This window comes from Cyrtonyx montezumae, unplaced genomic scaffold (assembly GCF_038088225.1).
Source record: "Cyrtonyx montezumae isolate F1298 unplaced genomic scaffold, pur_monq_1.0 scaffold_14, whole genome shotgun sequence".
Taxonomy (NCBI): Eukaryota; Metazoa; Chordata; class Aves; order Galliformes; family Odontophoridae; genus Cyrtonyx; species Cyrtonyx montezumae.
Window position 1 is genome coordinate 7,899,142 of NW_027071870.1, and position 72,089 is coordinate 7,971,230.

General features: G+C 38.6%; 2 protein-coding genes across 2 annotated transcripts; one reads left to right on the forward strand and one right to left on the reverse strand.

The window, feature by feature from the left end:
• Positions 1 to 1,303: 1,303 nt before the first annotated feature.
• On the reverse strand, positions 1,304 to 34,270 carry LOC136045392 (uncharacterized). The gene is given in 11 exon segments (XM_065731217.1): positions 1,304 to 1,390; positions 1,392 to 1,424; positions 3,294 to 3,384; positions 7,198 to 7,239; positions 7,241 to 7,341; positions 18,643 to 18,708; positions 22,176 to 22,234; positions 23,369 to 23,507; positions 30,198 to 30,329; positions 33,164 to 33,284; positions 34,179 to 34,270. Coding segments are annotated over 11 exon segments (963 nt in total).
• Positions 34,271 to 44,225: 9,955 nt separating this feature from the next.
• Positions 44,226 to 46,069, forward strand: OTUD1 (OTU deubiquitinase 1). Its single transcript, XM_065731354.1, has one exon. The coding sequence runs from the start codon at positions 44,420 to 44,422 to the stop codon at positions 45,542 to 45,544; it is 1,125 nt and encodes a 374-aa protein (XP_065587426.1). The 5' UTR covers positions 44,226 to 44,419; the 3' UTR covers positions 45,545 to 46,069.
• The last annotated feature ends 26,020 nt before the right edge of the window (positions 46,070 to 72,089 follow it).

Here is a 72,089-nt window from a genome sequence, read left to right on the forward strand (position 1 = left end):
ATTGAAATGGAATCATTTTCATCTCTTTTCTCATGGGAAGAGAGGACTATACAGAATCACACAGAACTGCAGATGTTGGAAGGGATCTCTGGAGATCATCTAGTTCAGCCCCCCTGATAACACAGATTCCCTAGAGTAGGTTGCACAGGAAAGCATCCAGGCAGGTTTTGAATATCTCCAAAGAAGGAGACCCCACAACCTCTGTATACATCAAAGTTTTGCAAGAAAAAGGTATATGGAGAAATGCAATTATGTTCAAGTATATACTAAACAGTTAGAATAAAATACTAAAATCACAGAATAGGTTATGATGCATCAAAGATTTCAAACTCACCACCTTCAAACACTGTCCATTTTTGTTGTGTTTAGAAGCCAACGAAATTAATCTATGTCTTCTTTCTGCCCTCCAGGAGATTGAGATGGGGGCTAGATGAGAAATATTTTCTTGTTGAGTATCATTAGAAGCTATTGGTTTACTGTAACTTGGATCCCCCCCCTAAAATAATCTGATAATCCATCCACTGAGGTTGAGGCATTAGGCTTAAAAGACTAAATGAATCATTACTGTTTGGGCAACTGTGCTATTCAGAACTTCAGAATGCCATTCAGTCCTCACTTAAGTCACTCTGATCTTCCTAATTATTTTAGTGCTAGATGAATATCTATTATAGTGGACATTATGAATATAGTGGATATTATGAATTTGAGGAAAATTTTTTTCTCTGAAAGAGTGGTCAGGCACTGGAATGGCCTGCCCCCAGGGAGGTGGTTGAGGCACCATCCCTAGCGCTGTTCAAGAAGCGTTTAGATGAGGTGCTAAGGGATTTGATTTAGTAGTTCAGTGGGTAGGGATGGTGATAGGAGGATGGTTGGACTAGATGATCTTGTAGGCCCCTTCCAACCTAATGTATCTATGAATCTATGAATCACTGAGACAATGTTACTCTAGTTCATAGTCAGGTAGTTACAGTTGCAGCCACAAACATCTATTCATTATTTTAAGTTACACTAGCTTTAAAACTTTATCTGGTTTTCTTTACATAAATGTTTGTTATTACATGCATATGACAACAAACATTTGGAGGTTGTGAATATGTTAAATATTACAATCATGTGAAATGCAATTAAATATTCATAATTCATGTTGTAAAGTAAAAATATCTTTGTCTCAGCAACAATTCATTGGCTCACATTGGGAAATTCTTCCATTGAAACAATCGTCCACTATGAAAATGATGAATGCTGATTCCTGGGTATGTAGAAGTCTTATGCTTCATGTAATTGCAAAAAATTCTGTCACTATTTACTGCAGAATATAAGTTCTGAAAAAGAAAAATGCTTCCCAAGTTGAAGGTAAATGTAAGCCAGCTTTGAATCTGTCTGTACTTTTTAATATATTTTTTTATACAAACAGGGCAAGCCATCTGTAAATGACAGACCAGATATATATTGAACACAATTTAAGAGAGTGTAGCTTAAGAATATGAGCTGATAAGCAAGAAATCAACATTAATAAAAGATTTTGAAAAGGATGCAACATTTGTTTACTCTTATTGAATATGGAATTGCAGTGCATAATCTTTAATAAATCAGAAAAATATATTTTAACTTGTCTTGTCCTGAATTGTCCATTTTTTTACAAGAAGAGTTGAATGTATTTGCAACTAAAGTCGATATACTAATATCCTATATATCCTGGAATATTGTGTCCAGTTCTGAGCACCCTGGTATACAAAAGGGATCTCCTGGAAAGAGTCCAGCAGAAGGCTACAAAGATGTTTAAGGGTGTGGAGCACCTCTCTTATGAGGGAAGGCTGAGACACCTGGGGCTGTTCAGCCTTGGAAAAAGAAGACTAAGAGAGGTTCTGATCCATATCTATAAACGTGTAAGGTATGCAAGGCAAAGGGATGAGGCCAGACTCTTTACAGAGGTGTGGAGGATAGGACAAGGGGAAATGGCCACAAAGTGAAGCATAGGAAGTTCTGCACAAATGTGTGTGGGAACTTCTTCACAGTGAAGGTGACAGAGCACTGACACAGCTGCACAGAGAGGTGGTGGAGTCTCCTTCACTGGAGACGTTCCAGACCCACCTGGTTGCCTACCTGTGCAACCTGGGCTAGGGAGCTGCTTTGGCAGGGAGTTGGACTCCATGATCTCTAGAGATCCCTTCCAACCCCTACAACTCTGTGATTCTTTGAATATATCAGATATATTTCCTTTATCGGGAAAAAAAATAAGTGGAAAATACTATTTTAATCAAATATTGTGTTTGAACATTCATTATTTTAGGGATAAACTCAAAACATTTTCAGTCTGACATGATTCACTCTACTTCAGTCTGCCTGAAATTCTTACTACACTGTCAGAACTGCATAAAGGGGGCAAAACACATATGACTGTCTGAAAGAAATAAAAGTAGTTCTTCCACATAAAACCAACTGCCATGCAATAAATGAGTTATAAACATCTACACCTTCAATTTCTGTTATGTCAAAATCTTTCTCTTAAATCTCTCCAAGCACAGTGTAGTGTCTCTCTAACTTGTGAGAACACAACCTGAACGCAACACAAACAGAACCATGCTAATCTGTGTCCATTCAAAGACGAATCTACCTAAGTCTTTCAAAAATTTAGAGGATTTACATGAAATCCCAAAGGACTCTGAATTGCTATGGAGGTTACTCCACTGATCAAGGAAATAACAAGTCTGTGCAAGTCCTGTACCTTTACCTAGGGCTTATTATTAAAATTCCCCAGAAAAAAAGACCAGAATGCCTCTCTCAGCATTTGTACACACTTACACAGGAGGAGGATGGATAGCTTTTTATGTGCTGCTCTCCCTTCTGGGTTTAGACATACAGTGTGAGTAGCTCATAGAGCAAGGAGTACACCAAGTCTTACAGTTCCTAATCCTACTTTCTGTCAAGTGGAAGAAGGGGAAGTTTATAAACTTAGCCTGAATTCACAGCCTGAAAAAGGTATCATTACGGTTCATTCATATGCTGTAGGTAGATGTTTCGTTAACCTAGTGACTTATGCTAACAAATGTACAAATTATGTGGTATTCGTACACATATTACATACACAAGATTGTGTTGCATGCAGCTGAGCATATCCAGCCTTGACAATCTGCCTTTGTTGGATTTACCATTTCACAATTTTTGCTATCAGATTTGTTTGACTTTACACTATGGGCTGGCTTCTGTGACTTGTTATATTAGAAAGGTCAGAACGACTTTCAGTAAAAGCACAACAATTAAGAAAACAGTCCTGCTGCTGCATCTCTACTTACTGTTCCACCAGGAGATGTGCATTTAAGAGCTAGTAACTGGTGCTGAAGTGTTTGTCTAAGAAACATCTCATCCTTAACTGCATGCAGACTGAAAAAAAGCTCATATGAAATAATCATACACTATGCTGACAGCCTTAAGAGTAACAACACATAACATTAAAGTTTAAAATTGACAGTTTGAGAAAATTTACTTTTTGTATCTTTTCCAGGCCTCAGGGGAAATAATTATGTGTGCACTATTGATCAGAAAAATCCAAACAAATAACCAGTAAGCATTCAGCAATTCATGGGACACGTGTACATTAAAATGTCATTAATATATTACATTAAGTATATGATATTAAATGCATGAGTAAAGTAACAGCTCCTATGCAGTGGAAAAATCTGCGAGGAATAGAAATGCAACTGGAATTTTAAACACTGTCATTTTTCTGTCTGTAAATTTACTGTATCTTTAACCACTGAGTGCTGATACTTTATCTAATCAATGAAAATTGCTACCCAATTTCTCAAGGTCTGGCTCATGAGGTAATTTGAACAGGTGTATGTTTTTTTCCTCCTTCCATACAAAGAAACATATTACAATACTGAAACTGAACTTTCAGATTGAGGTAAGCAAAGGAAAAAACAAAAGATGAAAATTGTACCAGGTGGTAAGATTTTGGTAAGTAAGGGTACTAGTTTGGATGGTTTGGATTATTTTCCCTGGAATTTGTGACAAAAGTTTGATAACTAGCAGTTAAACAGTCTCTTGTGCCACAAAACAACCATGGAGAGTTGAGGTGCAGTTAAGTAATACTAGAAGACAACATAACATGATATGACTCAAGTCTTTGACATCTATAATGATTTTTAAGTAAAAAAAAATCCTCTGTATAATTAAAAGAAAACATTACAAAAACCATTTTACATTAACCGTCACCTTTCACAGCCGTTATACGAGTGGGCAGAGATTATAAAGTTTGAGTTCTGTGCCCTGTTTGTGTCTGGTTGCAAGACCAGAACTTCACAGATCTTTTAGCTACAAATAGTAAGTAAGGAAAGAAGTCACAGAAAACTTAATTGGATTTAATTTTTATGAAAAACAAAAGAGAACTGATATTAGAAGGAACAATTAGATACATGAAAGCTGCTTTGATAGTAATGCTTCCTGTTTTATTATGTTGGCCACACTGTCAGAGGCAGATGTTGGTGGTATGGCAGTAGGGTTGAACCCTCCTGCCAATATTCTGGTACATTTTGCTGTTGTGTGACAGATGGCAGCAGAAGGGCAGTCTGACTTAATGTCATCTGACATGGGAGTGCATAGGAAGTAAAGGAGTGTAGCTGAATTGTTCCATACAGAAAAAAATGGCACCTACTGACATTCATCAATGTTTGTTGAACATCCCTGGAGACCAAGCAGTGGATGTGAGCATGGTGAGGTGGTGGGTGCTGTGAGTCAACAGTGGAGACAACGACAGTGGGTCCCCTCCACTGGTGCAGCATGGCATGCAGGCTCTTTCTCTTTGCTGGAGGAAATGCATAGCTAATGGTGGTGACTGTGTTGAAAAGGATTGTTCTGTAGGTTTGAATTTGCTCTAACAAATGCTATTATTGTGCTCTTTGCATTGGTTGTTATTTCCCTGGGGGGAAAAAAAAAGAAAGGAGGCATTACTTTTGGAGCAACTACCATTCAGTGCTCTCTAGATATTTTTCAGGCACTTCATCCACCAGGCCACAGTCTTTGATGATATTCCTAAATGCATATAAGTTATTCTGGTCACAAGGAGGCTCTCATATTTTATAGTTAACATTTTAAACTATGAATGTAATAGAATAATAATTTATAGCAATGTACAGCATAACATTCAAGGTAAATATGCTGCCCAGGTAATCATACCGTCACGTAAAAATAAACTGCGCAGTCCATTAACATATTGTCAGGAAGGAAAAAGAAGCCAAAATAATGATTTTCTTTCCTATTTATATCTTATCATTAATTGCCTTTTTATCAAAATTAATCTGTTTCCATGATGCGAGAGTTCTTTGCTGCATATAAAATTAGAAATTAATCTCTTTCTTAAGCAACTAATTTTAATGTTCTCCGTTAAAATAATGCTCCAGTCCCTCTTCATTCAGGTAACACAGTAAATACTCATTAAGATAGAGCTGAGTAGATAATAATAATAGAATTTTATTTTTCTACTGAGACTTGCATGATTACTAAGAATGCTGATAAGGCTGTCATTATGTTATCACTATATCAACAGAATGTATTCTCACAATTTTCAGATGAGAGTATAACTTGAGGCCAATTTCAGTGAATAATGAACTTAACAAGAAGCTCTCCATTGACCTTAGAAGTATTGTATTGAACTGTAGAAGCACAAAGGACAAAGCGTTTGCTGTGCAACAGAGGTACCTTTATTACAGTTCACCGTTTGTAGGACAGGAATTACAGCATTCTCACACCTTTGAGAGGTGTTGTGGAGGTGAAAAATAAAGGCAAATTATAACCATCTGAAGTACAGTATAGTATGCAGTTGGAGGGGAATTTGTTTTCCTAAAATTTATCAGCCTGGTTGGATTTCAAACTCTCTTGACATTCTCAGAAAACAATCTGTCCCTGGAGGTGCTGAAGAACCGTGTGGATGTGGTGCTGAGGGACACAGTTAGTGGGCACGGTGGGCATGGGTTGGGGCTGGACTAGATGATCTTAGGGATCTTTTCCAACCTTAATGATTCTGTGATTCTATGATTCTATTATATGTGGATTTTAGATATTCCTAATCTGTAGTTTTCTTCCTAAAATAATGTTGAGCTATCATGGCCTATGAGAAAGTTTTTTTACATCATGATGCCAAATACATATGCTGCTCGTTCTAAGATGCAGACTGATGTTATGTGGGTGTTTGAAAATTTAAGGTTTCTAGCGACAGCAGCAGAGGACTGTGTAGTGCAGAGTGAGCCAAATCTAATGCTATCTGATCTGCGCTGCCTATAGAGAACACACAAGCTTCACAACAGCTTTAGGGTTTTATCTTGTATAACTGATTGCTTTATTCCAAATGAGAACACGAGTGACATACTTGTACCCATAATTAAAAATTACTTGCTGGTATAAATATAGTCATAACACATCTGGCTACTGCAGTGTTTCTTGCTCTAGAAAAACCATATGGGATTTTCAATTAGCAGAATTTGTATGAAGACCTGCTTTAGACCAAGGAAGCTCCTACCTTTTCCAAAGTTTTCAGTCACAGATGAGAAACAAGGAAACTATGCTGAAGGGATGTGATGGGGAAGCACAATTCTCAACAGCGATCCATAGGATCCTTAGTGTTCATTTGCTAGAAATTCATTACACTTGAGTACTGAAGGAAACTGGTGGATTTCAATAAATCAGCATGTTCCAGACAAAATTTTTCAGAATGCAGAGAAGGAAGAAGAAGAAGGAGAAAACCAGATGAGCACACATTTAAGAGGACTGCAACTGCATGAAAGAAAAAAAAACCCAACAACGGAAGAAAGTCCTGTAATTCTGGGATAGAGAAAGAATGGTTTCAGAAAATGTTAAAGCATGAAAGAGGAGAGATGAAAAAGATCTTTGAGGAAGAGGAGCATTAGGAAGGAAGTCACAGAGAAACAAATCGCACATGCATGCATGCACGCATGCACACAAGTTCTGTCTCTAAAATCGTTTACTATTTACTCAATCATATAAAATTTTGAAGTGTTTATGATCTGCAACAAGCAGATGAACAGTACATTATTCAACTCTAGCTATTATACCCCCAGATGTTAATAACAATGTGACTGAACAGTGTATATAGTAACATAAATTTTAATGAATGTAACTGCAAAGTCTGTAGGCCTTCAGTATTTTAACAATGCAACCAATGTTGTTGCAATACTACCCCTGTTTGATATAATGTGGAATTTATTTTTCCATATTGCATTACTATGCTACACTTTGCCTTTCTTGACCTTTACATTTCTTCAGTTTCCCATTTTCAGCAGTCAGGGTCCTTTAAGCAGATTGCTGCTCAGGTGCTATATTTGTTATCTAAACGTAAGTAAAACATTATTTATTTTCTTAATCAACTTGCAAAAACAAATACAAGTTTTGCTCATACACAGTGGTATTCTTGTGACAAGTTCTCCTATTTCAGGCTATTAAATATTTCCAGTACTCTGTTAATAATCAAAAGATTTTGTTGCCTAAGCCAGCAGTTCAAAGTCGGCTCATTTTTTTCTTTGTTTTTAAGAATGGTGACAGTTAGTCAATGTTTTGGCAATTGTAACAAAAGTAGAACTGTGGGCATTTAAATGCATTTGTCCTAGGTATATGTGCCTGAACCTCATCTTAGTGGGAGATGTCAGTGGGAAAATTACCATTGCCTTAAATGTAGGAGGACTTGAGACTGATCACTGTAAATTCCACAGAGCAAAACCAGAAATATGTGGAAAGTATACACTAAAGGAATTAGAAGAATATTTGATGTTCAGATCTAGACCTGATTTGCACCACTGTGTCTATACTTTGGGCCCAGGAATACTTCCTGATCTTTGGTTCTGTGTGGATGACATGACAAATAGTCTGATTTGTGTCAAGTGTAAGGAAATCCTAAGTGCACAGACTTAGAAGAAAGCTGCAGGCCATTTCCAGTATGGATCACTGGATGGAAGGACATACGCAGGAAACAGTGGAGCATGCAAGGGAGATCTCTTTGCTCTCTCTGCAAGTACTTGAAAGGAGGTCGAAGCAAGGAGGGTGCTGGCCTCTTCTCTTGTATGACATGTAATAGGACACAAAGGAACAGTCTCAAGTTGTAGCAGGGGAGGCTTAGACTGGATATTAGGAAGATTTTTTTTCTAGGAAACAGTGGTCAAACATTGGAATAGACTGCACAGGGAAGTGGTAGAGTACCTATCCCTGGAAGTATTTAATAGACATGTGGGCATGTTAGTAGGGCAAGGGAGTTGGGTGGTCAGATTATGGTTGGACTTGATTATAAGGTTTTTTTCCAACCTGAATGATTTTATGATATCTCTTTCATAAGAAGTTCCCTTTGAAATTATCTTTTTCCTCTCAGGCAGTATTGTTTCAGTTTCACCTTACACTGGCAGATTAGTCATTGTAATTTATTTTTCTTCTACTCACAGTGCTGAAATCTAACTGGCCATGAAATCCTGGTTCAGTTTCCTGTAATACTTCTATCCTTCAGGAAACTGGAGTGCCATTAATTGGGCATGACACGTCAGGAATCTGCAACAAACTAACTCACTTCAAATACACCATTCTCTCTCAGCAAGTTGTCATACATATTACTTTCTCCAGCTGTAAATTATAGCCTACACTGCACAGAGAAAATAATAAATCAAATGAAAAAACCCCACCAAAACCCAAAGATGAGAAGCCTCAGTCTTCTTCTCAGTCATTTCCTGCTTCTTCATACCAAGTACATAGTCCTTGCTCCAAGAGAAACATTTAATCCCTGTTATATTTCCATGGTTCTCCACACAGACACACTGGACACAAATCTGGCGCATGATACCCTTGTCTGTTTGAACAGAAATTTCAAGCTGTCAGTAGTATTTTGTATTAAACCCTCACCCCATCCACAGCAAGTCATTGTTTTGTTTTTTCAGCTGCAGATGCATTCCAGTTTCTCTCAAATACACATGCTGGTAGCTGTGTGGCTAGTTAGAGGTGTAAACATCAGAATTAAAGAATAGATAGTATTGCAGATACATGGCAGTACCACAGCTTTTAAATAAAGAAAAGCCATTTATTTGCAAATAAATTAATTGTAAATATAATTTTTTATTAAAAGACTTAAAAAACAATCACATGACCAAACTCACTTTCCAACACTGATTTGGCAGGGGGTTGGACTCGATGATCTCCTGAGATCCCTTCCAACCCCTATGATTCTGTGATTCTATGATTCTCACAGACTGCTGAGATAGATTTGGGTAGAAAAGGCCACATTTAAAGACTTCCCATGGTTTGAGGATCCCTAGCTCTTGAAATGGTCCCCTGAGTAAGCAGTAGCTGTTCTGAACTCTAGTTCAGGATGACAGTCAAAGAGAAAATGAGAGTTGTACCTGTTCTTCCTTTTAGAGCTTGTGTGAAAATGGTTAAAAAATAGTTAACTTCAATCCCCCATAAGGATTGAAGTTTGTAATGTATCTACTTAAAAATAATAAATAAATAAATAAATAAATAAATAAATGTATCTTCTTAAACCTCTTTCATTATGTGTATCTCTCAAAATGATGCACTTCCTGCCTGAATCGAAGAGCAAATATCTTTGCAAATGTGGAAAGCAATCATAAACTGAATAAAAGATCAACATTTGAAGATAAGTGAAAACCCTGCCCTGTTTTAAGAGTGCCTCCAGATCATAGAAGCATATTCTTGATAAAGAAAAAATCTTAATCAAATTTTAATTGGAAGAAAATTCTTCCTATGTTTCTTTTCCTTCAGTTTTAAAACTTCAGGCAGGAACAATTAAGATTTTATTCAGAATTAAATATGAAATTGATATGAAAGCGTAAATGTTATTTGCCTCTTTCCATCATTTGGAATATTAGTTGATTTTCATTTCTGCTCTTCAAAATTAGGATTGTATTGTTCCATGTATTTATTTTTGTCAGTCACTCAACTTATTGCAGTGATTGACTAAATGCTATACCCTCTTTAAGCTGATTGAAGCTAATGAAACAAATTTCTGCCCCCTATTGATCTATCCAATGAAACACGGCTGAAAGGATGAGAAACTATTGCTTTCTTCCTTTCATTTGATTTAAGTTCCCATGTTAGATTAATGTTGTTCAGATTAGGACACCCCGTCCATAAGCCTCCTGAATAATCTCCACTGTGAACCTGAGCTCTCAACAGCCACCCATGGTACATATGCATGGTCTTTGGACTGCCTCAACACATGACCATCTGTCATCATTGCATGGTGCCTCTCCACAACTGGGTCGGACCCTTGCCTGAGGGCATTAGGTTCCAGACAATGCTGGTTTAGATGAACAGTTTGGTTAACACTACAAGGGCCATCTGTTCTACAGGAAATCCTTTCTCTGTGTCATTAATGAAGTATTTGCAGCACATAACTATATATTTGTACACTTGTGTAAGCTTTTAGGTAATAGGAATTGTGAGGGCATGTTATTTGCAAATGAATAGAAGAGTCTGCAAAAATACCAGATTTTGTTACATATAACATGTTTACCTGTTGCACCTGTCAATAGAGATGAAAACCATCTACATATCTAGCAGTGGAAATAGTTAATTTGCTATGGTTTCAGCGTGGTTATAACACCTCGGAACCTTGGGCAAACTAACCAAACTGAACCTTGACCTAAACCTTGCTAAAATGTCTGTTATCTTCTGAAAAACAAAATACTAATCTTATTGAAGGATTCCAAAATTTAACTTTGGTAGGGAACTACTGCTCTTCTGCAGCATATTAACTTGTTGATTATAAGAATCAGGTTTCAGGGAAGACATTTCATATATTTCTGCCTATAATGAAATATATAATTAATTTCCAGAAAATGAAACATAGCCAGAATCTAATAAGTTTTACATAGTGACTATGCTTTCCATTCTGTTCACATAGACTTGGCTTTCAGACACTGGAATTGTAGCTTTCTGAGTAGGAAGAAAGACAGCTGGGAAAGACCACTTTGCAACTATTATTTTGATAGAATGTCCCCTTCCTCCAAATCTCATTTTCATCTTAAAAGGTGAAAGTTGAAATTCAACACACTCTACTTAGAAAAAAAATATCTATATTACAGGGAGAATATCACCTTGGGCAAGACTGCTAGCTGCCTGAAAGTTTCTGAATGTGATCACTGTGGGCTGAACAGTCATAAATGCTGAAAGCTGGATGAAAATGCAGTGGATTCACTCTCTACTTAATGCAGAAGAGTGTTAGACACACTGACATGACTGGGAATCTTCTATACTGGGGAGCTTTGGATATACTACTTCTTTTGTCATAAGTTCTGAAATCACAACTACATCATAAACTAAAAGAACTCCAGCCTGAAGCACTTGTTTATTGGATGTACTTACAGTCTCCTTAAGCTCAAAAAATTTGGAAAACTTGAATGAATCTCAAAACTATTTGAAATCTGAAACTCAGGTTTTAACCCTAGTAAATCATTTTTTCCCAATAACTATAATGATTACAAGATTTTACAGTAAAAATGAGTGTGCATAAAATAATCAAAATACAGAAAGAGAAAATTTAGTCTGTACTAAATACTGTGAGTTAAGGGACAAATTTAGGGAAGATAGAGAATAAAATGGAACCAAGAAATGGAATGGAAAATAATGAAGCTATGAAACAGATTTCAGGAGAACTACAGCAAGATTTTGACACTCTTTCTGCTCTATTGCTATACCCTTCTCACTATCACATTTCTTAAACATGAATTATTTGTTCTAAATAGAGAAAATAATGGAAAAAAAATTTATATCTGTTTGATAGAAGTAGGTAGAATGATGTACTTTTCCATCTCTAATCTACTGTTTCCCTAATAAGGTTGTATCCATCTCCTCTTTGCTCAACAGCGCATTATGCAGCCATCAGCTAACACAGAAGCAGTATAAACAGATATCCTATTATTTTCAATATCTTCATCTATAACAAAATGGATTTTCTTATGTAAATAAAATCCCTATCTAGATACATAAAAATTTCTAAGGTGAATGCAGGTGTCCCCTTACTCTATCTACAGAACAAAATTGCACAACCAAATCTGCTACAGTACAAACAATGAACAAAATATCAGCTAACACCATATGTGTACATAATAGTAATTGAGTAGTAATTTTACTTTATTGAATGTACTATCACATGCTCCTTCAAACCCACACTCAAAAATATAATAACCCTATACATCAGAAACATCAGTACCATTTAGTGTTTTATTCATTACCAACAGATTGAATCTTGGAAACACTGGAGATCTTGTAGAATTCTCTGTATTTTCCATGAGACATTGTCCTACATTGGCAGTATGTCAGGTTAGGCCTGGACATCCATGCAGTGGCCTTTGTGATGGCCATTGAAGAGTGGTCAGAGCTGGGAATTTATCCATGTATTTAAGAGAATGAAAGGAACAAATGTGGATTCTTTTTTAAGAATTACATTTTAAAAAGCGTGTGAAGGAGAGGAGGAGGGTTCATGTACTCTCTTGCAGGATCAATACAATATTGATCAATGCCAATACAAAGCAGTACAGGTTTAATAGTTTTTCATTCACCAAATCAAAATCCTACTAATCTTGATGGGTTTTTAAGCACAATAGCAATCATGGAGAGTTGTAGGCATGGGAAAGAACAACAGTATGAGTACTCATAAAATCATAATAGAATTACAATTATTATGGATGGAATACTCTTAAGAGAATCAGTTAATAGGAAGTAAAAAAAAAAAAGAACGATTGTGAAATGTCAAATAATAGTCTATGGCCAAGGGTAATAAAAGATAGAACAGGAAAATTAGGTATTAAAGGAATACAGGAAAATGTAAGCAAAGTTTCAACCTCCTCAAAACATTTCTAACATGAGAAAAATGGAGATAGGTGTAAATGTGTAAAGATGAAACTACAATCCAGAGCTCCTTCAGCTCCTCAGTAGTTTCTGATAGAGTTCTAGCAGGAAAATTCACGAACTACTACAAGGAGCAAGAGGAAAAAAGCATTAACAACAAAAATCATACCTAATAAAATACTGAAAAAATCGACTATAATTTTATCAAATTGTTGATAAAACAATTGTGGGATAAGCAATTGTTGATAAAACAATTGCTGTGGGATAAGAGATTAAATCTGAAGAATGATTCATGCATACAAGCTAAGTGTCATTTCTTTATGTAATCTGGAATTTTTTGAGTATGGAAATGTTATAAAGATTACCTAGAGTTCTTTATACCCTCTCCTTTCAACATCACAGCTATGTCAGCCAAGTTTCTGGTGAAGACCTAGTTTTCAACTCCTACATTTTTAGGTTGTATACCTATGCAAGACCAAGGAAAATTCTGTGGTGATAAAGTTCTCACAGTATCTAAGCATCTCTATTTGATTTTGGTCAAAAATCTCCTCCTTCTGGAGTGTTTAGAAAGCTATAAGTCTAACAGATAGATGCCATATTTCTGTGTTTGTGTGTTTGTTTGTTTATTTTAAGGCAACCACATACAGCTTTCAAACATTACACGTATTCCAGCCATCCAAGATGTTCAGTTTATCTCAGCATATGGCTTGTTCTCACCACATGCCATAGATTTCCAAGTGTAACTCTGATTAATAGGATATGTCAAATAACTGTCGAAGGAAATTCAACTTCAAATGTCAGGCTGATTAGAACAATTTAGATATTAACTTCTGAGCCCTGTATATATATATTTTCCAATGTTATTTAAACTTCTAAGGATATGAGGGATATCAGCAGTCCTCAACTGAAATTAATGCGTTATGAAACTTAAATTCAATCTAACCTTAGCGGTAATAAATAAATAATGAAAAAATCCTTTGCTCTTACAACGATTCACTGCATTTATTTTGATATTATGAATATATCTGACAGAAGTTAAAGAACATCCTCAAATATATATGCACTTTTCAGCCCATTATTTTTCTAAAACATTTACAATGTAATTCAAGGCAAAAGAGAAATATGAATGCTTCAACTTTTGGGGAATGACAGGATGTAGCAGTAGGTACAAATGATAAATAACATTCTTATTTGGTTATGATCACACTCATAAAACTCACAGTAGAGCAATAGCTTTAATAGTTCAAATAACTGACTTAGGTTATAGATTCACAGGGGCTAATCACTCTTACAGGCAGGCAAGAGTATATTTTAAGGAAAATATTCAGATGCTATTAAAATGTTTCAGGATTTTTCCTTATTATTCACATGCATTCTTCTATCTAAAGAATTCCAAATTTGGCAAGGAAGGAGCAGGACTTAGAAGGAGATGCTGTCTTTTGGAAGTGAGGACAACTTAACTAAAACAGACCATACTTTCTCTGTAAATCAAATAAGCATTTTTGATCATTAAACATGAAAAGAAGTGAATAATAAATGGAGAATAACTTCTTCAGTATTAACTGGAATACAAAGACGTAATTTTCTTACAAAACCATTTAGGCCTCTGACACAGGTATCTCCTCCCACACACTCAAATTAAACTAGATTCTCATGAAGGAGTGAATGAACTGTGCTGTGGAATTAGTACACTTATCTGATCGTGAGAGTGTTTGGGAGATAGATGACTACAAGCATTTGAAAATTACACTATGTATTAAAACCATTTTTTACCTGTAGTTTTGTAGCCATGAATTCTGTATTTGCAGGCTCTTCTATACCTCAGTGATGTTTCTTGTTTTGTAGTAATCTTTGATTTTCTATTTGCACAGTTTCTTCAGCATTGTATCCTACTGTTAATGAAAAAAAGGAAATATTTTTTTCATGTGGATAAAATTGATTCTCAGCTTAAGATATTCAGAAAGAAAAGATTATTGAATACCTAGACTATCTTTTTAAAAACTTGCAGTGTTGTGCAGCACAGTAAGCTACTGGCCTTCTACAGTACTGAACTTAAGGCTGATTTTGTGCTACTTTTGGTCTTGATATAATATGTAGATATTATGTCAAACAGCACTGTGGTTTTCTGCCTCTGCCTCATAGCATTGTATTTTCAGGTAAAATACTGCTGCCTGTGCACAAAGCTAGGATTAGAGGCCTGGTGCTATAGGTTCAGTATTTTCAGCTGTTTATGAGGTAAAATGGTAATGAATTGATTTCTTCCATAAGATTCTTCTGATTTCAGACAGACCTTGAGCTATGCTTACCAGCTAACCATAGCTGTCAAACATCATGCCCTGTGGTCTGCTATATCTGCTCAATTTAGGTTAAAGAGCAAAGAACAGTGAGGAACACCTAGATTCAAAGGGGTAGAGAGATAAGGGTAAGGTCTAGGACTGATGTTACTTGGCTCCATCTAGAAGCAATGGAAAAAGAGACTAAAAAACTTTTAATGAGAGTAGAGTGCTACTAGTGCAGCGCAAGGAAAGTATTCTGTTACTCAACTAAAATACGAGTATAGGTTTATGGGAAAACCAGTGGAAATAGAAAAAAAATAGATTAAGATAATTTAAATAGAGCATGATACAAGCAGAACACTTTGAAATATTGGCTAATAAAGTCCATTCACATTTGACTTATAATAAATAACTGCATACTTCTTCCTGTGCACCATCCAGGACACCTGGCACTTCCGCCTCAGTGTCTCTTCTCCTTCTGTTGCTACAAGGAACTACTGAGGAATATGAATAAAACTGATTTTTGGAATAAGCCTAATACTAAATTGCTGTTATAATTTAGTCAATTTTTATTAAAATGAGGAAACAGTATTTTATAAATAGTACAGTCAAAAGGCAGATGACTTCTTACTGACAAGTTGAATAAATATGTATTTGAATTTTGATCATTGACAAGGGAAAATTATTTTTCAGTTCATAGAGGACATGATAATTAGAAATACACTATTCCTTTGAAATCTCCACTGGATATGAACTGGAACAGTTAAAAGCATCAGAAAGTAGCAGTAATTCCTTGGCTGGCACTGAGCTGTGACAAAGCCAATCATTTCTATGTTACTGCTCAATGCATCAGCATCATATGAGTCTGTATTACTTACGTGTCAGGAAAGCAACCATATTGCTTATAAATGATGATCCCTCCCCAGATATTGAAAGAATCATTAATGCAGACAAAAAGGAAAAAATGTTTAAATGAACGTTTTCCCCCTAAGATTTATTCCAGAATTTTACTACTTTTTCAAATTTGTGTACTTCACTGATTCTGTTTTGTAATGTAATCTAACATCCTTACAATTTCCAGGACTTACACTATTCAGAAACGTCATTCTGTATCACTTTCTAACATTTATTGTAGTAAAGTCAAAACATGCAGAAGTGCATGGTAATACAGAAGTTAATTAATTTATATAATGATCTTTGTGTCAATCCTTTAAAAACTTGCTAGTACTTAGAGATCTTTTAGAGTGCCAATGCTTTATTCCACCATATGTCATAGGATTTATATTTTCAGGATTATTATATTTCAACCTCACATACAATGCACTTTTGACATTTAGCACTCATTTCTCTTTCTCTTGAGATCAGTGTGTTCTGAGCTGGGTTTTATTCTCTTGCTTGTCCATCTTTCATTGCCACGTTTGTATGCACTCAGAGTACCAACAAGAAGTCTCAATGAGCAAAGCATGCATCTTCTCACTGAACCTACTCCTTCCTTCTTGTTTTCCACAGGATAAGATTCCACTTAACTGTGCACATTACTGCTCTAACCTGTCTGTCTTTCTGAATTACTGCTGTATTTCTTTCATGTTTCATGATGAATTGTCTGATGACACATGATGAAAAGGTAAGACCACAAAAAACTACACTCTAAATTACAGGCATCGCAGGGTAGTTAATGTATGATCAATACATTTTGTAAGTCATCACATACATTCCATATTTATTTTGGGGCACCATTGGACCTTAAAACCATCCTCACAGTGTGTGTCCTAGATATTTGGTGTCTGTGCACATGTCTTCAAAGAGCACTTGGAGGAGAGGGAAGAATGAGGCCAAGTCTTGACCAAGTCAACAGCCTTTGAAAAGGTTGGGCTGCCATGTACTCCTTTGTTTGGAACTTGGACCATTTCTGTGCTAGGAAGGTTTTCGCACTTCCTTCAGTAAGATGAAGTATTTTCAGGTAAAAATCGAAACTAACTCTGGGGTCAAAATAGTACGGAATGACTATGAATCAATATTCATTTTAAAAACTATTTTATTTTACACATGAATTATTAAAAGCTTCAATCTCTCTCTTAAAAAAAAATTTTTTTAATATATATGAAGAATATATAAAACCTTACAACCTAAATTCTAGTGTTGGAGGTTTCTCAGGGATTTCTAGAACTACTACAATTCAATTTCTAACTTAAAATGATTTCTCCAGTTATGATTTCAGATCCAGAAGTCTGTCTGAGCTCTTCACACGTTATAAAGCAGTTCAGAAACATACCAGGACTTCAGATCGGTCCTCAGCTTTATCATCTAACAGCAATGCCTTCAAAAATTTTAATAAATATACAATTTAACAAATCCACAAATCGGACTGCAGTTCCCACCATCAGCCAGGATTCTCTATCCCAAAAGATATTTCTTGAAAGGGTAGCATGTACGACCTGACTAAGCAGGCTAAATTTAGAAAGGCAGATTTAAAATTCTTTCATTTATAACTTCCTAATTCCAAATAGAAATGCTCTTACAACTTCAGGTTAAAAAAAAAATTAAAAGCTACTTTCATTATGAAGAAGCTTATTTGGATTTATTTAATGGGGAACTTCTTTGGTGGTTATTTACGATTGTAAACTGGTTTGAAAGACCAGTTCTACAACATTGTATTTGTTTTCCTCTAGTTTTAAAAAAACACAGTCCTACAATACTTACCCAGACTCGCTGAAACTGAGAACTGAGGAAGGACTGCAGGATTGGCCCCCTTGCTAAAAAGCCCAAGACACATGGTGCTGAGATTAACAAAACAAAGTACAGCAGCTATGACTTGGCACAAAGTTTGACAAGCTGCAGAAAAGCAAATGTTTAAATAACTGAAGTGGTACTGATTTTCTATTCACAACCTTTTCTCTTCTAAACAGTATCATATTCTTTTCCAGCACATTTAGATCGCAAGTCAAGCTGTGTTTTATTTTTTATTATAATAAACCCAGTCAGTTTACTGTAACAAAGACATACTAGTGGTGATCAGTGTGAAAGCCAGTACGAAATCAGGCAAAGAAAAAAAAAAGTCAAATGGCAAAATAAAGGACCAGCCGTCTGGAAAGTTCCTGGATCATGTAAAAAGAAAATAAAAGGCTGTGTTCTTACGAGACTAATGCAGAATACAAAAATATTTAAAGACAAAACTGTATCATTGCCTACGACATTTGTTAACAGCAGCAGTAAACCTTTACAAATAATGTTGCAATTATTATATGTTTGCCAAGCCCATCTAAAACAAAATATTGGTGTTTTTTCTTCTAAATATTTCCATTGTTTGTATCTGTTCCACTCAAAATACCACACACACAAAGTAGAACTCTAACATAATTTTGCAATGGCTTTTTCACCTGCGAAGCAACTTCCTGACCTAAAAAACAAGCACATTCAATCCATGGGATTCTGAAAATGTGTTTTATATTTTATTAGATTTGCAGTAAGTGATGGTTTACGATAACTAAAATATACACAAATATCTTACCAGACTTTTATCTAATGATCTCCCGTTTTCAAGTTCTGCCTTCATCCGTTCTTGAAATTCAGCCAACTAAAAGAAAAACACATGAGAACTAATGTAGGATTTTGTATTCCAAACAGACATAATTCTCTAAAAATCCTTTCAAGATTACAGTCCCCTGAGCAAGAGTCAACACATGGGCAAACATTTCTGCATTAGTACTGGTAGCAGATAGGCATTTTGACTTCCAGCTAGCAGTTTTCCTGTGGGATTTAATAGTGCCATGAGTCACATACTTAAAAGCTTTCTGACATAAGTAAAACAGAGCGTGATGTCACAGGAGGTAGAAAGATGACAAAAACATGAGAAACAGAGCATTCACTGATTTAAACTCAGAAATGTGGCTAACTGTTAATAAGTTGTGGATACTCATTACTGTCAAACAGCAGTGGCATTTGAGAACAGCAGGGGAGGTCCCTCTGTTCTGCCACACACTTGTAGGAAGAATGGCAGAATACTGAATAATCTGCAGCGTTCTAAAAGATCTGTGTGAGATAAGATTTGCCAGCAAACTATACATCTGCTCTCACTGAGAACAAAGGGATGTGCCTACAGAAGAGTACAAGGATTTTTCAGGGATTCATCAGAAGTTTCAGAATCAACCACGCTTAAACATAACGCTGTATGGCAAAGCATCCTTGGGATCTGCTGGGTTGGAGCTGTCACAGCTGCTGTCACTTGGGACTGGCCAGTTAAACATCTATATTTCCCAGTGTGATGAGGAACAGAGTTTGTTGCTTACTGAATTTGCATTTAGAACATATTTAAAACCAGACAATGTTGAACACAACACTGTCATTCATTTTCTTTCATAAAAATGGAGAAACACTCCCCTTCAGCACAATAACCCAGAAGCTGGAATGCTCAGCCACAAATCAGGGCAGCTCACATTGTGTGCCTCTGGGAGTTTTATGGGGCTTGATTACAATATCCCAAGTCATGGAAAAGTGGCTTAACTACCACTCTGTGATGAAAATAAGCCACCAGTTCTGTTCAAGCTGTGCCATTGGACTCAAAGAATATGAAATTCATGAGACTAGATACAGAATGCTCATGCATGAGCTTCACGACATAGCAGAGCTGTGACTGCATGAGAAAGGGGAATGCTGTCCTTTGACTTGCTAGATCACTTATGAATTTTACATTAGACTACAGAAAAACACCAGACAAACAAAACAACAAATTCACACAATGCACACACACATATAAAAGTCAAGCACAGATACTCAGTAATAATTTGAAGAACAAACTTATGGAAAAATTCCTTCCTCCATGTGGAGCATCCTTGCCTGTACTCTAGATGTTATTGCTCTTGTATGCTTGCTCTCACCATATGCAGCTTTAAAGAGAATATTTTCCAATCAGAACACAGTGTAAAGGAGCAGTTAAATCACTGCTATATAGAGCTATCTATCCAAACATCCTCGAGTTGGACAGTGAGTAAAACACTAGGCAAGCACTCTCGCCCTTGGGAGAAACTCAGTGTTTGCCATTTCTCATGATGCTCTGAGAGAAACTGGAGAGCAGGGGTACAGCTGGGCACAAGGAGACCTGTCAGACTCCAAGTCCTAACTACAAGACATAGAACAATATTTTCTAATTATTCCAAGTAAAAGGCAGATTTCCTGGACTGTTTCACCATCACTTACTGGTCCAACACAGAGTCTGCTCTGAATTTCATTTGTGAGCACGGCTTTTTCTTTGTTTAGTGCATATAAGGTACTGGCGACTGTAGCAACTTTGTGACCATCATTTTTGGAGAGAAAAGTCCAAATGCTGACTGCTACAGCACTGCATGCCTTCTGGCCCAGCTCCTCATTTTCAGGAACTTCAGTAATCCAGTTAATGTTTTAGAACTGTAGCTTTTCTTTAAGGAATAGAAATACAGTGATTAGAATTACAATGAGAAAGACTGCTCCAAAGGCTTCTGATAGCACTCCAGTCTTACCACCTTGACAGAAAATGCAGCAACTGTGAACAGCTGCCTGTATGGATAGTGGTACTGGAGGAAGTTTGGGATGACAGCACATGATCCACATTTACACAGATGTAGCACTTTGAAATCATGTGAGAGATAGGTAGAAGAGTTCCTATGCTGCTGCTCAAATCCCCTGGCTGAGGGAGAATCTGCATGTGAGACAAAAGCCTCCATTGTACTGAGATGAAGTGAAGGAAAGCAAAATAAAAGTAAACTTCAGGAGAAAAAATCTTGTAAGTGAAAGGGTGAAAAAAAATGCTATGAAAAGTATTCTTTGGACTTTGAAATTGACTGAAGAAGAATTATTTAGTATAGGAACTGATGACTGGCACCTTCTTTACAGCATAATGAGATTTCAAACCTGAGGAGGATTCCTGAACACTGCCAGACCCCAACAGCTGAAATGCTAACAGAAGCATCCCTTCCTTGACAGTGCAGCGAAGTAGACAGGCCAACTAATGTTCCATTTCCATTTTTGATTTCATGTATATTATCCTGTTTTTAAACTTTAATGAACTTAACCTTTCAATGGTCCTGTAAAGGTAAGTAGGTTTGCATATTTTGGAGTGGGAAACTTGGCCATAGAAGACAGATCCATCTAAGGTCACAAAGAAAGCCAATGAAAAGAATGACCTTAGAATTCCAGTGCCTTGTTTGCCCTCAATTTGTTGATTTTTTATCATTATGTTTTGCGAGAGTTTTGTAATCATTTAATAAGCACAAAGAAATATAATTATTTCCCTCAAGATTTACCACAAATAAGTCAGTTTTCTACAAAATCTTTTGGAAATTTTTCACAGAAGGAGTGTTCTCTATGGGAAGAAGATTTCTGGCTGTTTTAAAATTGTCTATTAAGAATGAATAGGTTTCAGGAATGAAATATATGCCTGCAGAAAAAAAGTTATTTAAGATCTGTCACAAGACAGAAAGCCTACTGAAAAGATATCTGGAAGTTATACCAAGAAAACACTGAGGCCATGTTTTATCATTTGTTAATGAACAGATATTAGCATTGGAAAAATTTTTTAGAAAGTTGAATTTTATACCTTGCTCAGTTATTGTGTTGCTCAGTTAACACATAAATAATAAATCACAAATAATTATTGGTCTATTCATGGATAGTGTAATATTTTACAAATTACAGGTTACTAAAAAGGCCTTTCTTGGATGTAACTAGCTATTTTCTCTTTTCCTGCCTTCAAAATCTTACTGAATGCCTTTCTTCCTATATTAAGTAGTCAGTCATTTTAATGTGGTATATCAACGTTCAGAACTTTCACTGCATTTCAACAAAATTGTGCAACACGATGGGCCAAGAAACAACCATATTCATTAAAGGATCACCAATTCATTACTACTCTACAATGAGTTATACTGTCGTAAAGCATAATGCAACTTCCTTCAAGTCTAAGAATATTTTTCATCTTCCTAGCATTATTTGGTCTATATGCTGCTAACAGTTCCAGGCCTGGTAATGTTCCTCCAGGGCTGTAGCTCACAAATGTAAAAATTACCATACCTTTTGAATAGTTAGCTCATCACTTTCCATCTTTAATTGCATTCCTTGAATTTTCCTGTCTGAAAATAAGAGGAGAAAGAGAAAAACCATGGAATCACATGCCTCCATTAATGTATGCGAGATGTTTGCTTCGGTCAGTCAATAAACCCGGTGGAATGCACAGAGGAGGAGTACTGGCAGAACTAGTGACCTTCACCACCGGCCTTGACATTCACAGCCTTCTTCCTGCTGTTTGGCCGGCTGGTTGGACCGAGATTGAGAAGTAAGTTCAAGAGCCAAGTGTGACTGAGAGCCCACAGCTTTTCATTAATACTAATTCTGGACATCCTTGCTGTTAGTCACAGCCAGTACAAAGTGTTTTAGCAGGTGGTTCTTCATTGTTCATACAAAACTTTCAAAAGATAAGAAGCACTATTGAATGAGATGATAAGCAGGAATCAGGATTATTTTCTATGTCAAATTCATCTTGCCACTATTAAAGAAAATACTGGGTCAAAATCGCATGGACATAACAAAACTTAATAGGCAAATTCTGCTTTACTGAAATAGCTTCCAGTTCTCCATTAAATATTTCACACAGGAAATACATAAGAAGCAACCTGTAGGTAAAGACTGCACACTGTACTTTTCTGGGAAAAAAATAAAATAAAATCTTCTTTTAAGAGCTATGATAAAGCAAAAGTATTAAAAGTAGTGCTAGCTTATTTGAGAGAAATCAGTTCTGTTAGAAAACTTCCACAGAAACACGAAAGTATACAATTAGATGAAAAAAATAAACATTTGGATATTTTGCAGAAGCTCAAAAACTACCCCAGGGAGATTTTAATGTCATGAAGATAAAATAGCATATCAAAATTTAAAAGCAAAAATATTGACATATAACACTCTTCTACTTCAGTAACTTTACAGCACTTATCCGCCACAAAATATAAACTCAACCACATTGCTAGGCAACTAGTCTCAAAAGCCACAGCAAATATTCCTTTGTCATAAAATAAAAATATGTAAATATATGCATTACAATTAGAATGTATGATTTTCTGTACAAATACGTACAAAATTAGCATTCAATACCAGAAAAAGACAACAGCCCAGAAATAAGTCACTATCCTTCCGAAGTGCATTAGCAATTAATTCCTACTTCAGTAACATTTCAGCTGAACATCTTGAACCACATCAGCTTAAAATTTTACCTAATGCATGTTTTTTAGAGTGCTGCAGAGAAATTTTAAGACGAGCAATCTTGTAGCGTAGTTTGAAAACCTCTTCTTTGAACTCTTCATTCTCTTTTTCAAGCTTTTTGTTTCCATGGTCATCGTCTTCAAAGACAATCTAAAAGATTGCAGTGCCTTGAATTTATAAGTAAGGAATCGGGGATTTCAATATGCTGCACTGGTATAATATTATACAACAGAGTATCATATAATTTCTGAATTCTATTACAGAGCCATAATATGAATAGAAAAAAAAGTTGAGGCTCTAAAAAGGTTCCTGCTAGAAGAAAGGCTGCAGTACATTATATACAAAGACTATAACACATGGGGACATTTTATTGACAGGAATAATGCATATCATACTGTTTGTGTGCCCTCATCATTCAGGTCAATTTATTATGGAGGCTGAGTCCAGGAAGGCAGCTGGGGCCTATCCACCCACACTTCCCCCCGTGTTTCTGAAGCACTGTCCGTAACTAGGCAGGCAGGAGAGGCTGCGGACAGGCAACACCAGGGGGTTGCAAAGTGCATGGCTAAGGAGGGGGGCTTGTTGCCTTTGTGCCATTTCTCAGTGACAGTGCTGCCAGTGTCATGAGGAGCACATCACATGTCAAAGCGGTGAAGTTTTCAGGCTGGGAGCCGCATGGAGTCCATCAGGCCTTCTGATATCAACACAGTTGGTTTGCTACTTGGTGTCGGAGCCACCCAGAGGCAATTCATATTCTGAACATTAACATGGCTTTGCATGCCTGTCACACATAGACCGTGCAGGGGTTTAATGCTATTGAAGACTACGGTTTAAATCTCTATGCAAACAGTGATTACCTTGTAAGAAGGTTCCAGGATAACATACAACAAAAGACTTTAAAGTTATAGTTTTAGTAAAGCAAACTCATTTACATTTTTATTATGCGTGTCCTTTGTTTAAATCTTGCCACGTCCATTATGGAAAAGACTTCTTATGCAACTGAAGCTTATTGGGACAGCTACTCTTTTTTTCTTGTTGGTCTCAAAGCTATTGAAAACATTTGAATATATTGTCTTATGGCTGTCTAGATTTTACTGCCACATATTTCTTTTAAAATTATAGAAAAGCTTCCAGAGCTGGCACAGATCTTTATAGTAATACTGGAATATTAACTAACTCCTGGATCTCTTTAAAATATTAACACAAAAGAGAAGACTCAGACGGCAGCTACTTTGCTTATTAAAGAAAATTTAGAATGTTGTTTGCTTTGTTGGTAAAAATATGAACTATTAAAAAAAAAAAGAAATTACTTGAAAATAAAAATGTGAAAGAACTTTGAAAGCAAAACTCTGAGGTCTTCAAATGACATAGAAACTTGAACTGTAGGGTACTTAGAGGTAACAGTCAGTCCAGTACTTTTTGTTTTTCCTCAGAAAAGATAGTTTTGATCCCAGATTTACCAGAAAAAATTATCACTGTATTATGTAAAATTTTGGCCACAATGTTTTCATTGATTTTATAAGAAAATATGTAATTAAAATGCAAAGTGTTCTGAAAAGTAATTCATCCAAGCTTGTTCTGAAAAGTAAGTAATCCAAGCTTGTGCGTCCCCTTCCTTTACCAAAGGAAGTTTACATAAAGAGCAAGTATTCTTACAAAAAACATTACTTTTAAGAATGCAAGATATTCTCACAAACTTGAGTAAAACGTTTCAGCATTATTTCATCTTAAACAATCTTTGTGCACTAAGAAAGTTAAAATTATTCTTACGTGGTAATTGCTAGATTGCATGTTTGTATTGAAAAGCTGTACCAAGCCCAGGAAACAGCAGAGTTAGGAGAACAACATGCGATGTTGGAGTGTTAGTAACTGACTGATCTGGCAGTAGTCAGCTCAACCCACTGCAAAACCAACGCCGGATCTCCATCGAGCTCCTAAGGAGCTGTTAAAGCACTTAGCAGGGTGAGGTCCATTTGTTCCCCTCCTCGGGTGGTATTTGAGAAACAGCCGATGCTTGGAGAAGAACCTTGAGTTTATCACAAAGTAAAGCCAACGAATCAACCTCCTAAATAAGTTTTAAACGGCGCCACAACTGCAAGTGTATCCGTAGTCCTTTACTATTTTAATGAAAGGATACAAACATCCCGCAAGACACTTTCTCCACTCGGACTTTGCGCATCGCTGAGACAACCTTTAGCTCTAGCCCCACCGCCCGCCAGGGAGCAGAACTACACGTCATTAACTATTCAGGCTCCCGCTGCAATGAGGACACTCATTAGCAAAATGAACAAAGGGACAATTTTCTGTAGCTACAGTCATCTGTTACACTTTGAGTGGCAGGTTTTGTAGCAATGTTCTCTCTACCATCTGCCCACAGCGGTAGCGTTTGGCTTGCTTAAACTGGGGAACTTTCAAGATGTAAGAAAAAAGGGCTGGAGGCTGGAAGGCAATTATGACACGGCTGAGACAAGAGACTTCAGCATTTCTCACCTTATCTATTTTGTAATCTCCATTCTAACAGTTTTACTGCTTTAAGATTAAAAAGCAAAACAAAATAAAAAACGAACAAAAAAAGAAAAGTATATTCTACACCTAAATAATACATCAACTATACTTGTATTAAAGTTTCATAATGCAGGTTGTTAGCTGCATGCATCAGGCATTTCTAATAATATTAAATAAATACACATCCATAATTTTGGACAATAAAAAACTTAATCTAGATATATCCACCTACAATGACAATATTAAAAGCAAATGGCCCTTGAGGTAAAGGTGAGAGAACGCAGCTGTTTATTATGCAGTTGTGAAATACACATTTTCCTTTGGTATCTTGAAGTACTTCATACACATACAAGATAAATAAAGGGATGTTGAAAAACAAGTAAGATTTTTGCACTTTTAAGTGAAAAAATATACAATTAAAATTACTGATGCTATCTTACAATACCAAAAAAGAAAACACTTGAGCATATTTTAGTTAAAATTATAAACTGAAGTTGTTATTGCTGTTAGTTTATCATGAATCTATCTTGGTAACAAAATCGTTACTGATAATCTTCCATTTAAATAATCATGTCCCTTTTCCTTCCAAAATTATATTTTAGGCATTTAACGACTATTATTTACACCACAAGAGGGTGCAATTGTACAAGTCGTCAGTAAAAACAAATAACACCAGTTACGAGTCGCAGGAGAAATGATCATTCCAGTGCTCATTAAAATTTATTGTTGGAAAGTCATATACCCATAACTCGTTACGGAGTACATTCATAATTGTAACTGTTTCACTTTTATGTTTAAAATGTCAAGGTTCAAAGTGAAAAGTTCTAGTATGCCCACTGGTTGCACGCAAGCCATTGCTTTTCAGACAGTTGCCCTGCTATTACACCCCTATCTTCAATTCAACTAATGGGTGTATTCTAAAAGGGCTTCCAGACCTGAAAATTTCAGGGGATGAAGATTCTACCACTCCTCTGATAACGCACTCCGATCAGCAATCATTTTCCTGTGTAGTTTCATCTTCTGGACACTATTTTATTATGTCATCTATGCAGGTCTTTCAAATGCAACAAAATGGAGGCACCAGAAAGGATGGGACTAACAAATTACTACTGGTTCAGATAACTTATTTTTAAGGCTTGTCAGAGCTGGAAAAGAAGTATAGATAGCATAGCTTTGGAAGGAGAATAGACATTTCCTTGCAAATTCCTTGACAGAGGAAAACAGAGAATATTCCCTTTTGCATAAAGGCAGAATTCTCAGAGTACGGGTAGAGTTAATTCCTCATTTTTTGAGATCTTTCACTGGGGAACAAGGGCTTTGACTGAAGGATATTTTACCTCTTTCATAGCTTACTCAAAGGTCAGCATCCCATCCTACTGGAGTGACAAATGGAACAGTAGATACTTACCCCGCAAGCTCCACGGTCCATGTTACTAACATAGACTGAACTTCTTATGAGAGAAAATTTCACCACTGTGCCTCCTAGCTTTCCTGGTAGGCCTCATCCATGTCTACCTTCCTCTTCTTGAGGTCTGGAACTAGAGACTTCTAGTTGTATTCCACCTCTTAGCGGAAGGTCACATCACTAAATTTTAAGGCATGACATATCTTACTGTAGCACACTGAATGCTATCTTTTAAGCTGTGCTACTAAATCAAGCACCTTGCAAAGATCTTGTGTTCACAGGTACCACTCAAATGAATGTGTATTCTACTGAAATAGCAAAATCAGCTTTGTTGGAAAATACCTATTTTGTGTAATCTGCAATGCTGATTAAGATAAGCCACACTAGTTCTGTCATGTAAAACATCTAATGCAAACTGGTCAGCTGTCTCTGGGAGGCTCCTAAATCTAAACTATCTTCGTTTACTCATCAATAAATGTGTATTCTCTGCAGGCATTTAAAATCCTTTCTGGAGGTAAATCAGAAAGTAATTATTACTTTGTGACACAAATATACGATTCTGCTTCCTCCTATACACAGCATATCCTTTTTTTTTAATTGCCCCCAGTGTTTTCACATTACTAACAACTCTATAATTTTCATCCTCTCGTAAGCTCATACAATTGCAAACACTTTCTTCCCTCTCAATATATTAAGACTCTTTTGTCCATAATACTGACATGTATATTGCCATTTATAGTCTTTTATTTGCTTCATTGTCTACTTTATAGCCTTCCAAACCTTCCAATAATGGAAGATACTTAATAATGGTCAGGTTTTTTTTTTCTTTTTCCACGTTTGATGTATGTTACTGTAATTTCTATCATTTGCTAATGTCAACATTATTTTCAGAAAGCAGTCTCCCTGAGGCTTGCCCAAATGAAGCAGTACAGAAATAAAATGCACTCCTGTTGAGTGTGGTAGCTAACAGACTGTAATGAGAATGAACTGCTACCACTTTCTTCTGTTAACAAGAACCACTGACCCAGCTGAAATATCCTGTTCTAGGATGGACTGCAGAGCTATGAATTCCAAATGAAGAGAGGTACCTGCTTTCCTCAGAGGGTACATCTGAGACACGATCTTTTCCCTTAACAGGTAATACTGTCTAACTCATGTGACTGCTGGCAGAAGATGGCATTTTCAGATTTCATTACTACTGTACATCTTAATGATGCACAGGGAGCTGAGATCAAAAAGCAATCTATAGTCATGCTCAGCTGAAGCCTCTTTAGAAGCTGAGACTGCTTTTTATCAGTCTAAAATATATGTGAAGTTTTTAAAAAGGCATTACAGATTTCTCACATTTCAGTGAACTGCTGACAAGTGTTAACTTGGGAAGGGCGTGTTTACATTACAGAAAGGAAAAGGAAATGATGGACAGAAATACATGACTGAATTAAGTGTCCCATTTGAAGCCTACAGGGTGAATAATTAAGATAGTTCTCAGCCATTATAACTAGCTATTTATGTCTGCATTTATGTGGACAAAATCGTTCAAAGGGACTTCTCATGTCTGTTAATGGTTGTTAAACTCTGAGAACTATGGCAGGAGTTAAGGAAAATCAAACATGAAGGATTTTAATCTTCATTCGGATATTTGAAATGCCAATTTAAATGATTTACAACAGAGTTCTGAAGAAGAAAAAGATTTATTTCAGGAGTTATATAGAGACAGAAGGAACAAAGAAATGAGAAGTAATGAAAGTACGGAGACGGACTTTTCTGTAACTAAAATGGAATACAGAGAGTGCTGAGAGAAACATTTTATTCAAGTATTATTTATGAACATCTTTTTTCTTAAGGATTTACAACAATATTTCATAAAATATTTTGTTAAAAACAGATGAAAAGAAACACTGTAACTATAATCACTTAGTCAAACTATCACTGATTACACTATCACACTGAATTGAGTGACACTGAGTACTACAGACTCCTCTAGTCAAAATACTTATCTTTAGCAAGAGATATCCCAAGAAGTGCCCTGATATTTTCCTACCTTAATGTTTACTATGAAAATAATGAAACCAGAAATCACAGAATCACAGAACTGTGGGGGTTTGAAAGGACTTCTGGAGATCAGAGTCCAACCCTCTGCTAAGGCAGATTCCCTGCAGCATGTCACACAGGAAAGTGTCCTGGAAGGTTTTCAGCATCTCCAGAGGAGACTCCTCAACATCTTTGGGTAGGTTGTTCCACTGCTCTGTAACCCTCTGTGTAATAAAGTTTTTTTCTGATGTTTGTACAGAGATGATAAATTTCCTGCGTTCCAGTTTGTGTGCATTGCCTCTTGTTCTGTTTCTGGACACTGCAGAAAATCCCTGGCCCCATTCACTTGACTTCTGCTCTTTATTTATAAGCACTGGTAAGATCCTGCTTCAGTCTTCTCAGCCCTAATTCTCTCAGCTTTTCCTCATATGGGAGATACTTCAAGTCCTTCACCATCTTCGTGGCCCTCCACTGGACTCCCTAGAAGTTCCCTGTTTTTCTTGAACTGAGGAGCCCAGAACTGGGGACACAATGTTCCAGACATGACCCCACCAGGGCAGAGTAAAGGGGGAAGATCACCTCCCTTGACCTGCTGGCCAGGCTTTTTAATGCACCCCAGGATACCACTGAACTTCTTGGCCACTAGGGCACACTGCTGCTCACAGTCAACCTGCTGCCCACCACGACACCCCGGTCCTCTGCAGAGCTCCTCTCCATCAGGTCAGCCCCTAACCTGTACTGATGATTGCAGTTATTCCTCCCCACGTGTAGGATTCTACCCTCGCTGTTGTAGATCCCATAAGGTTCCTCTCCGCCCAACAATGCAGACACTTTTTTTTGAAAGTATTTAAAAGTTTCTAGGATTGGTAATATATTTATAATCTCTGTGAAAAACATACCATTTTAGTCCTTTCATTTTCTTGATATTCCCAGATTTTTCTTTTCAGACCTTCAATTATGGGCTCCTTCTCACACAGTTTGTTATGTAAAAACCTCAGAAGTTTTCCTGGTACATCTGTGTTGTAATACTTCTATTAGGAAGAAGAGAGTATTTAATGTTACTCTTGCATAAAACACACAGTCCATTTTTTTCTAATACTGCAATTTTTATTTTTAGTTTTTGTTACTTGAGCACATCAGAGGACACATTCCAAAGTTTCAGGTACAGAAAATAAAATGTTACTGTGTCTGATATTTTAAATATTTAATCAAGAAATGTGCTATGTCTAATGTATAATTTCTAATAACAAAGAATTCAAACATAAGGCAAGGAAAGAAAAAAGTATATTCCATACACAGAAAAACACAGAAAAAGCATCTTACAGTAGTTGATTGGCTCCCTATATAAAAAAATTAAGCCTTTCAGAGAAAAACAGAATGTGCAGCCTCTCACCATGCAGAAATGCCTGCCCATCAAGATGCATGGGCAACAGTAGCCATTAGGAAATGGCTACTGTTCTGATGCTCAGAAGTATGTAAGAGCTCTTCTGTCACAAGTACCTTGTTTAAGTCACTTTCCAAGATTAGGTCATTAAATATTAGCTTTTAAAAAATATTAATAGTAGCAATAGCAGTATCTAGTGCAATACATTCATATTTGTAGCACTCACTAAGCAAGTTGTACTGTCATTACTTACCTTAATATACAAAGTAAACTAGACCCCAAAAAAGAAACAGCTATTCCATTACTCTGCTCAAGATGCTGGTGATACCATTTATTCACTTAAACACAAGCTTCTAATGCAGTTCTATGCCTTGTGGCATCCTCTTTGGGCTCTAACAATCAATTCAGAAGAGGATGTGTCTCTACACTGGCAGGAGCTCCCTGCTTCATGTCCATGCTTCGGACATCTTAGGATGTCAGCACAGGTTTCAGACTACAGAGTAAAAACTTCTAATTTAGGCACCTACATACATAGGAAACAGGTGAATAACTTTCAGTTACAGTGAACTCAGGGGTGCTTGACCCAGTTTCTCATGCACACACTGTTGAGTGTCATAAGAAACAGACTATAAAAGATATCTTACGCAGGGCTGGCAGAGATGACTGAAACCAGAGACAGAGACCAAATATCATAGCCTGAGACATCTCCACTGACTACAAAGATAGATCTGCACTCACTGCATGAGAACTTTAGATGCCTTGCTCAGTTAAAAGTTACTTTCACGAGATACCTAAAAGTAGGGTTCCTAGTGTGCTAGCTGACTCAACTCAAATAAAATATCTGATTGATAAACAAAGTACTGAGAAGCCTTCTAAAACAACAACAAAGAAATACTGCATCAGAATGTTTTCTAATGAAATTAAAATGTAACTATAAAAAAAAACAAAACAAAAAAACACTTCTGCAGAAAAAAAACCACCAAACATATAAATTATAAAAATGTGTCAAAATAAATTCATTTTGCAGTGTCAGAGGTAGCGAAGACATCAAAGATGTAATATTTATTATAGGCATCACTCCACTGTATCACTGCTGTGGAAGATAAGCAATGGAAACTGAAATTTAGACAACCATAACTCATGAAATGGAAAACTTGAATATACAATATTAAATACATATTTTAATAGTTCCAAGCAAAGAAAGCACGATGACAGCTGACCCTCAATATAAAGATACTTTGCATCCAAATGTACAGTTTGTCATCAAATTAAAAACACCCCTCAGAAACCTTCAATTCTGAAGAGAATATTCATGCATTAAAGATTAGCTTTCTCAGGAAATAACTCCTTTTGGAATCCTCAAGTCTCTGCCAGATGATGGCTAGTTAGATTCTGCAGAAGAGATCCATACATGTGTATCAATACAGATATCAAAACAGAATCCTAGAAAGTGGTCAAAACATATTTATAAAACCTATGCTAGGAGTCTGCAAAGTTTTTCATTGCAAAAGAATAAAAATAACTATATTTTAGCAAGAAGTAACAGAGGAGGTGTAATAGGATAAACATTTTGATTTCTGCTGACTTTGGTGAGCAAAACACCCAGAAATCTTTATGAGATACAAGTTAGAAAGAGATATTGCTTCTAAGAGCAGTACCAAAAGCACTAAATTTTAGTTCTTTTCTATATTTACACACTATTCATGATCTGAAAATACAAGTTATGTTTTTCTTTTTTTCTTTTTTTTTCCTGGGGAATTAAACTTTCTGCACACATAATTACTTCATATCCCAAAGCATCTTCTTTGGTAATTTCTTAACACAGTGGAAGGACAGATAGAAACATATCATTTTGATGTAACAGATCTCCCTCTACAGGCCCCTAGAGGCATCTTCACAAATTCTTAAGGCATTTATGTTAAGAAAGCTTTTTTTTCCCCTCGTTATAGACTGCTTCTTCCCTCCAGAATCTCAGCATTTAATTTCAGTAAGACTGTTTACGTCACACATCTATTTATGCAAGTGCAGATAATGCCATCTGGATCTTCTTTCTGACTTTGTATATGATATGCACAAAGCAGAAGCACTGCACTATTTCATTTAAGCAGATGCAGTAGGGAATGTTAGCTATGCTCATAACTGACACAAGGCAAATATAAATGGAACTGGCAGGCCCACGTTTATTGTCACACTCTTAGCCACGACAAGATGGGTTTAAGCCTTTAGAATTTATCATTTTCAAAATTAAACAATGGTAATCCTGATGAAATCTTCTCTGATTCAGTTAGCTGAGTAACCCAGCCTCTAATTTACCTATCAATATTTCTATGTTAGTCTATTTTGGAAATAAAAATGTACATATAGGAGTATACGAATCAGAATAAATGTCAAAACAGATTGCCTAAGTACTATACAAAAGACATGACAGTGACAAAAGTACCTGTTCTACAGCATGAAGACTCAGATATCTTCCTGGTTTACCTTGGTTAAAGCTTGTGTAGCAATTGCTAATTCATTTGATACTGGTATTTCTTTGATATCCGTTCGTATTGCATGATCTCTGCTGCTATACCCTATTTTTAAATCATCTGAAATGCAAGGCCTGTAAAAAAAGCCTTTTGAAAAAACTTAAATAGAACAGCAATTGCATTAAGCAGATTAATCAAACTTCTATTAATAATGGATATTCAGCAATAAAGCAAGTATTTTTTAATCATTTCACTTGTATGGCATTTCTTCAGACAGGAATTTAAAAGTGTAACAAACACACCAACAGCTTCCTTGTGTTTGTTTCATGAAGACAAACGTTTTCAATAAAATACTGAATTAACAATTGAAATGTAAGCAACACAATCATTATACTAAAGAATGTAAAATAAATGTCAAAGAACAGAACACATACTGAAAGCAAATGAACTGTTTTCAGTGTTCTGTAGAGAAATTGCTCCAAAAATCCTGGAGTGTATATTTAGTCATGAATTTTTCTATTTTACTGATAAATTTGATTATTTGATATTACTAATTTAGTCTGAAAACACATATAATTATTTTTTAATAAAAACATAGAACACCGGACTGTTAATAACAGAGCAATACCAATCCTGACAGAATTCTTCTCTGTTACAAATAAGATGGGGTCAGACAACAACTGCTCAGACACAGGTGATGCAAACTGGCTTAACATCTTAACAGCATTCAGAGGTGTTCTGAAGACGCCTGTGTTTTGGGAACGTGCCAAAATATTCCAAGCACGATTACAGAATATTACAGGCCACGAAGGGGTACTGTCATTTCTCCACGTTCCGTGCACGAAACCTGCACAGCTGCGGCAGCCCCAGCCGTGAGGTGATGCTGTCAGAAGAAACCTGACCCATGCTAGGCCAGGGAGCAGCAGCAAGAGGCACGGAGCAGCGCTGAGCGGGACGGATGGGCAGCGAGCTGAGGCCCAAAGGGCAATCACACAGCCTGATGAAGGCCTCAGCGCTGCTCGGGCTACCGAAGGCCGCGCGGCAACGCCAGCAGCTCCAACGCCTCCGGGGCCAGCAGGCGAGCCCAGAGCAGCGGGCCGTACCCCCCCACCGAAGTCATGGCAACCGGCGCCCCACCCCCTCAGCCCGCCGCGCCGCTCGGAGCGGGGCGGGCCAGGCGGACGGCACTTCCGGTCTGAGCCTGCTCACAGGGCGGAAGTGGCGTTGCGCCGTTCCTGAGTGGGAAGGGGCCCACATCGGTCACGGACCGCAGCTCCCGGCTCCGCACGTGACCGCTTCAAATCCAAGCCCGGGCGTCCAAACGCTCCTTGAACTCTGCCCTGGACAGTCTGCTCCGTGCCCACCGCCCCCGCGTGAAATAACTTGTCCTAATATCCAATGTGAAGTCTTGAGTTATTGCCAGGCCAGGAAATACGTCCCCCTCAGGGACATGAGAAGATGCTTCACAGGAAATTTTGTGATAGATCACTGCACCCAAATGCAGCAATTCTTACAGCATCTCGATGGCCTTACTTGATTCGGCCCTCCCTGCTGCAGCCTGTGTGAATGTAAAGGTGAGGAGCCCGAAAGGGCTGTTTGAACTATGTGAGATTGAGAACCAAAGATGGCCAAATAGCAGTCTATGTGCTAGAGGTAGAAAAAGAAAATGCAGTTTCATGCAGTTTCTGACTGCAGGATAGATCATGACAAATGGTATGTGCATTATTAGAGGTCTGTTTGCTTTCACTGTAATAACAAATGTAGGGTTCGACATTTTAGTGTTTAAATGATTGAGACAACAGTGAGATGATCAACAGTGACTAATTTTCTCATAATTCTCCCTAGACAGAAGTCTATTAGTATGGACCATCTGGAAAAATGATTAGCTATTAATATTTGAATGCATATGATCCATAGTGTTCTGGTCTCAGTAATTTTAGCATTTACACTAAAAATCACTTCACCTTTGCTCAAACTCCAGCTGTACATAGAAAGAAAGAAATTAAGAACAGTTATCAATACCACTCAAATGTAGGAGCAAAATAATTGTCCTACATATCAGGAACCACAAGGATTTTTAAGCAGGATGAGCCCTTCTAGTTTTTGCTAGGATTAACACCTGTGTCTTTTCAATGTGATATATAATTTTTATGGACCAGAAGTTATTGCAGACATAGTTTAAATAATCAGTCATGAGTAGTATTTGGAGTCATTAGAGTGGGTGAAACCTTCCTAGCCTTTCTGTATGGGATTCGTGTGACTTATAGAAAAAAATTGCCTCTAACTTCCAAAACTAAAATTTTTTCAGTTTAGTTGTTGTTGTTTGTTTGTTTGCTTGTTTGCTTTTTCAAGCTCTGGGCACCATTTCATTTTATCAACGGAAGAAATATGGAAAGAGATACCAACTAAGAAGTGGAATTTAAAATGTTAGAATTGTTCTCTTAAGCTCAAGTTGAAGAAGAGATCTAAGTCATCTCTATATTAGAGAAATGTAATTGTTAAGAAATTGACTAAGTTAGCTGTACTACTGAAAATAAGTAATCACTTAGTACTTTCACAAATGTTGCTTGAGTTAATGTAAAATGGGAGATGTCATTATTTCTCCATGTACTGAGTGATAGTTTAAACTAATGCCAGTATTCTCAGGCTTTTTCTTTCAGTTTGACAAAAAATGGTAATTGAGTGAAAAGCAGCAATTGTTGATTGGTTTTCAAAGACCATTTGTAAAACTTGACTTACTTTTGGGAAACCTTCCAATATGTATAGAAGAATGCACTTTGTTTGGAGAAAAAGTGTAACTTGCCATTGGATGCAGACAAAAAGTTTATTAACACAGGCCATAGCATGTTATGTAGACTAACTGCCAAAAAATAACATCTATATTTTCCTGATCTATAGGAATCAGATTAAAGGTCAAGAAAGCTGGTTTTCATAATCCCATATATCACTTGGATGAATGCAAGAGGAGTGCCAGGGGACTGACCAAGTGATTCACATTTATTTGTGAACATAGAAAGTCCAACATTTTGCTTGTGATGTATTTCATTCTGATTTGGCTGTTTTCTTATTGATTACAGCCTGGTCATGCTATTCTAACTACTGTGTTTATGTTAAGTAGCTTGATGTTTCACACTGTAATTACTGCACTCATGATAACCTCATTTATTTAGAAATGTCTTTGCTGTATAGTCTGGACAAGTCTAGCTACTGAACCTTCTAAGGTAATAATCAAGTTATGTGTTTATTGTTTTTGTTAATCCAATTTCCTAAAAGATTTTATGGTATTTTAATCCAGTTTAGGTGCTGCTGAAAATGCATTTGGAATGGTGCTGTTGAGAAATATTAAATAATAGCATTCATAGCATAGTAAATTATTGGCCTTAACTTAGCAAAACATAGTTGGTATCTCTCCAGGGTAGCTACTCTTTCACTAGAGGGCCAGGACCTTCTGTGGATCCACAAGTGAGAGATGGGACTTTTACATCTGCACTGCTCCTCAGCAAGGTTAGATGAATGTGGCCTCTAAGGAGCTGGTGACTACAGTTGCACATTATATCTTTTTAAAACAAAGTACTTGCTTATTACTTAACTAAAACTGAGTAAGGGTCTATTGTGTTAGAATGGAACAGCAAAGCTTTTTTGTCTGTACATGGTTAGCCTGTTTGTCTCTGTAGCTTGGAAGTGTCCAGATTCAGTGACACAATGGAATTGGCAATACACAATAAACCTCCTCTCCCCTTTGATCTACCTCAGATTTTGCTTCAGATTCTAATTGTAATCATTTTACATATTCTGCCTCATTTAACTGACAGTCATCAATAGTTAATTCCTGATGGAGTCTCCAAGGTAACCAGGTTTTATGTGCTAAGACTTCTTGACATTTTGTCTTACAACCCAAAATTTATCTTAGTCCTTTATTTCAAAAAAACAGAGAAGAGAGAAAGCTGCAAAACAAGTATGACATTTCAAACAATATATGTATTTCCTACTTTTTCCTGATTATAATAGGCATTTTTGACCTGAGAGAAATACAGTAAGTCTATTTTATCCTATCTGCATTGGAAAAAGTGAACAGATCTTCAGGCACATAGCTCCTTTCAAAGGCCAGTGAAGCAGCAGTGAACTTCAAACAAAATATAAAAGACAGTTGCTCTTTGTTCAAACTAATGATGTTAATCCCCCAGAAAATTGGGGGGAGGGAAAAAAAAGTATAGTAGCACTTTCAGAAAAGAGATGTATTTGCAGGTGGAGAGGATGACAGATCAGAAATCCCTTGGGGAAAAAAAAAAAAGAAATGGAACAAAGAAGCAAGCTGATATTTTTTCTGCACATTAAGATCAAAGTCTTTACTGTTGCTACACTGATATTAAGCCAAAATGGTCCTTGCATTCACAGGCCATCCTGATTTCCCCATACTGCTACAGGTATTTTGTTACCAGGATCTTTTCATAAATGTATTTGCAATTATGTCATATCTGAAAGCTAAGGCTGTGAGTCAAGACTAAATTTATTCATTGCCAGGTAGTATCCATTTCATTTTGGCTAGTGCTGTCCTTTAACTTCATCAGCTCTTCTCACTCCCTAGTATTTCATCTGTCAGATATTTATGGAGAACCCTTTCCAACCTTTGCCAGATAAAGCAAGCCAAGAAGGGTTAGTCTCTTGTTGTCACTGGTACACTGATCATTTCCATTCCACTTTGGTCATGTTCCAGTCAAAATGTAACATCCTTAAGCAATGTTAATCAGAAATAGGTAAGATATACAGATGAAGTGATAGTGATGAAGCTACAATGATTCTACAATTGAATAGCATGTGTGGGTCTCTGCTTCTGATGTTTCCCACAGTCTCACACTGTGTAGTATTAAGAACTTTATTTAGACCCAGCAAGATTAGATGTACTAGATTTCCTCTAGTAGTTCTGTATCAAATTCGGAGGGACATCCGTTGTCTGTTCAGCAGAAAGCCCCAGATCTGATATTGTAAGTTAATCTTCGTTGGGATTCTCACTCTGAAGTAACTAATGTTTAATTTTTATGAAATTGTGCTTGCATATAAATCACAATTAGAAGATTGCTTATATTTTCATGTACAAATAACGTAACTCATTGCTAGTGCTTTTTTGTAACCATTTTTCATGGTTCCAAGAACTTGAATAAGCACAGAAAATCACACTGCTAAAATTTTATTTTAAAATTTCTACAGATATTCACTCAAAGCAGTAGAAACAGCTTTGCTTTTTTAAATTAAGATTCGCTTTTTAAATGATCTCTTACAATTTTGGAGCAATACTGAATCAGAAAAATAATAGTGTATCGTACATTTAGCCCTAACAAACTAGATTAGGAACGGTTTAATTATTTACAGAGTAGGACATTAATAAGGATGAATTGATGTCATCCCTCCTCTGTAATGGTTCCACCTGTGTTATTTTTTCTCATTAGATTGTGGAGTTAAATAGCTGCAATCCAACCTTGCCTTAACAGTTAGCTCTATGCTGTGTAGGTGGAAACAGAGCAGGTTTGTAATTGTGATGAGGTAGGTTCTTCCCCTAAATTCCATTGGAGCTAGAACAGTACTTGCTGAGCTGGTTATGCTGCACGTAACCACAGTCCTTTCCCACAGGATGGACCAAACAGTGGAATAACAAAGATATTTTATTTAATTAGATGCTATTCCTTGACTCTCAAAACACAAACTGTGCAATGTGGTTTTCTGCTATGTTTACCCGTGTGTGAAGTAATGATATTTCATTTTGCTGCTTACTGATGGAAGAATGGCAGGGAAAGCTGACTATTGAAAGGTTTTGGAGAATATGGTAAATGAGATTGCCTTAGAATTAGTCTCCAAAACCTTTCTGCTGTAAGGCCACCTGTGAAAATGCTGGCTGCTTGGTACCTCAATGAAGTTATGCTTTTACTTCATGAGTAGCTAGTACTGTAGTACTGCACCTTCTTATAAGTTATTTCATGCTTAAAGGTTTGCTTTTATATATATATATTTTAATGAAGACTAACCTATTAATGATATCTGGCTTCTGTTATTTCTGTATTACCTGCTTCCTCTACTTCCTTCACAGACTTTCCTTGTCAGAACCCTGGTCTACTCTTGGTAAGAGCTAAAATAACTACTTCTCTCAACCTTAAATTTACCATTAACATAAGGGATATAAGGCAACTATTTCACTTCCTGTAACTGACATCAAAATATAGGCATTGCAAACACTTTCATATCCTTTGAGGTTTATTAAAATATATAATATAGTTGTTTTTAAATGTTGAATGCATTACAGGGCTTGTTTACATCACGTTATTACCACAGTTTTTTCTCAGAGGAATAGCATTGCTGATTCTTTTTATATTCTGATATCATCTTTGGGCCCTATTCACAATGACCACCACAAATACCATCTGCACACTGATTGGAAATGAGAGACTTGACCTGCGTCACAGCTCACATTTAGAGGCTCACTTAGCAAATGGGTATTGATTCCAAGACCCTGAGGTGTGAGTGAATGTCTATATTTATCATCAGCAACCCTATTTCCAGTCTTGCTATGTGATGTCATTACATCCCTCATGCCTAGTGCACCCATACAGTAATATGATTTTACCCTGAGAGTATGGCAGAAACTAAACAAATTGTGAGGCAGAACTGTCTGAGACACATCCCTTATGTTATGCAGTATATGTATACTTGAACAGCAATTGCTGATATGCTTACTTTCCATTTTATGTTGGTAGTACAGTAAGGGTTGAGCAAAATATTAAAATCATTACAAAAAAAAAACCAACAAAACCCAACCCAAAACAAAACAAAACAAAAAAAACCCGATCAGAACAAAAAAAAACAAGTGGCATTAAGAGAAGGAAAAAAGACTGGGAGTGGAAAAAGAATCCTGCAGTGCTGTTGGCTCATAACATCTACACAGGTTTATTTAACTGTAGCCTAAATAATTTACCTTTAACTTGGTAACTTTGTGAAGGGAATGATATGATCATGTGCAATAACAAAAGAGAAAACAGGTGATTCAGGAAGGTTTTCTTTTTTTTTTTTAGTTCCAGCTCATATTTCTTTGGATATCAGGGGGAAGGTCTTCACAGTGGTGAGGTGCTGGCACAGGCTGCCCAGAGGCTGTGGATGCTCCATTCCTGAGGGTGTCCAAGTCCAGGTTGGATGGGGCCCTGAGCAATCTGCTCTAGTAGCAGATCTGGAGGTTGGTGGCCTTGCCTGTGGTAGGGGGGTTTGGAACTTGTTAATTCTCGGGGTCCCTTCCAACCCAAGCCATTCTATGGTTCTGTGATATTTCTTCCCTGTATTGGAAGATCCTTAGTACATATCCATTATACAAACACATACATGAACACACACATACATTTTGATTTTCTATTTTTTCCCCTTGACACGTTACTTCAAATTATAAATAAAAAATAATCATTTCATCATCTAGTTATGTACAAAGAGCCATCAGTCATGAAATACTTCAGCCAGAAATATCTTTGGCTGAAGCACAGTTACATTAGCATAGATAAAAAGATATGGAAATGCTTATTCAGTGTCACTCAATATGTCACTTAAGCTAACTTGTATCTTCTTCACTAATAAATGATCCTGCTGATGTAATTAATTTGTTTGTTAAAGTTAGAAGTAGTTCCACTCTTAGGCATCCAGTTTTACGTCACTGAATGCCACTGTTTTTCCACAGCTGTTTCTATGCTTGTGGTTTGCCTTGTCAACAATCTAAACCATTTCTGGAATGTGCAGTGTAACCAGTGGTAATGATTATGTCAGGAGAAATTTTAACCTCAAGAGATACTTACGCTTTGTTACCACAGGGATTGTGTTTTGATCTATTCTGCATTAGCAAAGGACTTCACATTTGCCTATAGTAAATGAATCAGAAGCCTGGGAATGTTACAGAAGATAGTGAAAGGCATCTCCATACTATGTTCTGCTTGCTTTGTGAAGCCTTCTAGTGCCCGTGTGGCACAGTATGCAGGCAGAAGTGACAGAAGTAAAAACAGGAGTATTATGGAAGCAGTCCATCTGCACATCATGTTTTTTCCAGTTTTTATACACTGTAAAGCAAAGTTCAGTTTTTCCTCAGTGGCTACTCTACGTACAGCTCAGAAAAAAAACAAATAAGCAGCTGGCAGCAAAAGGCATATACAAAAACCTTATACAGTTAGCCTGGCATTGAGGAAATTGAAATTCTTCCCTGAAATTTAATATTCACAAGAATTTATTCATAGCACTTGATCGTTCCTCTTTACTTCCACCTTCTTCTTCAGCTAGTGACCCTGGAGCAAAGCATGGGTTAAGACACTGTTATTATTACAAATAGGTGTCAGATATTTACTGAATGACCTTTCAGGTACGTGCTGACTGTTGGTAACTCCTACAATGAAAGCTGAAAACTAGCCATGAAACGCTTGTGCTGCAGAGGTTCAATGGGATTTTTGTCATTGATTTCTAGAAAGATGGGATTCCACCCAGGCCAAATGCATGTGACTAACTCTAGATGCTCAGTCACGGAAAATGTTGGCCATGTTATATTGTCAGTATTTAATAACACAGGTAAAACACACTGAGGTGAACTTTTATTTCTATTTACTTCACATGGGAGGTAATTAGTATGTTCAAAGCAATGTGCAATTAACACTCATACTGTGGTAGAACTGTTTGTTGTGTTGCTCAGTTGCCTAGTAACAGATTTTGATGGTATTTTAACAGTATTAGGAAGGCTACTACATACATTTTAACTGAAAAACTGCGAATAATGTTACTGATATTTGTTTGTAGATGAAAAGAGAATAAAAGAATGATCTATCTGGTAACGTTACCAAAGGCTGCAGGCGTACTTAGCATGCATTTCAGGATGCTCCTTAGATTTTTGTTCAGCTATAAACAACCTTTTTTTTTCTCTCTCCTGAATATGCTGAAGCACAGCATTGGAATACTAACACAATGGAAATTTGGGAACACACAGTGAATCTGTTTCTTTCCTTAAATGAAGTACCATAAATATCATACCTCGTACCTAATAATCAGAATAACACGGCTGCCCATCCGTTATTGTACTGCTATTCCAAATAACCAGAGGTTTTGGACAGGCAGAACAGTCATTACTGGGAGTTTCTGTAACACCCTAGGAGAAAGAAAATTGTGGCACTAAGTATTCAAAATGCAGCACTCATTTTTAACAGAAAAGCTCTTACCCTGCTGGATCCATTTACTATTCTCAAACAGAAAGAGCTGCCTTTCTCTCCCCTCTACTCCCCCCTACCCCTCAGTTACCAGACTATTAAAGACATTAAACCCACCACCTAGAAAGCTCTGACATTTATCTGCAGGCAGAACAATTCACTCAGCAAAAATACTGAGATATCTTTATCTTTTTTTAAGCCAAAATAAAAGTACGCTGAAGAGCTGGTGAGCATGAAGTAATGTACATCTTCATTGTATAACAATGCCAGAGGTCACAACAGCTATTGGCACATTTTAAACCCTCTGGGAAGGGTGAATCTTCCAGTGATTTTACATTGGATCACCTGTGAATATACTAGAATGCAATTTATCTTGGAAATATGCCGTGTAAGGTTTTGATTAAAAAGTAAAACCAAGCAGGAATTTTTCTTTTGCCCCAAGCCTTCACTTGGAAATTGTTTCAATTTAGCACTGTTTGATTGGTGTATTTTACTCTCTAAGAAATGATTTGTCCAGAGATAAAGCCTCGCTGACTGATCTCATAAGCTATATTTAAAACAAAGTTCTGAACATTCTGACTTACAGAAGTCACTCTGTAATTTCAGAGCAGTTGTAATACTTTATCCTCCTGTTAACAGGCCCCAAGAAGTGCTCTTGGCTAACACTTATCACCATTTGTTCTAAAGGTATCAACTTTCTGGCTCTGGCAAGTAAATCGGGACCTTAGAGTGCGATTCATATCTGATACAATTCTTCGACATCAACTTTGGAGGTGGTAATTTTGGATACACGTTGACTCTTTACATTTCAATTGAAATATTCCCAATAATGCATGGAATTAGATGCTGTATTTTATTCAAAACAAAGCAGGAGAGTGGAGGCGAAAACTGTTCCCCTAAGAATCTAGAGTTTTCAGCATTAAGGATTTCAGCATTTTTCATTCTGCACACAAGTTAGCCAAGGAGATGTCAAGGACATGAAAACACAGAAAACAATGACATGCTGAACTGTATTGCTAGTAGCCCAGGGATCAGCTGCAGAGACTGAGGACAGGGATCAGTTCGCTGAACATGTATCCAAAGGAACCGTGCTTTTTGATGTTGTAGTTTGCTGCAGGTGGTCCGTTATGTCTTTTTATTTGGTGTATACAGGAACAAGGGAATATTAATAGTCGGAAGATCAAAAAGGAGTTGGTAGTACTTCCCAGTTCCATCCGTTTCTTTTTCTCCTTTCTTCTTCTACTCAGATTGTGGAACTAAAGCTAAAACTTTCCATTCCTAAATGTATTCTGCAATTTTACGTTTTTCCTATACAACTTTGCAATTAAACGTATCAATATCCCCTTCTCCATTCTGGTAAGAGCGAATGCCCATGCTAACCCAGTGTGAAGCGGGGCTCCTTACTCAACATGCCTATCATAACGTAATCACGTCCAGCGTGTGCAGGCAGCGTCACTGCTCGTGTCCGACGGGTGAGATACTGCTTTATTTATATCAAAGGCTAAAGGACGCGTTGACTGTACGACGCTATCGACATCAATAAACCAATTTCCGACGATCTCTGGGAGCTGTATTTTAAATCCGTCCTCTCCGGTTATTAACTGATGACTTATATCGCAGTTTCACGTATACACGTACACGTACAGCACTTTCCTAAGGCGCACAGCGGCCGCTCCCCGCGCCGCGTCGCCTTCCGCCGGGGGGCGTGGCCAACCAATCCCCGCCCCCCGCATTCCACCGTGCGCGGTCCCCGAGGTAAACACGGCCCCGCCTCCGGCAGCTTCCAGAAGCGCCTCAGCGCTTCTCCGCGCGCTCCCGCGGAGGGGCGGGGCTTGGCGGCGGGGCCGCGCCGCTTGTGGCGCAGTCGGAATTGCGGCGGGCGCCGCCGGGCCCAGCGGGCAGCGCGGGGCAGGGGAGGGGCGGCGGGGTGGGGGGCGATGCCCCGGGTTATTTTTACCCGGGCTGCTCATCCTCTCCGGCAGCCCCGGCGCGGCCCCCGCCGTCGCTCCCCGCCCCGGCTCCGGCGGCGCCGCCTATAAAGCGCCGCCCGCGGGGAGCCGAGGATGCAGCTCTACAGCTCCGTGATCACCCACTACCCCGCGGGCGGGACGGCCCCTCCGAGCGCCGCGGCCGTTTTCAAGGTCTCCATACCGCCGGGTCCTCCCTCCGCCGACGCAGCGAGCGACGCCGCGGGACCGAACCCTAGCGCCGAGAGCCCCGCCAAGGACGGCCCGAGCCCCGCGGGCCCCGCCGCCGCCATGCCCGCCTTCTCCTCCTGCCTGGAGGTGATGCCGAGCGGCCCCGCCGCCGCCGGACCGCAGTACAGCTCGTGCGCTCAGCTCACCGTCAGTCGCCGCCGCCCTCTGGAGCGCGTGGTGCCCATCCGCCTGCTGCCCCGGCCCGAGCCCGCTCCGCACGGCCGCGCCTGGCTGGAGGGCGTCGCGCAGAGCGGCGCCGAGGAGCCCAGCAACCGCAGCCTGCGGCTCAGCGAGCACTGCCAGGCGCTGCAGGCCGCCGCCAGCCAGCCCGGCCCGCGGCCCGAGCGCGGCGGGGAGGACGAGGAGGACGGCGGCGCGGCCGGGGCGCGGCGGGCGGAGCGCAGCGAGAAGCTGGCGCTGTACCTGGCCGAGGTGGAGAAGCAGGACCGGTACCTGCGGCAGAAGGGCCGCTTCCGCTTCCACATCATCCCCGACGGGAACTGCCTGTACCGCGCCGTGTGCAAGGCGGTGTACGGGGACCAGCGGCTGCACGGCGAGCTCCGCGAGCAGACGGTGCACTACATCGCCGACCACCTGGACCACTTCGGCCCCATCATCGAGGGCGACGTCGGGGAGTTCCTCATCGCCGCCGCGCAGGACGGCGCCTGGGCCGGCTACCCCGAGCTGCTGGCCATGGGGCAGATGCTGAACGTCAACATCCACCTGACGACGGGCGGCCGGCCCGAGAGCCCCACCGTTTCCACCATGGTTCACTACCTGGGGCCCGAGGACCCGACGCGGCCCAGCATCTGGCTGAGCTGGCTGAGCAACGGCCACTACGACGCCGTGCTGGACCGCGTTTGCCCCAACCCGGAGTACGAGGCCTGGTGCAGGCAGACTCAGGTGCAGCGCCGGCGGGACGAGGAGCTGGCCAAATCCATGGCCGTGTCCCTCTCCAAGATGTACATCGAGCAGAATGCCTGCTCGTGAGGCCGCCCAGGAACAGGACTGTGGGGACAGATGGACGGAAGTGCGCTGGCCGTGATGGTGATGCCTTAATCCTTAATGAAGCAGCAACACCCCGGACTGATAAGAGCAGTAGATGGTGGGGGATAAGTCCAAGCGTGGTTGTAGTATTCTGTTGTAGAAACTTAGCCTCGGAATATTTGCCCGCAGGTTTTCTGTATGTTTGTGTTTCCCCTCCTCACCGTTTCTCTATTTTCTATGAGAATGTATTTTTTGCACAATATTTTTAAACTGTTAACGTCCATCTTTTATGTCTCATGTTAGTATCCGGCTTCAAGCTGTACAGCTAAAAACATTTGTAAACAACTTTTGTAAATAAGGCTTATGATGTAACAGCTATTTTTTGCTGTGTTTTTTACCCGTAAACCTTAGATTTCTACCAAATGAAGCTGATGTCAAATGACCCTCCCAAACTGGTGAAAGCATCGTGGGTGTTCTTTGCAAAACAATAGTTTTTGTTCAAGTGTGGCAAAGTAGGAGAAGACTGCTTTCTCTGCCTGGGGCGCGGAACAGGTCCACTGAGCCGGTTGGAATGCAGCTCCACGTGCACCACGCGGGGAGCAATTGGCTCTTTGTATTTAATTACTGTTTTGAGTAAACTGGCCTCTCGTTGCCTGGTTGGCTCACCCTCTGCTCCATTTATGTTATTTATCTGTAATAACAGAACATTAACTTGCAATAGAATGTTGTGACTAGATAATAGCCTACCGCTTTGGCAGTAATTGCCTTGGCTGCACATTGGTGTTTGTGTTCCTGTTTCTGGGGTTATGGTGTCTTTTGTATGAGCCCTGCTTCTTCTTTGGCGCTTGTATTGCACCAACAAATCATTATCTGATCACAACATTTTATTCATTGGATGTTATTTTCTAAACAAGAAATCAGGAATGGTATTCTACGCTGAAAAGTATTTAAATTGAGATATGTATAGTTTGCTGGGTCAAACATTTAAATGTTTCCAAACCGAATTCTGTTTCTTCTACTTTCTGATTATTAACATGTTAGATATATTTATTGAGTACTGCAGTTTGTACTTTTTTTATTTTGTAATATATTGTGATTTTGGAATTTATACAGTATTTGTATAATAGGAATATTCTCAGCTAAAATGGAATGAATAAAGAATATAATTTTACTTGTGCTCTTTTTTTTCCCTGTTTTGTGTTCCCTGTGTGGTGAAGAACTGGAAGTCAGTTCCCAAGAGCCTTTGCTTAGCTTCTTTGCCTTACTTTCTCCAGTGTGTGTGTGGGGGGGAAGTAGGGACATGACATTTGAATTTCAACAAGTGATGTTGCTGGTGGTGTGGAAGAGAAGCAAATATTTAATGACAAATACTTCAATTACTTTGTAATGACAAGACAGCATAAATATTTGTCAGTGAGAAACCTGTGGGGGATTCTTGTCTGTACCAGGGTTGTGATGAAGCAGAGACCTGCTGGGCCATGGAGACTTCCACTTGCTCTCAGGCTGGGCACAGAATCTGTGAGTGCCCCATTCCTGGGGGTGTTCAGGGCCCGGCTGGATGGTGCCCTGAGCAGCTGGAGCTGGTGAGTGGCAGCCCTGCCTGCAGTAGGAGAGTGGGACTGGGTTGGACTCTTAAGTCCCTTCCAACCCAAGCCATTCTATGAGCTTTTGTGTCTGGGAACCTGTATTCTGCAACCGTTCCCAAGCTTGCTTTGGATTAGCCCTAGTACCTCTGTATTTCTCCCAGTTACTTGGATAGAGGTCTACCGTAACAAAACGCAGCTTTTCCCCTTTCATTTTGAAAGTGAAATGCCTTACAAGCTGTTAAATAACACAGTGTGCATCTGTCCATCTCTAAAAATACCAGGTCATCTTTAAACAAACAGAAGAGCACTGGCTTAAAATTAGGATTAAAGATAAGTAGCTGAGATGCTGCAGCCTTAATTGAGCGCGTGTGTTCAGATAATGAACTGCAGGACTGATTGCATGTATGTTTGCCTGCAGAGAGGAAGTAAGAAATTTATGTCTCTTCCAAAACTTCCTTGGTCTAAATTCAGAGTATGTTTTCCCCATTTTTTTTCTTTTTTACACACAATTATGCTTTATCTTTAAAGGTCAAACAGCAGTGGAAAAAGCAGTCTTGATGGTTGGTCCGCTGGTGCTTACCTTAACTAAATCTCTGGAAGGCTGAACTCTGAGGGGAGAACATGGCAAAGATGTGAACACGGTTGTGTTCGTGGGAAAGAGAGGCAGCTGATGAGGAAAACAGCGACACAGCTGACTGAGCTCAGTACTGATACAGCGCTGCTGAATATCAGTATGTGTTTGACATTAAAAACATTGCATCCAGTCTGATTGGTTTGGGTTGGATATTATGAATTTGTTCAGAGTTGTCAGTATCTGAAACTTATTTTAAAATACTAGTTTTACTTTAGGTCTTTTAAAATAACCATTTTCAGCTATACTGAGAATTGTGCATGTACACAAAGCTCAGGAACACTGATAGAGTAAACTGACTGAAGAAGGTTTGGCATTGCCCACCTTCACTGTGTGAGAAAAAAATTCCTGTTAAAATACCAAAAGAAGAGAAGCAGTAAAATGAACAGGATGAGTTCCCAGAGGGCTCCTTAGGAGTTTGGATGCTGTTGCAGGGGTCAGTGGCACACATATGACCTTAAGGAACTGAAAAATTGCTGAACTGATTTTATAAGCCATTAAGGATGTATTGCTGAAGCATCTAACAAGTTACTTCAGTGGTCAGTGGCTTGCATTACATACTGCGTAAATTACAGAAGAAAATGGAAATACGGTACGTTATGTGCTTAAGGCATGTGGAAACTGAATTGTTTTTGTAACACTGTTACTTATAGTTCAGCTGAGAGACTGAGTTCAGATGCAAGCATCTTGCCTGAGCAGGAGTGTTTTATTAGAGGCAGTGGTCCCAACATGGGCAAAGATGTGTGCTGTCCCCATTTGAAACAAACTTTACCAGCAAAAGCACAGGTACGGGCAAGTTTTCTCTTACTGTCCCCATTACCGAACCCATTAGCTAAGGAAGGACAAATGTTGCCCTTGCTCATAATTTCAGCACCCGATTATTTTAACCTTGGGTAATCACTTGTATAACCCAGATAATCCTTAGACCTGTCTGGGGACTGTGGGCAACAGACTCTTATTGCTGGCAATAAATGAGGAGGAGATCTTGATTTTCAGTGTTGAGTTGTGTGGTTAAGTGAAATAGAAAATGGTTTAATTCTAAACTGAGCAAATGTGAACTGGAGCTTGCTCTTGCAGACTGCACACTGACTTGGTGATGCCATCCTCACTTGTGTTCTGTAGTAGAAGAGGGAATTAGATGGCAGGTTCCATGCTTCATGTCAGGGATTTCTTAGGTTGCAGGATGCCATTTGGTCACAAAAGGTGCAATGGCCATGTTATAATTTTTGTGCGACTTGAACAGGTGCTGTAACACAAAACAAGGTTTGTGAGAACGGAATTGGTTTGCATTTAAAGGGAACATTCCAAAATGGAAATGGAAAAGTGCAAGTGGAAAAGGGAAGACCTTTCAAATGTTGTTTTCCTCATCTCAGTCAATGTATTTCTGCTTGGAAAGCTGAGTGGATCCTTGTTTGTGCTTAGTAACTTCCTAGGATGTGTAAAGGTTGCCTAACATCAGGTGCTGGGTCTGAGTGTCCCATTGTACTTTGCCAGTACACCAAACCTGTAAAAGGTACATCTGTTACACTAATGACACTTGCACATAAAGGTGTATTTCACTAGTCCCCGTGCATATACAAAACCTTCTGCATCCAAATGTTTCTTCTGGCTGATTTTGCTCTTATGCTGGAATTAGTGGAGAGGACTAATTTCATTATCTATACCATATTCTTTTCACATGTACAAGGGTCCAGCATTATTCCTGCAGATAACTTCTATATTTTCATATTTTTGCTATTCAACAAACCAACATTTCTGGGCAAGAAAACATATGGTTTCAGATCTCTGGGTGAGGTCTGGAGCTTGGTGAGCTCTGTCCCTTTAACCTAATATGGCTAAGAGCAATGCTTCTTCCTGCTCAAGTTAAGAAATAACTGGATATTTGGAACTCCAGCAGAACTCTTTTTGCTATTTTTTTTCAGTGAGAGCCTGTGAGCAAAATGTACTCCTTTTGTAAATAAACAATACAATGCATTTTCTATCTGTCTGTCATTTGACTTAGAGATTGAGCTTTGACTAAGCAATTAAGGAACATGTTTATATGACTTCTTTTCTTAGCAGTTTTCATCTCCATTGGATCGAGTTACTCACAAGGCTGACCTTGCCTTCTGTAGCTTAAGGTAGGAGTGATGATAAAATGATTGTCTCACTGTCTCATTAATTATCCTCATAATTCAACATGACTCCTGCAAACCCTACCTACAATGCTTTTAATTTTGTTGTTGTTCACTGATTATTTACCTTTCCAAGCTTAACCCCAGAATCTAGTTATGCTGTACAATAAAGCCTAATTAAATAAGACATTTGAATGAGTTTATGAGTTGACAGCTGTTTTGCTGCTTGTATATAACTGGAGAGAAAGGTGGTGCCTGAAATGAAGCCATTATGAGAGGACTTTTTTCGCTCTGAAAGATGGTTATGTCAGCTTGCATAGCATTGTGACTGCTGATCTGAAGGCTTTAATGCACTTACGTTTGTTAGTTAGCAATAAAAATGTTATCTCACAACAAGTAATGTTTTTACTAAACTGAGAATGAAAACTCAGGAGACTAATACTGGTAGATTAAAAATGAAAACAATATTCTGCCTTTAAGAGCCAGGAAGTAATTGTTTTTTCCTCTCATTTGTTTCCCATCATCATAGAAATCTTCAGCTTTACATAATGAATGTTTGTGCCCATTCTATTTGAACTGCATTCTATTTGAACTGATAGGTTGAATAAATGTTGGATAAGACCTTTTACTTCAGAATAATGTGCACAGAAGTGAAGTTTCCTTGGTTAACAGATTATGTTGTATACTGCAGAACATTCTGAGAAAGCTGTAATCTCAAGTGGAACTTGTTTGAGAAGCAGTGCTAATGACAACACACTCTTTACAGTGAATACTTTTTTTTTTTTGGCATGCAGCTTATCTTCCTTATCAGGAAGTAAATATTTATGGATGCTTTCTCAATTAGATAGCTGTCTTTTTGCATAAACTCACAACAACTTGTGTAAAACATTCGTGAGTATGATTCCTGGTAGATTTCCACTTTTCAGCTGGTGTTTCATAGCAGCTACCCCAAAGAGGACCTGTGACATCAGAAATTGCTAGTGAGCAGAAAAAATCAGTTATTTGGTTGTGTACTGGACAGAACTTCTGTAGTTGATTTTCTGTCCTTGTAGAGGAACTTGATATAATTCTGGCCAGAGAAACAATCATGTTTTAAAATGTACAGACACACAAATCTAGGCCCTCCTAAGTAAAGTGAAGAATATACCTTTTTAAAAATAGTTATTCTGGGAAGCATTATGAACTTTGTTATCACAAAGAAGACAGCTGAGATAGCCTAGGATAGGTGTTCTTTGAAACATTTTGTTGCCACTCTGAAACTATTTCAGCAAAAAACAAAATAATGTCATATTTTACAGCGAAATGTTACTTTAAGTGTCTGGACAGGCTTGCAATAGTTCTCTACCAATTCTGTCCTATATGGTAATGTTCCAGCAATTTTCCTGTTGTGTTTTCTTCAGAGTCCTCACAATTGTCATCCATAACACGTAGCATGTTTTTCTTCATAACTGACTGTCCTGGTGTGTGGTTAGGTGGATTGGGCAGTGAGGAGGCAAGGCGGTTCCTGAAGTGGGGAGTACTGATTTATCCATACATCAGCTTTCTTTGTCTGACAGTAATAACACATTCTGCACCAAACAGTGTCCAGAAGTTCACTGATGTGTAGGTTTTATGTATGGGTCACAGAAGTCACTGTAATTTCAGTTTAAAAGCTTAACAAATATGCATGACCAACACCAATGCAGGTTATACACTGCACTGAATATTATTTGTATACTCAAACCTAAAGTTACTGTAAGTACCTGAAATAGACTTTGATTGCATGTAAGATTCATCAACAGCCCATGTGTGTGCAGCTGTGAGTCCCCCATGGCCTCATTGTGCTGATATGACCCAGCTCTCCCAGGCTGAGCCTCAGTTTCTAGGTCCTGTTGGGCATCTCAGTGCCGGCTAGGACGCAGCAGCTTGGGGAGCTCAGCATGCCAAAACCATTCCACACATTCCCCTTTGAAACTCTTAATTTCTGTGACATTATCTGATGGGTAAATAGCTGCTTATGACAGATTTTCTGGCCTTCTTGTTGTCTGGAAGCTTGTATGATGCATTGTACTAGGCTCATCATCAGGTGACAAAAGACAACATGCTACAGGTGGGTTGTGTTTGAAAGGAACCATGTCAGCCTGGAGAGATGAAATATTGGTGTTTGCAGTCATTCTGCTAACCAGAATTTAGATCTGAGATCAAGTGAGCAGTACAATAGTAGATGCTCTACTTCAGCCGAGGGATTGAGTTAATCTCTGCTAAGGCTTTGGGTGCTTCCTCAAGGCCTTGCACTTTATCTCAGTGCTCTCTGTGCTGGACTCATGCCAGGCAGCAGCTATAGCAAATCCCCTGCACGTTGGTGTTGATAGAAGAGATAGGCATGAGGAAGGTACTGTCACCGTGCAGGAAAATCTGTACTATGGTGTGTCTCATTGGTGCTCCCATGGTGTCCTGTACCACTTCAATCTAGGATGGAGTGTGAGGGAAAAGGGTTTATACGCCACAGTAACACGGAGTCAGTATTTCTCACAACTCCATTAACGTATCTCGAAGATCTTCAAACCTACTCTGAGCCAGTCATACTTACTTTCTTTCTACGTAATCTAAACATATAATCAATACTTTATAGGCATGGAGACACTTTACAGCTCTGAAAATGCCATTGACATTTGATCACCTTGAGATCTCCAGTGGAATGTAATTTATTTATTTATTTTTATCCAAATGCAAGTATGGATCCAGATTTACCTGCTGTTTGGATATTTGTTTCAGTCTATTTACTGCCACCATTGTGCATTTAATTCCCTCATAATCATTAATGTGCTTATTCTCATCACATAGGGTAGAAATGTTGGGTAGTTTCCGGTGACATGGAATGCTATCAAAGCTTGAAGGAAAGAGGAGGATGGAGAAGTGCCTTAAAGTGTGGAATGGTACACTGGTGGTTAAAGAGAAGGAAAAGCAAGCAAGCAAGCAAAGAAACAAACTTATCATTATAGACATTTCAACTACCAGTTACCTTCCTTTTTTCTTCTTTGTTTCCTTAACTAAAGCTGTGATAGGAAGCCAGATCTGATATGTAAGTCCCTTTTCTGAGCAGATGTCTGTAGTGATTGTGGATGAGGAAGGTAAAACTCAATAATAGACATTACATTTTCCATACACACAAGGAATAAGAATGGATTATTTGCAAAGCATTAATCCATTTTCCTTCCCAGAGGTTACATAGGAATAGAGATCTTGGCTATTGGGAGTCAAATCCAAAATATATTTTAGAAACATTACATCTGATGAGATTTGATTTACATGTTGTTTCCAGTTTCACAAAATTGATGACATAATTCAAGCACACAGCTGGGACTCTGCGAACAGTAAGTTTCTAAAGTATTAATTCCACCATTATAGACTTTGTAAGTGTTTACAGCTGTGTTAAGGTTGGTAAGTAGCAAGGGAATTCTCAGCAGGAAATATCACATGAATAGGATGTTATAAAAGCCTGACATGTCTTGTGTACTTGGTTGTAAATTTCCAGCTTGAATTTGTTAGGAGAAAAAGAGAATGTGACATGGAACTTATTTGGGCTCTTTGCTGCTGTGTGGGTGGGGAGTTCATCCCAGTAAAATCTCACACCCAATTCCTTTCCTGAAAGAGCAGCTCCGGCCTTGGCTTGGTGCAGATGCATGTGGTATGTGGCATGGCTACAGACCTGGCGTAGTGCAGGTTCAGGGGCACTCTGGAGAGGTCCATCTCCAGCCCTAAGAGCACAGGTTGGCTTTCATTTGAGGACTTTGGCCCTAGGAGCTAGATTTCAAGGTGCCCATACTTTTTTCAGTGCTTCTGTACACAGTTCTTACAATGCTGACATGTTTATATCAGGAGTTTGTAGCCCCAGGAGAGCAATGAAGGCGTTGAAGGTACTGTGAAGGTACCTATAAAACTCCCATATATGACTAAATTGCCATTTAATAGGAAAGCGTGGTGACTGTAAACAGGAAAATGGTATAATAGTTATAAATAGTTCACATCTCAGCAATTGCTGTGGAAGAAAAAGAGGGAATTACGTGACAGCGACTCAGTTCAGGTCCCTGACTAAAAGAAGCCAGCTGCTTTTCCAGCCCTTAGGACTTGGAGTTCTGCACTGCCTGTGCTCACAGAGCACCATGCTAGAGCCATGCGTCTCCAAACGCTGACATGGAATGACAAGGTGGTCTGCAGTAACATCGAGTTCAATCATTTAAACTTTTTTTTTTTCTCTTCTGAAGGTTTAGGAGGAAGTTGCCAGCTCCTAAATCATGCGCAAACTTTAAAGGTCAAAATATGTCTCTTGGTGCACAGCGAAGAGTTCCTTTGCTCTGATTACTGGAGAAATAGGGCTTTCCCTATGCATTATCCCATGCAAGGCTGTCACTATCCCAGCAGAGTGTGCTCCTATTACTGTCTCCTGCATTTTCAGCCCTGCTCTTCCCATTCTTCTGTCAACCTACAGCCATGATTTTTTCTTCCCTCTCCCTTTTTCTAAAATGCATTAGTTACAGATAACATCAGCTCACTAGAATCTGCCCAGAGCTGCACCTGTGGCTGTTGTACCATGCTGTTCCGCTTCTCCTGAATCATCAGAGATCAGATCAGTGGACACTGGGGACAAGGCAGCACTGAGGAGGTCAGCAGCATCCCCAAGGATCAGAGACTGAAGCTTGGCTGTAAGCATGGGAGTGAAGAACCCAAATAAGCAGAGTAGTTGATTGGGCCCCTTACATATTGGCTATTTCTGCCCCAAAGCATAGAAGTCTGCCAGGCTATGGTATCTGCTACCTCATAATCCTTGGAAAACATGGTGTTTTGTGATGTCTGTATTATTTTACTTTTAAAAAGTCATGTTTGACAGCGAGTTCTTCTGCCTTTGGGTCACCTTTTATTCTATACACCCTTTAAGCCTGTCTCCCTGCCTGGGAGCTATAAGATAAATTTCTGAAATGGCACAGCCATTCAGCTGCTCTTTTACTCAACTTCTGCATATCAGAGATGGGAGCAACAATTTTCTCACAGCATTAGTGTGCCATGAACTGCAGTGAATGTACTTTATAAACAGGAGAAAGTACAATAGAGCTGCTATGAGTCATGGTAGATTTGATACACATAGTTTATTTTTCCTACTTTTCTGTGCTTTTAGATGCTAATTCATGATAGATGCAATTGAAACATTTGACATTTCTGGTTTTCTGTTCTGCTGGGCTCCTTTTGCTGCTTTTCTTTGGGTTGTAACACTTTTATGGCAAACTTGCTTTGGACTTGATTGTGAGTGGGTACTTGAGCATATGACTGTTTGTATACTAAAATATAACATTTATCCTAAAGATTTCAGTGAGAGAAAAATATAGCATTTACTTATGCAAATTTAAGTATTTGCAGGTTAAACTCACACAATAGATCTAGTTATTAACTGTTGTGCTATGAACAGTCATTATAAAAGCCAAAATAAGTATCTTATGTTCAAATACGTAACTTAAAATCCCTCAATGAGCATAACATTGCTATACTAGTCTCTCATTTGAATAGAATGGTGTGTATGTCACAAGTAGCATCTGTAAAAATGTGAGTTTCTTATAGTTTATCATTAAAAACACATTTCTTTCAGTGAAGTTCACCATGGCCAGAAAGAGGGACTTGCTGTACTTTTATTTATGTGTACTTTGGCTAAGACAGAATGCCGTGCCAGCTCTTTGATAATAATAATTTGTAAAATAAATTAATAAACATAAGTTCATTCATTTGCTTTCATCTCTATCCCATACAAGATTAGGGATAGAAACATGTTCACCAAGACTTTTGTCCATCACCATAAGTTGTGTATTGCAGCATCTTCTCCCTGCCTTTTGAAAACATAAGGAGATTAAAAACCTCAGTACTTTACACCAACAGATGAGATGGGATCTTTTTTTTTAACTTAGATATCTGAATAAACAGTTTTTCTAGGAGAAGAGCGTTATCATACATTATTCTCTCCAGCAGCATGTGCATAAGTAATCCTCAGCAGAAATACCTTTAACAACAGGAAATGAGAAATGAGATCTACTGAATGACTTTGACTTTCAGTTCTAGCACTAGAGATGTACACTGAAATACTGCGATGCCCTGTACTGTTTCAAACCTGCAGAAGAACTGGTTCTCTTTAAGTGAGTGTCACGCATGTGTCTACATTTTACTGCAATGATAACTCGTGATTACTTCTCCAGTGTTCAGAACTCTTGATACTCACAGTGCTGAACCTGTAAAAAAATGAAGAGTCAGACAGCTGAATAATAGGAATGAGAATAACAGTTATGTTGTTCGTGATGTTTCTCCTGTTTCATTCCTCTTTGCCGTTCCTCACAGGTTTTAGCCAAACAGAAGCCCAGCTCAGGTTTAAAAGCTAATATGAGCTGAATGTGTTTTTAGCTAATCTTCAACCTTCCTAGTTCACTGCCTTTAGTTAGTGTGCCAGAAAAAGGCACCGAGCTTGAAAAGAAACAGTGCCTTAATTTGTCACGTATGTCAGTTCAAACGGTTGCATATGATGGAGGAATTCAGTAGCTTCTTAAAGAGATCAACAGATTACATTACAGTATGAAGGAAACATTGCTGGAAGATTAGAAGCCTCCTTTAATGACTGAGATTAAAAGCACCGAAAACCTCAGCTGCTTCATTGTTCGATTTGCAAAGATATATGTATGGGGGTGTGCACTTCACTTTCTAATGTTATGAGTAGATGTGGTTATTGGCTGATGGGGCAGGCCAGAACTGGTGCCAGAATTCCTAAACATACCCAGAACATCTATTATAAACACTGTGAGTGTTGTTAGAGAAGAGGAGAATCAAAGCTTTATAACACATTGAAAAAAACCTGATGCGGGGAACTGTATTTAAGTACAATGTTTAGTTCAACAACAACAACAACAGAATGGAATATATGTGGAAAGCATTTTTGAAGCATTATTTTCAGTAGAGTTATAATTAGTGCAACAGACTTTTGATGAACAGCATGCTGTTAGTGCCATGTGTATGTTGTGATTCTTAAATGCCACGGGTTTGTCAAAAGGTATACTAGAATGTGCTTCTACTTGTAATGCTTTTAAACTTTTCATACACATAATTAAGACCAAACAACTGCATTCTTCTAATGATGTATAATTGGGTGGATAATAGCTATCATTGTGATAGTACATGCAAAGTAATTACTGCAGGCCTCTAGAACAGCAAGAGCTTGGAACAAACCTAACAAGTGCAATATACAGCTGTGCCCTTCAACAGGAATGGGTAGTATCTGTGTTCAACATTTTAAATATTCAGTTCTATAGTCTAAAATAAATTTTTATCCCATTGCAGTGCTCTTCTACAGAGGTTTATTTATCAGAGGTATGGTTTTGGTGGAAAACTACCCCTAGTTGTTATGCAATCCTGGCAGCCTGGAGCCAGTTCTGAAAGTACCTTAAGGGCTCTAAACTCCATCAGTCATTACCAGATATTGTCCTTGTCTTTCCAGGAGTTACCCCTTCAGCTTGGAACACCCTTATCACTTCACTCATTTTAGAATAAAAGAAATACCTGCACAGGATGAATCCGGACTCACCATGCCCATCTCCACAGCTGTGACATCTGGTTCCACTCCCTCGGCCCAGTAGATCAGGTTGCCTAAAGCCCTATCCAACATGGCCTTGAACGCTTGCAGGGATGGGACAGCTTCTCTGGGCCAGTGCCTCACAACCCTCACAGTGAGGAACTTTCATCTAATCTGAACCTACCATCGTCAAACTGATCATCATACCTAACTGAACTCAGATAATTTATTCATAGCTTTGAACATCCCTGCCCTATTTAGGAGCTGAAGGAAGGCCTGAAATATTTTTCCCTTCTGTAGCAATTGGTCTATGGAAGATTTTTCTCTTCCCTCAAACCCTTCCTTTCTCATGTCCTTGGACTTTCATGGTGATAAGAACTATTGTCAAAGAAATGACATCGTTTGGGATGACATCATTTGAATGACTGTTCTTCCTCTGTTTCATTTTTAGATTGTACTTAGTGTCAGTAACAGACTTAAGCTTTACTAGCACTGAATCTCAAGTGCAGCGGAAGTCAAGGCTGTGAGGTTAGGATAACTGGGTAAGTAGGCCAATAAGTAATTATGATAAGAAGGTTAGTAAAATTAGTAGCAGCGATAAATGGCTGAAGTTATCCTACTTTAGTTCTTTGTTCTACATTTTGTCAGTGATCGTTTTCTTAGAATTATTTGCTAGAAGCAGCAGAAAATTGCTAAACACTCTTGGAATCGTAAAAGTGAAAATTAAGTTGTAATGACAGGGCAATGTCTGTGATGTTTGATGTGAAAAGGGCAATGTAACTAGTGTTTGGAAAGTGGAATGTTTTACACTGAGTGATACCATAGATGGACTTTACTGAGTACTCTAAGTCCAAAACAGAAGTTGATGCAAATATTAGGATAAAAAAGGCTTAAGCAGCAACACATCCAAAGCAAAAGAGGGCCTGTAGCGGTCATGACTAAAGGCTGGCACAGGGTTAACAGTTTGGTGCTTCTATAATCAGTGTTTGAACAAAGCAAGCGTTCAACAATAGAGATGTGAAATTACAGGTGAAATATGGAGTTCAACTTTATTTCAGTATATCTTCTATTATTTTTATGGTTTATGGTCATTGCACCTGGGCTATTCATTTTTTTCTCCTTTTAGCATTGAAGTCTAGAGAACTTTGGGCCTAGACTAGCATATATGAAGCAGGCTGTTCACTTCCAAATAGGATACAAGTCAAAGATGATGATCTGTAAGTGTCTCTGCTGCCTGGTAAAGCATGTAGGTGCAAAGAACCATGGACACTTTGTCATGAAGTTGTACAGATGGGAAATCTTCAAAGAACACATCAAAGCTATGTATTCTGTTTTCTCTCTATTGTTGATATGTTATTCTTCTGTCCACAGGACGCTAGAAGCTATCGTGAGAATTAATGCCTGTATCCTTGTCCCAAAGATCCCTATCTGAAAAACTTACAGCTTAATTCATTGGTCTCAGAGCCTGGTCAAAGTATGCCAGGTTTTGAGTTTATCTATATTAGTAGAAGTCACTGGGCAAGGATTATATTCTTACATTTGCTTAAAAGATATGGAAAATAGAGATCAGTCACTGTGTTATTACATGAATGATATCTTCCTGAACAGTTTATTATAGAAAAACTTGCACAAAAGTTCACTTGCAGTGGGAAGGAGAAGACAACAGGAGACAATATGATTACAGTTTGTACTTCAGTATGTCCTGCAGTGCCCACTCCAGGTGATGGAGAAGGGATGTGTATTTCTGTCCTCCATTTCTCCATGGGGGCTGCTTCCAGTCTCTGCTCTGCAAATCTGCTCTGGACACTTCCAAAAGTGTCTCACGGAGTCTGCTCGGACAAAAATACCCTACGCTCATGGGAAGTACACAAGTTTTCTTTTTGAAACAGAACAATCAGCTTCAGAGACAGATCTACATGTAAAGCTTGAAGATTGCCTGGAGAATGAACTGAGAAATTCCTCTTCCTGAAAGGGAAAACATCAGTTATGGAATGGTAACATGGAGTTTGAATATCTCATGCTTCAGCCATATGTGATAGCCATGGCTTGGGAAAGTTCACTTTCTTTCTATCATGTTCTTAGTCCTGTTGGTATGGAATACATTATTTTTTTCTGTTCTGTATTGCATGAAAGTATATCACTCTGTAGATGGTCAGGACGTGTTAAGTTGAATGTATTATGAATGGAGCAGTTCAGTATCTGCTGTTCTTTATGCAAGATTGCCTTCCTATATATGATCTCATTAGTCTCTACTAGTAAGAGAAATTCTTGAGAAATCCTGGGAAAGAGAACCAAGAAAACATAGGCATGTTCCTGGAGAAGAACTGAGGGATAAAGGGCATCATCCAGTTTTCAGAGGTGTAGTATCTCCAGAAATATTACTAAAACCACTTGTCTCCATGAACATCTACTTTGGAAGCGTACCTTGCTATTTGAGAAGAAAAATACAAATTCTGCAGGGATCTCAGATCTACCTGAGCAGGTGAAGGCCTGATCTGGATAGTGGATATCTACATGGGAACTGTTTTCCATAATTTCAGTTTATATATGGTTAGAGTCCTTCAAGGCCTGTAGAGATGTCTAGTTGTGTGCCTAAATATGACTTCAAATTAATCAGAGATTACACACCTTTGTATACTAGGTGCAGTACCATCTATATGGGTCCTGACAAAGATTGTGATAAGCACTGTGTAAACAGGTAACAAAGCCAGTCTGTGCTTCAGAGAGCTCACACAAGTGAAAAACAAGTTGTAGCAGATGAGTGAAATAAGCCAAATGATTTTATGTTCTGAAAAGATCAAAATAGTGAAATGAATAGTTTAGTCGAAGTACCAGCTTACTGCCTGGGGACACACTTTGTAGCTGATGTTGTGGCACCCACACTTCTGAAAACAAAGTCTGTAAGTATTGTGTGTCCTAAGATGTTTATCCAGGCTTTTAAAGACATTTATCCAGTACAGATGCATTCATACACAAACACTCAGGTTCTTATCATAGGTCAGAGTACCTTGCTGACAGTAATTACAGGTTCCGAAGTAACATTACAGATCTTTAACTTAATAGAATGATAAACAAATGAAAAACAAGCTTTAAATGATCTTTCTTCTAGCAAGTTCTGATAGTTTTCTGAAGATTTATGTTAAAAATTCTTCATTATCTGTTGCTTTGTCATGTATCAAAAGGTATCCTGCATAATTACTAAGGTGTGATTCACTTGGTTTTTCATACTCTGAAATGTATTTTACCCAGCTATCCATTGCCTCTGAGGATCAGCAAGAGGCTGCTGTTTCCTGCATGGAACAAAAGTTTGCAGCACAAACTTGATTGTACATACATAAGGTTTCATGGGTAATCAGACTTCTCTGAGCTGTCTTTCCTACAGAAGTTGAGATAGTGGCCTGTAGTTTGACTGCTGAAAATTTCTCTAATGCCTCCGTTTAGTACTTTTTTGAGAGGAAAAAATATATCCCTTTAAAATAGAAAGGCAAGGAATGTTTGGGTAATTAAATTATATAAATTAAATGCTGCCACTTTGCATAAAAAAATAAGAAGGGTAACAGCCATTCTATACAGGCTAGGTGGGGTTTCCTATATGACCTGAGACTGCTAGGGAGTTAAGGTAGTTAATAAACCCAAGTACTGATGCTACTGCTTGGACAAAATGTTTCCTACCAGGTGGTTCTGCTTATCACTATGGAAATAAACTGCTACAGTGGGAGTCTTGTTTACTCTTTGGATGACTCCTCTCTCTGTAACTTGTAATTGCTAAGTGGTGGGATGCTTCGCTTTAACACAAGAGAAGAACAAACAGGGCAAAAGTAATAGTGGTGGGAGCAGACACATTCTGTTTGTTGTACTTTCATCTTGCAAAGTAACATGATTTAAGTTTTGAAATATCCTAAACTGAGGAAGAACTGGACTGGATTTTGATCTTCTTAGCATTATATACAAAAACTGATTTTTGTATCTTGCTTAGGTCTACAGAAAAACTAACATGGATTTGGTCCTGATGAAGGAAGAAACAGTAACTAAAGATAAATAGAATAGTAGTACATAATTTCCAGAGGGCATTTATTTGAAAACTGCTAGCCCAGAATTGGATAAGATGAATGTGAGGTTGGTGTACTGATTAAAGGGTAAGATGATAATGATTATATAATTATTAATGTTAAAAGTTACTGTGAAATTTAAATCCAAGCACTCAGAACAGAGAAATGACAGCTAGCAACTACAGTTCTTCCCTAATGTAATGTTGTGTCAACATTCTGTTAAACTTAGAATCATAGAATCATTTGAGTTGGAAGGGACACTTAAAGGCCCTGTGGTCCAACTCCCCTGCATGAACATGGATGCCTACAACTAGATCAGGTGCTCAGAGTCTCATCCAGCCTGATCTTGAGTGTCTTCAGGGACAGGACATCCACCACCTCTCTAGACAAGAGAGAGCCCAACCCTGCTGACTGTGCCAGTCCAGTCAATACTTTGTACATGTTGTAAGGTGCTCTTTCTCAGTTGATCGTTCGCACGTATGTAGATGAGGTTCCTGTATTTCAGTGAAGGAAGAGATATTTAAATATTGTATAGGTAGTTACTAGAAAATCAAACCTCAGGAATTGAAAATAAAAATTCCTCAGGGAAAGAAAGTCTAATGGGTGCTAATAAGGCAGGAAACCATATATCACTTGGAGAAATGCAGCACAAGCATCTGAGCAGAGGCAGTTAAAGGATGGCTGAGCAGTGGGTGCACATGCATCTCTGAGAGAAAGAGCTGGCTCCAGCTGCACTTGGTTGCAAACATACAATTGAGACCATTTGTTGAACAGAAGCAACACACTGGCATCAAGGACGTGGGAATTCATGCAGTGATAAATTTGATTCCAGATATTTTTATTTTTTGCTTTGGATCTTAAAAATTTTTCTCTAAGACAAAGGTCATGGTACTTAGTGTTTGGAAGAAACAAACTTGAGCAGTACAGCTGTGACTGCAATTGTGATTGCAAGCAATCATTGATGGGGTAGGCTGCAAACTGCTTCTGATTGCACCTGGCTTGTTGACACTGGTATTCCTGCGGCCCATTATCTTCTTTCACTAGCACAGACAGACAGCAGAACATCATCTAGCTGTTATGCAGCTGCTCCATGCCCTCTTGCTGTCACACCATTCATGTCTTCCTTGCTTTCTCTGTTTCTCTTGAGAATATTCTGAGATACTGTCAATGACGCTTTTTTTTCTCCAGAGAGCACATGTACACATGTGCATAATTAGTTATTTTCAGTGTGGAAGATGAGAATTCGCAAGTGTATATGGTAAAACTTCTTAATAGCATGTCTCCAAGGTAACTATTTTTTAATCTTTTAATCAAGATGATGCTTTACAAAATAATTACAAAAAATGTAGCTGCCCTTATTGCATTCCATAGATTTTGTAGGTCTTTAAGGCTACACTTGTAATCTAATTAATGCCAGGATCTAAGCCCAGGCTAATAGCTGGATTGTTAGTTCAGTTCCAGGCAGAGTTTTGGCATGTGCCAACTTGCACGTTCCCCAGCAATGCTTGGATCCAGCCCAGAGTTCTGCTTCCACTGGGCACTGATCCCAGATGGTAGGAGATGAAAGCTGAACTGTGTCCTCCGGTCTCAAGGCCAGAGGATGAGCCTTGACCTCTTCTATTTACTAGTATAGTAGTTACCTAATATTCTTAATTTTGTTTCCAATGGAAAATGCCAACGACTGCTTATCAAGATAGAATAACTTAGCATTGCGACCATAGTGTACAGCAAAGGGACAGGATCCATCATTGATGGACAATGTGAAACATGCTTTATATGTTGTTATACAGGATAACCTATGTAAAGGCCTCCTTTTCATGACAGAGGAAACATTCAGAGTACTATGGAGTAGCTGGGAGAAGTACCTGGGAATAACATTCCCTGGCTGGGTCCTTGACACCACAGATGGGCAGCAAATCCAAGTACTGCAGCTGAGGGGAACGATGTGAAAGAAAGAGTAGCAGCAAAACCTAGGAAAATGATACAGCCTCCTCTGTCTTTTTGCTTGTCTCTTCCGATTCTGTGATTTACGTCTCTGCTGGGAAACCTGTAAATGAATGAAGCCATTTGTTGGGATAAGCAAATCAGCGACATTCAACAGCTGGACACAGAGGAATGGAAATGTAATAAAGACTTCTTTGTGAATTGAACTTACTTATTTGCAGGTGTTTTCTTGATTCTGCCTGAAGCAATCCAGTGAATTATGATATTTGTCACAAAAAAACATCACGCAGGGCAAACAATGAACCATAAGAAATAATAATTTCTTTCTCTATTGCATGTACATAAGAGAGACTAATGTTGATGGGATAAGTGAGTTTTTTTGGCAGATATATTCTGTTTGAATTTAAGCCTATGCATATTTACAGATTGAGCAAAGAGGAAATACTAATCTGGTAATAAAGCCTCTCATTCTAATATGTACACAGCGTTCATAATGTAGGTCTTGTGGCAGAAAGCAGAAGTGTTGAGATAAACTATGATTTAAAAATGAAGAAATATGTTGTTGCGTTTACTGAATTTTGAACAGGAAATGGGAAATACACAAAGATTTGATAGTGATAGGGTAAGAGGGAATGGTTTTAAACTAAGACAGAGGAGATTTAGGTTAGGGGAAGTTTTTCACTCAGAGGGTGGTGACGCACTGGAACAGGTTAACCAGAGAGGTTGTGGATGTTCCATCCCTGGAGGCATTCAAGGCAAGGCTGGATGTGGCTCTGGGCAGCCTGGTATAGTGGCTGGTGACCCTGCCTGTGCTAGGGGGGTTGAAACTAGATGACCTTTGAGGTCGTTTCCAACACATGCCATTCTATGATTCTATGAAAGCATATTTTGATTAAATTATAATTTGGTGGAGAATGATTTCTTCAATGTGGCCAATTGTATTTTGACATTTCTGACAACGCTAAAAACTAAAGTTATGATTTGAATTTTAAAGTCCATGAGTTATATGACTGCCTCATAAAAGAGCATATCCATGCAAAACATTCTGATAATCAGCAATTCTGTGAGAAGAAAATGATGTGCACTACAACTTAATTTGAATTTTGGTAACCTAATTATGTGTTTAGAGTTTGCATAGTGTGCTGAGGGCTCTATAGTCTGCCTCATTCTGTTCAAAAGTTGGTCAAGTCATTGCCATCACCATTTTTGGAGTAACAACAATAAAACATTTGTCTTCTGCTTACCAAGTGCCAGTGAAAATTGCTGTTGCATCCAAGTGTATATGGAAATGAAATTTATTCATTTTTATGTGGGTATGTGCAACTATAAACATAAATACAGAGTCACAAATGTCAACTTTAACCTTTAGCTTTAAGGTCTCTTTCAGCCTGGAGGGAATGTTGGATAAAAGAAATAAAATTGGAAAGGAAATAAAACATATTTTTTGAAATGTAATATAATATTAGACACTACCAAACCCATGCAAGTAAATTAATAATAGCATTAAATCCTACTAAACTAAGCTTTCCAAACAGAAGGCAGCTACAGGCCCATATTATGAGCGCCAAGTCTGTCTCTGAGGTTCAACCAGTTGCTTCCCCTTAAAAGAAAATCATGCAACAAGAGCGATGAGAATCAAAACAAATTATAAAACAGAGAACTCAAATTTAGGAACATGTAAGAGGAATTTCTCACAAAGAAAGAATTCTATATTGAAGAAGTTGTAAATCCTTATATTGTCTGCCTTGTTAGCTATATATGCTTTATAGCCATGCTCCTGGAATCATTCTGTTCCTGTAGAGATTATAATTCTGAACATCACTGTGTTTTGTACACAAGATCCACTGAATAAAAAAATCTACCTTTTAAGTTATTTTTTTTAATGTAACATTCCAGGCCTGTTGAATTTATGAGCTTTTAAGGTAGCATTAAAGGCACTTTATCAAGCTGCAACACATTGTGACTCTCTGTACCATCTATAATGCTTAATGGTTTTAGGATTTGCTACCATTAGGCTAAATTGAACTAATGTTTGGAAACTTACTTTGGTAACTGGGAGGAAAGGGGGAAATATCATTCATTAGTCATTAATTGTTTTTGCTTTTCATATCTCATTTTAAAAAATCCCTAGAGAAATATACTGAGCACTATGTTTCAATCAATTCAAGAAAACCAGGAAGCTGAAGGAGAGACCTTTTACCTGGACTTCTGTGACCATAAGAGTAATGGAGCATTAAGACCCTTTGTGCTAGGAGGACTATTCTAAAGCTGATGTTCTCAGGGCTTTCAGCTGATCAGCACTCATCATGTGTGAACCACTTGTACCAAATTCAGTGCCAGCTTGCTCTAAACAACGACATCGACATTAAAGATAAAATCACAATTACAGAGCTATCTGCTTTGCAAAAAAAAAAAGGCTTCTTTTTATTTCCTCATCTGAAGAAATACTTGGGACTTCCCAGGCTGTGGGAGTGGCCGTACTCATTGCAGATGGTAGAAAACAGTGTTCAGTAGGAAATGAATGCTAGAAAACAATTTTCTGCTTGCTGTTATTTATTGTTCATTCTTCAGAGAACTTAGTTTGGCAGCCTGCCTCGTCTTTGGTGATTCCTCAAGAATGCTCCCCTGCTGTGTTCTGCTTGGGCGGGGTATGATGAGATGGGGTGGGATGGGATATGATGAGATGGAATGTGCATTGGAGTGAAGATTCAGTAGTGCTGCATGTGGTTTGTCCTTCCGTTTCCTCTGATGGCAGTTCTTTTTTACTGTCTACTGAATGAGGGATTGACTTGTGATGTCCAACTACATGTCCCGTCTCATTGCTTATCAGAGCAGTCATTAGTTTTGCTGTGTTTCATAGTACACTGATGGGATGGTGCTAGAAAACTTGGACAGTTACTACTACCTGAGTATTTAGGCACCAAGTTTGTGGTTCAAACAACTTTCCACTCCTGGAGACAAATAGATAGTCAAAATGCAAATGTTAGGATGTGTTTTTTTATTAGTGTCTGCTCCCTGAGAAATGTGCAGTTTGCATTTTTTTCTCAAGTGGTGCTGAGCCTGAAAATGAAGTTTAATGTTGTTTTTAATAGAAAGGTCAGTGATGGCTGGCTGCACTTCAGAAATTCCTATCTGAAGGGATTTTCTTTCAACAGAGCTGCCAAAAAGCAGTGATCCAAGCCCAAGAGAGGTCAGTTCACCTGCCCAGGGTATTGCAACAGCTCAGATTGTAACAAGGATTTCTGAAAAACTGGCATTGTACAGATCAGTCAGCAAGTCCTGCATGTGAAGATGAAAGGGCATTATTCTGAGATTTGACACTGAATCTTCTCTATTGGTGATTATCCTTCAGCTACTCCTGAGCACCATTTGCTGCATCCCCACCTCTGCTCTGATGGAACCTCTGCTGCACTCCAGATCTGCTCCACCCTCTCTCCACCAGTGAACTTTTTGTCCTCAGCTTTGATTTGGTTACAATTCACTCAAAATCTGCTGTGATGCTGTTTATTTCTTCTGTTCCAAACAAACACCCTCAGCTTGAACCACTCCTTCAACTTGTAGGAACTTCGTTTTGTTGGAATCCAGAGATCTCTATGCAGACAGCTATTGATACCAAAGCTCATAGCAGCAGTCAGAAAGAGCCCTAATTTGCAGCAATCATAGAATATCTTGAGTTGGAAAGGAACAATAAGAATCATCAAGTCCAACTCCAAGCTCTTTCTTACTTCCTTGCTGATACAGATGCCATCTAAAAGTATTGGTGATACAGACAAAGATATCATATGCTTTTTGGCATGAGGGAACTGTCCCAGTAAGAGTCAGATTTTTTTCACATGATGAACACAACATTTTGAGAGTGAACGGTTTTCCACATCCCAGGACATACCACAGTCTACAACTGCAGAAGGAATGATTCTGGGATCATAGAATCTTCTGAGTTAGGAAGGTTGCTGCCATTTATATTTTTCCACCAACTGAAATTAGAACCTCACTTGTGAGATGTCTTCTTTTGACAAGTATTTTTATTCTACTTACTGATTGCCTTGACTTAATGAAGGTCTTTTCCCAGCATTTGCTTGTATTTCTTTTGGGTGCGAGCATCGTATTCTCTTCCCTAACCCATGAGGTTGATTTCACATAGGCAAGAACCTCCTCTAGAGAGAACATCTTTGAAATATTCTGTTTAGATTTATCCTATAAACCTCCCACTTTCACTGCTGTTGCAATATCCTGTTCTGGATTCTAGACAATAAGGGAACATCAGTTTTAAATATTTCATTCCCCAGAAGATTCATATGAGTGCAGGGCGTGCAAGGCCAAGGCCTTGCATGCGTCTCTGCCCACAACTGCTGGTTAAGCACACCACACTCGCATGAGGAGAGCGGAATATCAGTGGGTGTTTGGAGAGAAGTCTTTCCAAAAGAAAAATTGGTTCTTAGTGGGTAAGAAAATGTGATTAAGCTCATCTGTCTGTGCTTATTTTCTTTCCTTCCTTCTCATTTTCCCCTTTACTGTGATTTTTCTTTGATACTTTCTCTGATGTATTTCTCTGAGCAGCTGATTTATTTCTCTGGTCATGGAAAGATAGCTGGCAGTGAACAATAAATATATTTTGCACTGAAAAGTAGCTGATGCTATATGCCAGCCAGGGAGATAATCTGCAGCATGGTTTGACCCACTTGGTTTGACCCAGGGACATGTGAGCAGTGTATTATCACTTCCACCTCAGGGAGTGGTTCACTATCAACCAAAGTCAGCTGCAGTCAGTCTTGACAGACTGGGATAGATCCCTAATCAATACTTTAATCATGCACCTGGGGTGGTTTAAATGAAGTTAATTAAAGAATCTTTCATCAGCTAGTGCTGTGCTCAGCTAGTTGTAGAAACATATGTAAGATCTCTGTGAAGAGGTAGGGTATTTTTTTCTTCATTCATTTGTTCATTCATTCATTCAGTGGGGTGCTAGGATATCTGTTTATCACTTCCTTTTTCTCTTTTGGCTTGTCTGCTGTATTTTGTTATTAATGTATTTTCATTCAAAACTCCTGCAGAGCTGGTAAAGCACAGGTTGCCCCTAGAGAAGTAAACTTGGTTGTAATTTATAAACAGAGATATTGTATTTTAACTCCTAGGATATGAATTCAAGTTTTGAGTGTAAGGGAATTCTTTCCCATTGAGTCTTGAGCTGCGTCATTTGTTTATAGAGACTTTGTACTTACACATCTGTGAACATATAACCTGTTGTGCAATTGATTTGATTTTGAAAAAGGTAAGGCCACTGTGTTGTAACCTGTGGTGTTTATCATTCCTGTAGTCACACAGAAGAACAAAAACAGCTTAATCTTAAAAACACCTGACAGTCTACTTGCAGCATGACCATGAAAATATGTTTAAAACTAAGAAATGCCTTCTCAGGACATCCCTAATGGAGTCTCTCTAAGTGAGGGAGTAAAACTGCTGAGGGAATTTCAGGATAAACTGAAAATGATTCCTCTGCTGTGGTTACTAGACTTCTTGAGCAGCCTCACTTTAAGATCTTTGCTGGGCAAATAGATGTAGCTATAAGAAAGAAGGAGACAGACTCTCTCTGCTGAGATAGGATAAGGGAGAATGGTTTCAAACTAAAAGAGGGGTGATTTAGATTGGATATAATGAAAAAGCTTGTACTATAAGGGCATTGAGGCACTGGCACAGGTTGCCTAGTGAGATGGTGGGTGCCCCGTTGCTGGAAACATTCATGATCAGGCTGGAAGGGGCTCTGAACACCCGATAGAACTGTAGGTGTCCCAGTTCATTGCAGGGGGTTAAACTTGATGGCCTTTAAAAATCCCTTCCAACTCTAATGATTCTATGAATTTGTTCCCTCCATTCTTCTTTGAAATGTATCCTGTTCCTTTGTCATCAGAAAAGATCAAATCTCTTTACCAATCCTGTGGCACTGCATTTTCTTCCCCAGTAGAGTCATTTTGGCCCTTCAATGGGGACTTTCTGTTGAATGCTGAGCTGGGCTGACACAATGTGCATTTTAAATTTCCTTGCTGTTTAGATGTTAAGATGAGCAAATGCACAGCTCTTGTTCTTATCTTTGCTAGTATCTGAGCTGAATTTCAAAAGAAACAACCAAATCCAACTTGAGGAGACCTGGCCCTGCAAGAGATGCAAAATTGCAGTGATGTTTTCTGAAATCCACTTGGGCATGCTTTTGAAGCTGCCTTGTGTGGGCAGTTAAAACAACTTCCTTATTGTCCTTGCAAATCAAAGTCGACAGCCATGGGGATGCTTGCAAACCTGACCTGGACATCTGAAAACCACCTATGTTGCAGCTGGCAAGTGTCACGTGTCACTTTCCATATGGCACTGTTGAGCATCCTTGGGTTCATAGTAGGGGAAGACATCCAGACAATGCTGGACCCACACTGCTGACAGCCCAGAACAAATCAGCTTTGAAGAGGAACAGATCTCTTCTGGACTGCTGGACCCACACCCTTGCATTTGTGGTGGTTGTCTTGATTGGATATTTGTGTTTTAAGATAAGAAGTGGATTTGTTGGCTGCTGCATCTGGTCAGTGTATTAGCTACTATTTCAGATTTTGTTTTCCAGCAAGCCAGCGTACAGGATTTGAACCTGTCTGGGTCTAAAGCATAGGAGAAGACAAAGACCACCATGGAGCACAGCTCTCTTGAGAAAAATAAACAGCATCACACAACAAAGCCCATGGAAACCATTAGATCCTGTGGAGGAAAGGTCAACTAAAGCTTGTAAAAGCAAAGTTACTTTCCAGTTTTTCTTGCTTATCTGCTTCTTCTTGCATAGGGATTCATGTGTGCAGGACTTACTGGCCTAGAGGTTTCCTGTGTGTCCCCACAATGCTGGTGTGGCCTTCACTGTCTCTGCAGGGGCATTTATGCCATGCTTGGCATGGATTAGAGTAGTGGGCTCCACTTGCTCTGTATTGCTGAACACATACTGGATTCATACTGGTCTGTGAGATGTAGCTGTCCTCCATTTGCACAATGGCTCAGATGGCAGCTCCCTTTGGACAGGTTGGGAAGAGTCACTGGATTGTATGAGTGGCATGATTAAACCTTCCTCCTCTTCCACTCCAAAGCAAGTTTCTGAATCCTGAGGATATGGAAATTAATGCAGCTCTTTAAATAGCTCTTTGAGGGAAGAAATTCAGGATGCGTGAGGGAGATGCAACTATCATAAATATGTGGAAAACAGATTTACTCTTTAGAAGAAGGTTAAATTTCATTCTTAAATACAAATGTCCCTTCTCTTTTATAATAATTTTCAAATGATAATTCCCTGAAGAATTAATATTCTGTAAGTCTAGCTAATGAGGCTATGCCTAATTTATGCCATTTAGATGCAAATGACCAATGTGGTGTGTAAATATCCCAAATCAGGTGGAAGGCAGATAGACACTGAGGGCACAAAAAAGAAATATGGAAAAAATCAGGTTTTTTTAATTAGGATGGATGTTTTAAGGGCTCAGCTCATCAAAGCCCTTTCTCATGCTAGTCCATTGACCTCCCGACAAGCCTCTCATGAGAATCCATGTCAGTGGGGTCATTCCCATGAGAAGAGTATCTTCTGAGTTACTGTAGCTTTTCTATTCTTAAGCAACAGCAATCTGAGATGATCTGTGCAGCTGACTTAGGATCTTTGGGAAGTAGAACTGCAACAAATCAGATAGTACAAAGGAAACCAGAAGATTAAATACAGTGTTTATTGACAGCATGGAGACTGCTTCAGAAGGCTGTTTTAAAAGTGTGGAGTTTAGAAGTGTGATATTCTACCTACCAGATCAGTTGTTTTTAGAAGACTGAAAGAAAAAAAATACTGGTTGAACATCAGTGCAGTGGAAATGACTAAATTATATTAAAGGCATATTTAAAAAAGAAAGTCTTATCTGTACTGGGAAATCTGAAAAACAACCTCTAGCAAGTTGGGTGTATGAAAGCTGCTATAACACCTTTCTCAAAAAACTTCAAGGCAGAAAGATGGGCAAAAAGTCATCAGGGCCAATATGTGATTAAGGTGTAGAAAAAGAACTCTGTGAAGACAAGACATTGCAGCGGACCTAAAAGATGTGTTTCTATTACTGCTGATCACAAAAATGGTGGCTCCCTCTGGAGTCATTCTTTGCAGGAGATGAATGTGAGAAACTGATTGAAGCGTCTGTAGGCTTTTATTTATCAACATCATACTGCTGCTAATTTATAAGCAAGACTGTATTTATTCTCCATAAAAATGCTAATAAATTCCTCTTGCATTCACTCATGCATCAGTGCGATAACTTTATGTTCATGGTGACTCTTAACATTCAAAGAGAGTTATTTTCTGTGGCACATTTGCTATATTCTGCGCCATCAGGTTTGCCCTGTACCTGTCATTTGCTCAGCATTTTGCTATGCTGAATGAACAGAATGTCACCAAGAAACTCAGGAACCTTCAGAGTGTTTTAAAAGGATTTAAGTGGGAGAGTTGAACTCACCTTTGTATCGTTTGGGATCTGCTTGTTCCAGCTTTTTGCCCTGGAACACCCACATTCATACTTTATTTACAGATCTCGACAGGCTTTGCCTTGTCAAATATTTTGAATTCCCTAATGAGGTGTGTAATGTCTCTTATATAAGCTATG

What these genes read in the sequence shown, in the direction of transcription:
- OTUD1 (XM_065731354.1), top strand. Translation starts at nt 44,420, where the DNA reads ATGCAGCTCTACAGCTCCGTGATCACCCACTACCCCGCGGGCGGGACG.